The 72,089-nt window shown below is 40.1% G+C and overlaps 3 protein-coding genes, 1 long non-coding RNA gene and 1 pseudogene across 4 annotated transcripts; 2 read left to right on the top strand and 3 right to left on the bottom strand.

The window, feature by feature from the left end:
- Positions 1-140: 140 nt before the first annotated feature.
- LOC145482328 (basic phospholipase A2 taipoxin alpha chain-like) lies at positions 141-8,595 on the bottom strand. The gene is made up of 4 exons (XM_081460978.1): positions 8,508-8,595; positions 6,243-6,390; positions 5,043-5,140; positions 141-1,761 (listed from the first exon to the last, which is right to left on the bottom strand). The coding sequence occupies exons 1-4, from the start codon at positions 8,593-8,595 to the stop codon at positions 1,640-1,642; spliced, it is 456 nt and encodes a 151-aa protein (XP_081317104.1). The 3' UTR covers positions 141-1,639.
- Positions 8,596-16,155: 7,560 nt separating this feature from the next.
- On the bottom strand, positions 16,156-52,860 carry LOC145481350 (uncharacterized). The gene is made up of 3 exons (XR_014048621.1): positions 52,649-52,860; positions 52,530-52,610; positions 16,156-16,222 (listed from the first exon to the last, which is right to left on the bottom strand). It is a non-coding gene; the product is annotated as an uncharacterized LOC145481350 (long non-coding RNA).
- Positions 16,956-17,743, top strand: LOC145480403 (uncharacterized; annotated as a pseudogene).
- Positions 43,641-49,519, bottom strand: LOC145481348 (basic phospholipase A2 taipoxin alpha chain-like). The gene is made up of 4 exons (XM_081459826.1): positions 49,054-49,519; positions 46,680-46,827; positions 45,619-45,716; positions 43,641-44,243 (listed from the first exon to the last, which is right to left on the bottom strand). The coding sequence occupies exons 1-4, from the start codon at positions 49,139-49,141 to the stop codon at positions 44,122-44,124; spliced, it is 456 nt and encodes a 151-aa protein (XP_081315952.1). The 5' UTR covers positions 49,142-49,519; the 3' UTR covers positions 43,641-44,121.
- Positions 52,861-63,990: 11,130 nt separating the features above from the next.
- Positions 63,991-69,280, top strand: LOC145482327 (uncharacterized; the record flags this gene model as incomplete). Its single annotated transcript, XM_081460977.1, has 1 exon — positions 63,991-69,280. A coding segment is annotated over one exon (4,356 nt), but the record flags the coding sequence as incomplete, so codon positions are not given.
- Positions 69,281-72,089: the final 2,809 nt, after the last annotated feature.

The following is a 72,089-nucleotide window of genomic DNA, read 5'->3' as shown; positions in this document are numbered from 1 at the left end:
ATCGTGACTTGATGTGATGGAAAAAATTAGCATGCTAAGGAAAGACCATCAGAAGTATAAGAGAATCTTGAGCAAGCTACCCTGGAAGTCCCAACTGTTATCTGTTATTAGCAAAATGAGGTTTAGTGAGGTCACTGTTCAGTTTTAATAAGCTAAAGCTAAAGTATGGAATAAATCTGATAAGAACATTGTACATTGCATTGCTATGGCAACCTTTTTATGTTTAGATGATAGTTGGATCTTGCTGGGCAGTGATTGGGCTTTCATAGCACTTTCATAGCGTCTCTTTTAGTTACACCTATTCCGGTTTGGGGGAATGGGTACTGACCGGACTTTTGATTGGGGTCGTGCTTTCTAAATGGTACGGGAACCGGGAGTAAACGGTATGGAAAGCGGGAGTAAACGGTACGGGAAGAAGGAGTAAACGGTACTGGAAGTAGGAATAAACGGTACGGGAAGGTGGAGTAAACAGTAGGGGAGCCAGGAGTAAATGGTAGGGGAAGCAGGAGTAAACGGTACGGGGAGCGGAAGAAAACGTTACGGGAAGGGGGAGTAAACAGTAAGGGAACCGGGAATAAATGGTAGGGGAAGCGGGAGTAAACGGTACGGGAAGGGTGAGTAAACAGTAAGGGAGCCGGGAATAAATGGCACGGAAAGCGTGAGTAAACGGTACGGGAAGGAGGAGTAAACAGTAAGGGAGCCGAGAGTAAATGGTTCGGGAAGTGGGAGTAAACGGTTCGGGAAAGGGCACTAAATTTTACGGCAAGGGCGAGTAAACGGTATCGGCAATTCAACGGGAGTAAACGGTGAGGGAGCCGGGAGTGAGCGGTAGGGAAGGCGGGAACTTTGGACCCCTTGTCCGCACTTGCGTATCATCGGTGAATACGTCGTGAGCTTGTCGACTTTACAAGGGGCTGGAACTTTTCTAATCCTGAACATGATTCAAACAGGCAGTATTGAAATCCTCGTTCATTTCTGTTTGTGCTGTAACCCCACCACTATGAAGTGTATCTCTGGTCCCAGCACTGTTTACATTGAAATGGGGTTTGATGGTACTGTTACTCCGCGACGAAAAATACCAATAAAAGAAAGACTGTAAAAACACAGTTCTTAAAACTGAACAATTTAATAAAAGCGAAACTATTGAGCAGGACCGTGCAAACTTGAGTTATGGTATTACAACTTTTATTGTCTCCTACGCGTTTCGTCTGACTATAAACGCAGACTTCGTCAGGGAGTAAAAAACTACAACAATTATAACTGTATATATTGTTAGCGTGGACTAGAGTAGTATGCCAACATCATGCAATAACTTAAACGTGATTTTCGTTTAGGAAATACAACATACGCGTTTACCTCTAGGAATTGCGTCCAGGAAACAGGCCTGAAAATAATTCTACGCAGCGAGTGTCCTGTTATATTTTGGGGACCACAGTTTTAGTGCTAAAATTGTGCTGTGAACGCCATTAAAACACAAGGGATTGCTCACAGCAGATTTACTAGACAAAAATATAGAGGAGAAAAAACACTGATAAAATATTGATAAAAATAATGACGATGATTATGGTGATAACGCTCATCTGACCCCTCGGCGTTTCATGTGTGCAGACTGTCACTGAAGCCAGTTCCATTGACATGCTCAACAATGGTGGTGCTTTCGGTAATCTTTGTAATTGGGGTCATAATTGGAGCGGGCAAAACAGCGAGCAGCAGCTCCGTCGCACTCACAAATGAGCTTCTCACAGCGGTCGTTATTTGAACCTAACATATCAAGAAGAAAAAAGGATCTGTCGTAAAAGTTTATACTGAACATCATTATTGCTGTTCTACGATTTTCCCGGGGTTGATGCTTTCGGCTATGGGGGATAAATAAAACTTTAATATTTTAGTATGTTATGTTGAGAGATTAATTTAAGGTCTGCTTGATTCGAGCCACAGAAGCCAACTGTTCCGTTTACAATTTAAACTGCAGTCAAGATTCTTTTCCCCCGACAATTTCTGGGATCTCAGGAGTCTTTGCACACAGTTTGTGTTCTAAATTAACGATAGTGATAAATGCAGAGCGAGTTACGAATTAACGGTAAACGTTATTCTGGTCTCGAGAAAAATCGAAAAATCAAATGGTTATCAAACCCTTCATGGGTTATGACTCATCAAGATTCAGCATTGATAGCCTGATATCATATTTTCAGTCAATTGATGATTCCAACAAATTGCTTGTCCGAGAATTGCCTTGCTGGGCAAGTTACTGTTAGCAATAGCAGCAAAAAATGCCGCGAGTGAACGGCCATTTTCCGCTTTGAAGCATGTGAGGACATTTTTTCGTGCAACAACTGGACACGCAGGGCTGAACCATCTCATGATGCTTCATGTCCACAGGGTCAGGACTGACAAGACTGACCTAGTGACTGCAGCCAACGAGTTTCTTGGACAGCGGGAAAAAGACAGCAGTTGTTTGGAAATTTGCTGCAAACGATTTACCCATAAAGTTGTCTTTTCCCTCGAAGTCAACTCAAACATCCGAATTAGGTAAAGAAATGTTATTGTCCGTGGGGTCTATATAATAGTTTAATTTATCCATCATACAACACTGACAAGTTGCATATCAATTTGTACAAACCTGTTCAATCAGAAGAGTACAACGAGGGGGGCGTAAGGGGAGGTCCGAAAACCGCAAAACCGCGCAAAAATACGCCAAAAAACCGCAAACCGCGTCGGATTTTTTCCCGAATACCGAAACCGCACGTATATAGAGGCCACAATATGAAAGCTGACGTCAGCAAGACTTGTGATATATTCTGATAACATTGTACGTTAATATTAAACATACCATCATAACGCTAACGGTATATTGTACTACACTATTATACTCTGTTTACTACTAACCAAATGCCAAGTATGTGGGCCATGTACTTGAACGAGTACTGATATCTCCCTTGACTTTGAAAAACTCTGTCACTGATCCTGTACGTCTTGCATTGGGTGCCTGATTACCTTGGACGACCCTGTGCTAGTTGTGGAACGCGGAATAAATGTTTCTTCTGGAATTGTGACCTTCTTGTCTTGTAAAGAGTTCACGTTCAGTGGAGAAGACGATTGTTTACCTTATAACGAAACTTGTTCTTTTTTCTGACATTCTCCCCTTCTTTTCCTTCTTCATAGAAGATTGCCACGTAATTAATTACTACGTCCTCTTCGCTTTCAGTTGCGACCTCGGCGACCTCAGTTGCCATTGTCGCGCATTGAATAATCAAAGCAACGAGAACACGAGGCTGTACGGCTGTACGAGCTAACATCTGGCATGGAATTTCAAGAAGTCGACGCATCGTTGGCCAAAACGACCAAAACGGTTAATCACATTAAGTATTAACTGGGAAAGGCCGTAATTGCAAACCACAGAGTTAAATTGTAAGCTGATATAATGAACCCTGATGCGTTGTAAAACAAAACACTTGGCTCGCGCTCAGAGGCGCGCTTGCAAAACAACCGGATGCCGACCGCCTGCCGACCGTTCTAAAGAGTGTTATCACCGCAGACATTTTTTTTTCACCGAAAACCGCGACTTGAAGGTTGTAATAACCGCAAACCGCTTAGTGTTTTGAAACCGCAACACCGCGAGTTAAAACGAAAATTACCGCAAAACCGCACCAAAAATAACGCAAAACCGCATCATCGCAAACCCTTACGCCCCCCTCTACAACGTTGAAGCAAAATATCCGATCAATGGTTTTAGTAAGTAAGTAAGTAAGTGAGTAAGTAAGTAAGTAAGTAAGTAAGTAAGTAAGTAAGTAAGTAAGTAACCTTTATTTAAACACGATAAGTAATTAAGCTTGCAGCTTGTGGGGTCGTGTATAAATAAACAATAAAGAATAATTAAACTAACTCGTGTCCCCGGGGTCGGCTAAAAATTGCCGGAAAATAGTCTCAGATGGCTGGAAATGCTATTTCAGAGACAATATATTTCAAAAAAATTCCTAGGAAGCACGCCTCGGACCCCTCTAGAATCTAGTGCCTTCAACGCTCGTGATGTTCCCTCTCCCCCCTCACCCCCACCCCCCACCCCTCAGTAAACTAAACCGTCCTATGGGCTTGTGTTGAAAATTCAAAAATTAAACAATTTGAAAACCTTCGAAGCGAATGTAATAGACGGAAAATGCCCACGGGCCGGCTTCCTGCGTGGGGTTCCACCGGGACTAATCGCCCATTAAAGTTCCTGCTATTATTTAGATCATGATGTAACAGAAAATTTTCGCGAATTTGGAATTTCAGACCTTTACGGCAAGAGAAAAAATTATAACGAATCTTCGGCAATTTTCTGTCTGGTTACTTTCATATAAAAACAAGGGAATGTGATGTTTCATTTGTTTTCCTAATAAGCTAATGTCGTCAGTCCTCGATTGCAACTTCGTATGTCGTCCTAGACCGGGCAAAATAAGTGAAATACTCTAGTAGGAATTAGCAAGGAGTGACAGGCCTGCACAACTTCTAACAATGGAAACTTTTGTACCATGTAATATATGACCCCTTTATAGTTTTGCTCTTACGAGTATGTCTTTTAGGGATTTACCTCTTTTATACGATATTAGTGGTGGCTCTTTGAAAATTTGCCGTAGAGAAGGCTGATTTTGTATCAAGTGCCATTTTTCCATTAAAACATTTTTGAGGTTGGGCACTGATGGTTGATATTGTGTTACAAAAGGCAAGAGTTCTTTCCGGCTTTCATGTTTTTGTCTTAGCGCCGATTCCCTTTCTGTGAATTTAATATCTGAAAGGAGTGTTTCGATCGTATCGTAGAACAGACAAAGTTAAACAGCTGTTATTTCGTGGTCTGTTCTTTAATCAACATTATTTCACGTCTTCGACAAGCGTTGGCGCGGAATCCTGGTAATTGGAGTTAATTTTCTCGAAATTTTTTTCGCGGGGATTTATTTTTATGGGATGTAATTTTTGCGGATCGTAGAAAAAACCTCGAAATTCTCGAAAATTAGATCCCGCGAAATTTCATGCCACTTGGTAGTCCATGCAACTAAAAAAATCCTCACCACAACCAGTGCATCCAGATCGGTCATACCAATCCCAATACGGGTCACAGTTATTTCTCAAGGCTTGATCATAGCACTCGTCATGAGTCTTACAGCATCTAGAATATTAATAACACAAACAGTAAGGAAAGAAGAAGAAGTTCCTCGGAACGATGAAAACAATGTGATCAAACGCAACGTTCTTCCCGAGTCGCCTCATGGAATAAAAAAAAAAATCGCTTCAATGGTAAGTCTTTCGCTTCAGTCCCATGCACACAAGAGTTCTAAAACCTGAGGAATGCTATCTATGAAAGTTGCAAACTGTCGCTTTCGAGTTAGGTTCCGTTTTTTAACAATTACGTCTGAAACAAATTTTGGTTTGATCTGATTTTGAGCTTTACTGGCTCTGGCTAACAGATCATGAGATCCAACAAAGTCCTCAAATTGTTGTGGTCGGAAAAATTGTCTTCACGAGGTCCTTCCCTTAATCTTGTCAACTATCAGTTGGGGAGCAGGGTTGGCGCCGTGATGAGAGCTTCCGCCAATGTACAGGGCAATAGTACGTTAACTTAATATGGAACTTTCTGTGTAAAAGTTTAACTGAAGTGGCCGAGTAATAATAATAATAATAATAATAATAATAATAATAATGATAATGATAATGATAATGATAGTAATAATAATAACATTAACAATAACAGTAACCGTAACAGTAACAGTAATAGTAATAGAAATAGAAGTAGTCATAGCCTTAGTCAAAGTCATAGTCATAGTCATAGTCATAGTCATAGTCATAGTCATAGTCATAGTCATAGTCATAGTCATAGTCATAGTCATAGTCATAGTCATGGTCATGGTCATGGTCATGGTCATAATAATAATAATAATAATAATAATAATAAGACTAATAATAATACTAATACTTTTAATACAGTGTAATGATGATAATTTTTATTCTTTAAATCTCAGTGACTTACAATAATAATAATAATAATAATAATAATAATAATAATAGTAATAATGAGTTCTCTTTCATACAAACTTGAATTTTACATGTATCTAGTAACTAATAATGATGATGATGATGATGGTGGTGGTGGTGGTGATGATGATAATAATAATAATCAACCCCAATTACACCGGCTCGTGTATAACTGGCTAGGTTTGCCTAGGAGCGGTGAAAAAGAAGGAACTTGACGAATGGACGCTTCTGTTAAATACCTGTCTGTTCCGTCGACTGGCGTTCCGCTTCCACCACGTCCACACCAACAGCCATATCCGTTGTAGTCCCATCTACTGCGGCCTGTCGCACAGCTTATCATGCTTCCGAACTGCAACAAATGTCTCTTCACTCGCTTTAAGGGAAAACCTGCCGAATTAACGATGAAAATAACACACTAAACATGATTATTATGCTGGACCTGATTAATTGTTTTTACCCTCTTCTCTGCCTCATTGCCTAGTGGTGTGGAAAGCAGTGTTGAATCACAGCGCATCAGTTGCAACAAATACCTTGAATGGCACCATTTCATGATTACAAGACTCAGATTTCATTATATGATTACAAGACTGCAAGATTTGAAATTGTTGGCGGAACTAGAATACTCTTAAAATGCTGAAATGACTCATAGTCAAACTCACGATTCTTTGAGTTTGCCGAAATAGCCATAGCTTTGAGCATCAATGAGCTAACCTGCTCCAATACCAGGGGCACCCAACAAGGAAACTTTTTTGAAAGGGTTTAAGAGCTATTTATTGCGTTCTCAGATCCTTCAATGACCGTATTTACGCGGACCATAAGTGGCCTGCTTTGTTTGGCTTTCTTAGCTGAATACACAAAAGGCAGAAAATTTTAGGAATTGGAAACTCTTACGCCGAAATCACGAGCTGATTATGCCGCTCCGAAAATGCCAGTTGATCTTTCTTCGTAGAAAATCTCAACGTATTTAGCTTTCCGAAAACAAAAGGGACTAAAGTTTCTCCAAGTTACTAAAGTTCAACGTAGCATTTAACCGAAGAAAACTCTAGTTTTTTTTCACATAGTTTAATCCGAGATTCTGAGGTGACTAAGGCCTTCCGAACAGATATTTCACCGAAACTATACGTTCGGTGAAGAATTTGCATCAATATTCACAATTGGCGGATTGAAAGAACTTTGACTTAAGCTTGCAGTAAACAGAAATTAAAGACTCGTTTGACTAGACTGTCTCCTTTCAAAGGACACAATCATAGTTTTAAGTTTTCTGTTAAAGAGTTCCTATTCGAATGATCTTCAAGCTTGCAACAACAATTTAAGGGCACCCAAAGAGCAAATTCATGTAAAAGCTTTAGAGAGACATCTCTAAGTTCCTTACAATGTATAAATACTGTTTAAGAGATGTTTTGGTTAGCTCAGAAGAATTTGACCTGTTCGGATTTCTTAGTTGAAAATTCAAGTGGCCGAAAATTTTAGGGAATAAAATCTTCCTTTCAGAAATTGCTGACTGAAATTTACAATTCATGAACTTGCTTCCCGAAAATACTAGCTGACTTTTTTGAGTGCCAAAAAATAATGAACCTTACTCTATCGGAAACGTTAGGGATTAATATTTCCACGGTTGCGAATCTTTTAGGTGATGAATGATTCAGTAAAGAAATCAATAGCTTTTCGTCAACGTAGGATCCGAAAATCTCCCACGGTTTGACTCTCCCGAACAGATGTTTAACGGAAATGTCTCGTGGGTATCTTTACCTTTGACAGTCCCGAACAATCACGCATCGAAAGTCACGACTACCCATAAACTACTTGGTGGTCAAATTTGCCGCTCGACAAAAAGAGATCTAAGATGGGTGTTAATCTAGCGATTAACACCCATCGTTCAAGATGTCTTTTTGAAGCTCTTGAAACGTTCTGTTTTAATAAATACCAACAAAAGTAAAAAGGATTCAGCGAAAACTTAAACTCCTAAAACTTTGAAAGGTTGGTCTTACGTTTATCCACACATACGCTCACAACTTTCGCGTCTCAAGGCCGCTTAATTGCGCTACTGTTCCGGTCCTTCTGAACTCGCAACTGGTCTACTTCAGTTATATCTCACCTTTTCTCAAACGACAGAAACCGAACATTTTTCAAACACCTTCGCTAGTTCATGAAGGAAATCCCTGAAGGAATAATCTGAGCCTTCAGGGTAGAAAATCCAGGAGTACCACCCATTTCTGAATGACTCGCAGTTGTAACGAGCAACTTTTAAGCCTTAATCAAAAATATTTGATGCCCGTGTCACGAATTTTGGCAGAAATCAAAGACGGCCATCACCATCCATAATCTTTGATGTGGTGTAAAGGTATGGTCAGAGACGACCTTTACCATCTTTGAGATAGGACAAAAGTGTTCATCAAAGGTACGTTTTCAAGCGGTGATACATGTTAACAGCAAGAGTTTCTTGACCATGTTGATTTTACTCGCTGCGTCACTGCTTTTGCATAGACTATAAGATTGGTACTTACTCTGGTCTTCTTTTACCAAGCCGGTCAAACAGCATCCGACCATGAAGGCGAGCAGCAGAATGATCTTGATCAAGGGAATAGGTGACATGATGCGATATTGTTCCTCTGCGATAAATGAATGGGAGATCTAGACACGACCGCTTTATAAAGCCTTTGACCCCTCCTTTGTATTTCCCTGTTTTAAAAAGCAATTAACAGTTGTTTGTACTGCAATTGCTGAAGTGCAAATAAGGATAGAAAAAATTTGTCACGTTTCCCTAATAACTTCCTTGCTGCTGCAAAAGGTGTCACTAGTCTTTTATTTCCCGAGTACTTGCCCAATTTGGGCCACCTTATCCCGGTAAAATCAATTCTAATTCAGTTAAAATAAGGCCCATTAACTCACATACTCGAATCTTTTGCCTAAAGTTTCACAGTAATAAAAGCAGTTTTCAAGATAGTTCCTGACCGACTGTCACGTCTCTATCACCGGGCTTGCTGATGCGACTGACGGATTGTTTTTGTGGACGTTAATTGTGTTACATGAAACCAAAAACACGTTCTGATCTTCTTCATTGTTTCTACTGCACTTGTTGAAGTGCAAAAAAGGATAAAAAACATTTGTCACGTTTCCCTAATAACTTCCTTGCTGCTGCAACAGGTATCACTAGTCTTTTATTTCCCGAGTACTTGCCCAATTTGGGCCACCTTATCCCGGTAAAATCAATTTTAATTCAGTTAAAATAAGGCCCATAAGCTCACACACTCGAATCTTTTGCCTTAAGTTTCACAGTAATAAAAGCAGTTTTCAAGATAGTTCCTGACCGACTGTTACTTCTCTATCACCGGGCTTGCTGATGCAACTGACGGATTGTTTTTGTGGACGTTAATTGTGTTACATGAAACCGAAAACACGTTCTGATCTTCTTCATTGTTTCTACTGCACTTGCTGAAGTGCAAAAAAGGAAAGAAAACATTTGTCACGTTTCCCTAATAACTTCCTTGCTACTGCAACAGATATCACCAGTCTTTCATTTCCCGAATACTTGCCCAATTTGGGCTACCTTATCCCGGTAAAATTAATTATAATTGAGTTAAAATAAGGCCCTTAAACTCACACATTCGAATCTTTTGCTAAAAGTTTCACAATGATAAAAGCCGTTTTTAAGATGGCTCCTGACCGACTGTCACGTCTTTATCACCGGGCTTGCTGATGCGACTGGCGGATTGTTTTTGTGGACTTGTTAATCGTGTTACATGAAATCGAAAACACGTTCTGATCTTCTGCTCTTTTTTTGCTGAACGCAGAAAAAATGATAATGAATACACGCTCCCTTACAAGAAGGAATGGATCACCGTCTGACAAAAAAACCTGTAGCAAAATTTGACAGTTCTATGTGCAGTTGATTTGCTTTACTAGAAGTGAAGTGAAGTGGGGTCACTGGTAGAATGGAGGGGTGGGTGGGGGGGGGGGTGGGGGTAGGGAGTGGCAACCCGGGAGTAGGGGAGCGAGAGATTAGAGGGTGGGAGGCTGTATATCCCAACGAGCGGAAACCGGGGAAGACTGGAGAAGTAAAATTTCGCAAGATGGGAGAATTTGGCCGAAAAAGACTCAAAGCGACGGGAGCCGGGAGCCAAAGGTACGGGAACCGGGAAGATGATTTGAGAAACACTTGTCCTCGCATTTCATTGCATTCACATGGTGAAGAAATGTACTTATACTCTAATCACCCTGAAACGATTATAAAATATTTTGTAACTAATCTTAATAAACACAAACACAGCATCAGGGGCGGGCATCTCGTTTATTGATGCAGGATACAGCGAGCGTTACATCATCATAAAGAAAATACAGCAGTGAATAAACAGAAAAATTAAAAAGCAAAGTTGAAAGAGATGCCTTCGAGTGGCTCTTGCATAACTTACAAATTCTTAAATAGCCTACTAGTCCCTTAGGGATTCACGCCTAAAATACTTCTACACGAACCATACATAGTGAACATACTCCAGTGTAATTAGCGAAACGTTACAAAATATATTTATACTCTAATCACCCTGAAACGATTATAAAATATTTTGTAACTAATCTTAATAAACACAAACACAGCATCAGGGGCGGGCATCTCGTTTATTGATGCCCGCTTTCGAAAATAAAGAAAGAGAACAAAGGAATCTAAGTGTGCAAACTTCAAGAAACTGAAAGTAAAGATTCTAACTTATCGTAATATAGCCGTAGCTAGCCGTCCTTGGCTCGATCAGTCTCCCATCTGCCGCGACATAAAGAGTCTAGATTGTTGATGTCTGCTCCTTAGCGGCCCCTGTTCTTAAGCTATGTAGATCAAATAAGTGTATAAGATATCCTAGTTCCGCAAACGCATGCCAAGTCTAAAACTTTATGTTACTACAAATTTTTTGAGAGCAAAATATGCTCTATCTTTGAAGAAAATAAATTCATAAAATTAAAACTAAAAATTACATATAATAAACATCTGTTTTGCTCTCACATGTATAAATTCTGACAAATGCATCGCAAAAACTAACGTCACAACAGCGAAGGCTAGCTAACTCGTTGACGCGGAGAAACGCCGATTAGGCAGTCACGCAAATTGCAGCTAAGCGATGATTAGAGGGATTAGCCTTGGGGCGCGCAAGCCTATTATATATCCTCAAAATCATCTCGGGAGTAACAGCGCCCCCCTTTTTATGGAAACAGGTTTTGTAAGCTCAATTTTAGCCGCCTCGAGAACACTTGTATCACAAGTCAAATCACAAATCGGAAAGCCATACCGATGGTGTGCCCAATTTATGCCATAACAGACAGACTCAAGTGTGGAGTAGAGGGAACTCTGCTGCAGCAAAATACTCCAAATAAGGAGCAATGACGTCTCATCAGACGGCAAACAAGCGACTTCCTCAAAGCGCGAAGACCATTCTCTAAATGTTTGAAAGTCACTTGAATAACGCTCTGTTGTTGAAGGGGCCTTTGCTTTAGAGGAACGCAAGGGAAGAGCTTCCGTTGACTTGCGAAGCCGTCTGGATCTCTTGAGTGGGCAACCTTTGAAGTAAACACACATCCACTTTGTAGACTTGAAAGATAACAAAAAAAAAAGTGAGAACAATTAGAAAAAACAAAAAAGCAACAACACGCAGATCAGAACATAAGGAAGGCCCAGAGGCCTAAATCTTGTATTCAGCACACTATATACTGGCAGTCCTGCACAAAAACGGCATGGCTCAACGGCCTTAAACAGTGTAATCACCTAAGATCAACACGTGATAAACGGGCAGTCCCGCACAAAGATGACATGGTCCAACGGCCTAAAACAGTGCAATCACCTAAGATCAACACATGATAAACGGGCAGTCCCGTACAAAAATGACATGGCCCAATGGCCTAAAACAGTGCAATCACCTAAAATCAACACATGATAAACGGGCAGTCCCGTACAAAAATGACATGGCCCAATGGCCTAAAACAGTGCAATCACCTAAGATCATGAACACATGATAAACGGGCAGTCCCGCACAAAGATGACATGGCCCAACGGCCTAAAACAGCGTAATCATGACCGCGCGGCATGACTTCTCCATAGACAGGTTCTACTGGATACTGTACTGTACAGCCCCGACAAGCAACTAAAATTCTCCGAGCCAAAAGGGAACTGTTATTTGTCCCATGGAGATAAACATCTTTACCGTTCTCAACGAAGAGAAAATCAATAACAAAAGATCTGAAACCCCACCTACGATTCACCAAAAAGGGCCAAAAGGGAGCTGAAAGGCCAATAACTGAAGAGTAACCAGTTCTATTGACAAAAACATATGTGGCGGATGACATTTTTAACGAAGCAGGTGGCACCAGCCAACAGGTTTCTCCTACCCAACTAAATGCTAGGGAATATTCGAATAGAAACTGGGAAAACTTGAATTTTTTTTTTTTTTTTAACTGGGAAAGTAATCAATTGAACAGGGACCCCAATAAGAGGTTACTTCTTGAAAATAGCTATCTTTAACCGACCAGTCATCAATCGACGATCTTGCATAAGTAATCAGCTGAACGAGATATCAACTCAGCCTCGATTTTGATATTACTTTCTTTGGCGGTATCAAATATATCACCGGCGAGTTGAAGCGAACACAGTTTCATACTACCAGAATCGACGATCAAAGGTACAGTTTGGTTGTCAGTAAACCACTTAACAGAGCATCCTGAAAGAAGATGTGCAAACTTTTCAAAGCAAAACAAACACAGTGGAGTTCTCTCCACGTGGTACTCGATCTGGTATTCGTCTACATAGAATCTCAGTTTTTGCGCGAAAACAGGCATGCTACCAATGGCAATGAAAGCAGCCAATCCAATAGCGCTAACATCCGAGTATACAATACGAGATAGTCTGCGAGCAACGTCTGCAAAACACTGGAACTGAGATAAGAAACATTATTCTTCCAGAACTCTAACTGTATGGAAACTGACAACGGGTTAACCACAGCAGGAGCACACGCACACTCGACCACTGAACCTGTGGCCAGAAGATCAGAAATAGCCTGCTCGACAAATCACTATACTGGACTGGATGGCTGAGCGATTATTAGAAAACTGAGCTGAGGGTAGAATGTAAATAAAGAGAATCTGATACTCCACAAAAATAGTATCGCGAATAAAGCAAGAAGCACTTGTATGATTTCAAAACTCTACATTAACCTTAAGGTTGCCTTTAACTTAGATATAATGCGTTCCGTCCTAATAATCAGTCTTTTATTCATTCATTCAGTCATCAGGGCTAATACAATCGTTAACCCTCGGACTAATGCCCCCATCGTGGTATAAGGGGGATGAAACTCCCTCCTTGGGTTTTCGTTCTATTAAGGCACAGAAAATAAATTTACATTCATTAAATAGAAAGCCCTGAGCTTGCTCTATAAAATAATGACATAATTTTTGGCTGTGAAGTAGCATGACGTCATTTGACCCGCCATCTTGGATCCGTCATCTTGGATTTTACTATTTTCTTAAAAAATCAAAAAATAATCTAGAATGCTTATGAAGCCAGAATGCTTATGAAATGTACAATTTGGTAAAATTCAGCAAAATGATGAACAAAGCTGAAAAAAAAAAAATACACAAGTATGTCGAAAAAGTTGATTTTTGTCAAAACCTATATGAAGTTTGTGGTTGTCATGACAAAGTCAAAAGTAATGGACGCAGTTTTGGACGCGAACGATAAATGAACAGCTACAGAAATTGTTCAGCCCCTTAGAGTAAATTGTCTTTCCAAGACTTCCAAAAAACCTTGAATCACATGGTTCAACAAAATTATCAATAAGTTCAACTGGGTCAAAGTCTCCCAATCATTTTATTATATTGAATAAATTATATACTCATCTTATCCCATTCTCTTCAATGCAGCTTGGTATTTGCCATAAGTATGTATTTTTACTGCTTAGAGGGGTTGCAGCGGCTCCTCTAAAACGGCTTGGGCAGGAAGATGGATTTGCTCAGAGGCTTATTTGGCCGCAGCTGAAACACTTGTCTGCTAGTTGAGGCTGACGTCCACGAAAGGACTGCATGCGAAAAAACAAAAAGGCTGATCAGAAGAAAAATAATTGCCAGTGGATAGACCATGAGTAGATGGAGCTTCACTGGATGTAGAGCGGGTAGCTGTAGAGTTGGCCAGCTAGACGCATTTTTCCGCTTTTTCTCCCGGATCTTAGCTAGCGCTCGTCTTTCGGCTGATCAGAGCTTTTTCTCTTCCTATGAATCTTCGGCGAGTTCGTCCGACTCGTACTTGCACTGCTGCCCAAACAGCGGGGTTCTTGTCCACGGAACGAAATAACTTGGCTGCTGAAAGGTTTCCTTTTGAGATGGTCTTGATGGTCCCGTCTGTTGCATCAAGCAGAGAGTTGCTAGACTCGTATTGTACTTTAGAGTTAAAAGAACTCGAAGCCTTGGATACCGTTTTTAGCTTCTACAGTTGAGACTGAGTGGCGGCTTGTTTCTCGTCGAGATCGCGTTTGAATGCAGCGAACCTCTGATCAAACGTAACGTCCAAAAGACGAGGAAACAATGTTCGTGAAGCAGTCTTATGAACAGGATCTCCCTCAGTGAAGGATTGCGCGATCGAAGCGGGAACGCTCGCTCGTTCAGTATCCGACGACATAACAACAAAAGCAAAGTTGAAAGAGATGCCTTCGAGTGGCTCTTGCATAACTTACAAATTCTTAAATAGCCTACTAGTCCCTTAGGGATTCACGCCTAAAATACTTCTACACGAACCATACATAGTGAACATACTCCAGTGTAATCAGCGAAACGTTACAAAATATATTTGTCACCCGCTTCCCAAAAGGGAGGCGGGATCCCGAGTTGTATGTGAGGAAACTGGAGATTTTATAGTGATTAAAAAAAAAAAATAATAATTTATATATTTATTTAAAGTAACACGTCTTTAACAAATTACACATATCACAAATTACAAATTACAATAACAAAGTATTCTGGTATGGCTATTTTTTTTTTTTTAAATTAATAAGCCTCGGAATTGGGGAAATGAGGGAGTTGGAGAAATGAGGGGACCCAAGTTCTGAGGGAAACGTGGGGTTGATAACACTCTGAGGAGAATAGGAACAAATACTGGACGGTTGAATTCACACTAACTTCGTAAACCAATCCCATCAATCAAAATTGGTTTCGTGGCTTTGCACTTAAATTGAACGTGTCACGTCAAAGAAGACAACGACTACAACAAGTACAAGAACCAAAAGGCCGGTTGCGACAAAGAAAAAGCAGACTATCAAATCTCCGCAATGATAATGGACCACAAAGGTCTTACGGACTAAAGAGGAGTTTATTTTCCCTTGAGTATTGCGATGCAAAACTGAGGGGATGTATTCCACCAAACATGATAAACAGCGTTGATACGAGTTATGCTCCTGTAGCAGTTCTAGTCTATTTTTTTTTACCCAGTACTGTCCTGGTCAATTTGTTAATTTAATATGTCACGAACTTTCTCAACACTCGTCTGATCGAATAATAATCAAAGTGGACAAATTCACTTGGATGACGTCTAGTTGCCAAGTTCGACACGATTTAGTGGTAAAAGCAGATAGCTGACTTTCCCAAGTTGTGGATTGAAAAAGGCGTTTCCTTCGGTTAGTAATCCTTTTTTCGTATACGAACAAAAGCTAGTGATCACTTAATTGCTACTTGTTCGCTTTTTAACGAGATACCTCCTTGTTACCTCGTGTCGTTTTCTTAAGCAGCAGAATGATCTTGATAAAGGGAATGGCTGACATGGTGCAGTTTTGTTCTTCCGCGATAAATGGGTAAAAGATCCGGACATGAGTCCTTTTTGCCTTTGACGCCTTATTTTGATTTCCATGTTTGAGAATCGATTCATGTACAGCTGTTTTCAGTGTTACTTGGATAGTGAAACAAAGAAACCTCGTGCACTGTCCTCAATAGAAGAACCAAACACACATATTTGACAAATTTCTCGCCAGCGCAAGTCCTCCAGAGGGGTATCCAATGATCCCATTCAATTTGAAAGTGCTCGCAAAATTTGGCCTTTGCTCGAGTTTCTCGCAGAAATCAGATGAGTGCTCACTTGCTCGTGCTCGCAAAATTTTTGCAACTGCTCACATGATCGGATTTTGTTTAAAACTCTCTACCGCGGAAGCATAATTTGCATCTTGGAAACAAAAATTGACACTGGAAACAATGTTTCCGGTATGGTAAACTGGGAAACACTGGGGAGACAAGCACGCGCCATGAATGTTTCTGAAAAAATGGTTCCTCGTTTTCTTGACGTTTTATTGAAACTGACCGGCCAAAGTTCAGTCCCAGGTAGTAGGGTAACCCTACCTGAAACATTTTGCTTGTAAACGCGGCTATCTTTGACCCTCTTGATAGGGACCCTATTTGTTTGTAAACAGAGCCTTAGAAAGCTTCAGATCTCCTTTAGCGTCCACTCACTGAATCACCTGAAGCTAACTGAAGTAATTATGCATCAAACGGCATAGCAAACAAGGCATAATTGGCTGTAAGCTGATAGGAATGCCTGGGATTGGTGGATCCGCGATAAGATCTTATATTAACACGTTGCCTGGTTTTGTGCCTGTTGTCCTGTTTTGGAGGTGTCAGCCAGATTATTTGGCCCAAAACAACGTTTTAATTAATAAGAGAGACATTCCAGCTAGCGGCGGAAAATTAACGAAGTGCTCGCTGCTCGCCATCTGTTATTTCTAAAGTGCTCGCTGCTCGCATGACAGAAGTGATCACTGCTCGAACTCGCAAAAATAAACGCACTGCTCGCATGCTCGCAAAGACCATTCGATACCCCTCTCCAGGTCAGCGGTGAGCTGGCAAGATGGCCGCTTGATTTTGAACTCTGCCGAGCTCGAGTTTATAATGCAGCTCTTCGATTCAAACTTTCTAGACATTTTTGAGCGTCTTTTCCTCATTCTGCTATCATGCCGGAGTCTATTTCGTCATTACGGAAGGGAAACGAAGCCCTCAAGGAGCAAATAGAGTCAATGGTCGGCGAACTCGAGAATCTCGTGAAGGAACTCAGTGCGTCGGCAAGAAGCTAATGACGCTGCTGCACTTGTCGCGGAGTCTCAGAAAAGTCTCGAGTTTATGAGCCATGGTTTTGATCAGTTCAGAAGCTTTAAAACTCATGCTAAACGTGAACTCCAGCGACTAAGTGTTCAACTCGCTGAAGTGAGCGCTAAAGTTGACCTTATTGGTAATGCAGTTCACGAAATACAGATTACACTATTTTAACACCAATATTATGGGAGTTTCTGCATTGCATCCTGAAAAGTCTGCTCTGGAGACCAGTCGTCTGTGCATTAAACTTTTTTCTGTGATTGGCGCTGAAGTTCCGATCCAAGATACTCTGTACAGCCTATGCACGCCTAGTGCCAACCAGGTCTTCACGGATGGTGGCCCGAAGCCAATTATTTGCAAGCTCATTCGAAGGCTTGTTAAAGAGTACGTGATGGCACATCGGAAGGATGCTATTGCAGCAAGGTAACTCCAGCTACTCTTGGATCCGCTGAAGATGCGCCTCCAACAGCAGTGAGACTATTTGATCATCTAACCCCGAAAATGCAGCAGTTCTTGTTTTAAAGATCGGCACCAGTACCAATGTTGCTGGGCGAAAGGCTCCATTGTTTACCTCAGGAAGGATAGCGATGCGCGTGTACTGCAAATTAAGAATACGGTTGACTTGCGTAGACTGGAAAATGGTTCCTGATCTGCTAGCTCTCCAGATAAGTACCACTATTACACTGTGGTTAGCAAGTTTATAATTGACCATGATTGCTAGAAGTGCTCGTAAGGTTGTAACATTATTATTTCGCGAGCTACCATACTTTGTCTTTGATTTTGTTCCTTTCCATGGTCAATTTAAGAATAGCCTGTGCAGTCCCTCACCAACAAAGAAATACCTAGATAAACTGGTTAGTATGCACGACCTAGATTTATTTAGTCTGAATACTGATGCAAATATAAATCCGGATTTTAAGAGCCACTGCCTGTAAATATGGAGAATCCGACGACAGGTCGGAAAATTCGGATTTTCTTTTATGGCGTCAAAAAGACCCTTTTGGTGAACTATTTTCAGAAATATACTTTTAAAGTTCCAGGGAGTTCACATTTTTGTGAAATCTAGGAAAGTTCGAAATACTGCTCAATCAACCAAGATGGCCGATGGTATTTATGCAAAATTGCACATTTTCAACAGGCCAGTACAGAAAGAACGAAACTTGCCTGGATTTCATATTGACATAGTTTGTAATTTACACGTTGATCATTACTCTGAGCTAAAAGTCATCTTGAAGTAAATATGTTTTGTTTAGTTCTTGGCCGTTTGAAAAATACAACTATCGCAATTAAATTTACACAAAAATTTCAACTGATTTTAGAGGGTCATGACTCTTCTAGTATACGCATCACTGGACAAATAAAAGGTTCTAAAGGGAGAGTTATGCTATAAGTATACCATATCTAAGTGGCTAGTTTGGCCCGTGAAAATTAAGCGCGCTAGGCGAAAATCTATGAAGGGTATTTTGACCAATTGCGCCTTTTTGGGACGAGCGAGCAAGAACTTCGTTTTCGCAGTCATATTTATGAACATAATTCGACATGTTTCATCACTCAAATTATTCTTTGGCATTATGTATCACACATGTAAGCAATAATTTATATCATACCTAAGCAATGGCCTTGGTTATAGATTGCAAAGTCCTGTAGAAATCTACGTGAGAAGACGGCTTGACTCTTGTGACGGGCCATGAAGTCACGAACGGGAGTTTCACTATTCCAAAATCGCCGTAAATTTGACAGATAAAACCGAGAAACGTTTGCTACTTCCTTTTTGGCCATTTTCCCTATGTATTTTATTCTAAAACAATCTAGAGGGAAAATTTCAAAGGCAGCGGTTTAAAACTGTGACTGGTCAATTGCATGGCGTGACACCGTGACAAGGAGCTGAGAACTATTTGCATTGTACACAAACGCTACTTATACACTTGCATTTCGTTCCGAGCAAACGTTCTATTAATCGTTGCAGCCGGGATTGGTTCCCCTTTTTTAAAGTAAAAAGAGAGAACTTATAACAAGAGATAACCAAGGAAAAAGTAGCGATGCCTTTTCTCCATTTATTCGCCAAAGGTGCTCAAGTTTTGAATGCAGGACTACCATTCCATCTTGAAGACCGACATTTTGCAAAAATCGTCTGCTTGGGCGGCTGATTTCTAGAGGACTGTGTCATCTATAACCAAGGATTATTCTGAGGTATTATTTAAAGTATTGCTTTAGTGTACAATGCACGATGTCTACGAATAATTTGTGTTATGAAACATGTCGAATTATGTTTATAAAGATGACTGCGAAAACAAAGTTCTTGCTCGTTCGTCCCAAAAAGGCGCAATTGGTCAAAATACCCATTACAGTTTTTCGTTTAGCGCGCTTAATTTTCACGGGCCAAACTAGCCACTTAGATATGGTATACCTATAGCATAACTCTCCCTTTAGAGCCTTTTATTTGTTGAGGGATTCGTATACTAGAAGAGTTATGACCCTCTAAAATCAGTTGAAATTTTACATGTAAATTTAATTACGATAGTTGTATTTTTCAAACGGCCAAGAACTAGACAAAACATATTTACTTCAAGATGACTTTTAGCTCAGAGTAATGATCAACGTGTAAATTACAAACTGTGCTAATATGAAATCCAGGCAAGTTCCCTTTTTTCTGGCTAGCCTATTGAAAATGTGCAAGTTTGCATAAATTCCATCAGCCATCTTGGTTGATTGAGCAGTATTTCGAACTTTCCTAGATTTCACAAAAATGTGAACTCGCTGAAACTTTAAAAGTACATTTCTGAAAATAGTTCACCAAAAGGGTCTTTTTGACGCCATAAAAGAAAACCCGAATTTTCCGACCTGTCGTCGGATTCTCCCAATTTACAGGCAGTGGCTCTCAATTTGTTTAACCAGTGTATTCGAAGTCGATATTACTCTCCCCACAGTTTTAGTTTACTCCAAAAACCAATTACATGTAGCACAATCTAGCAGTAATGCAACCTTCTCCTTGGTACACAATAACATCAGAAGTCTGAAGCGCAATCTCGAGAACTTCGAAGTTTATCTTTTGGTTGAGTTCGGATACCGTTTCAACGTCATTGGAGTTAGAGAGACGAAAATTACTGACTCAAATCTCTCCTCCATACAACCTGACCTTCCTGGTTATCTATTTGAATACGTACCAACACCTCTAGCCTTTGGAGGAGTTGGAATGGTCATTGATCTATTTCTCAGGTAAACAGGCATTGATTCCAAGCTTATTTTGATGAAGCATTAGAAAAATTCAGTACATCAGGTAAAACTATGTATACTATGGGTCACTTCAATATTAATCTGCTAAACATCAAGACTTGCCACTGTTCTAAGGACTTCCTACTTTCTTTGCAAAGTTATTCTTTTATCCCCCCCTATTAATAACCACACTAGAGTCTATAAAAACTCGGCCAGTCTAATTGACAATATTCTTGTGAACAAAACTGATAGTCAGATCTCATACGGTAATATCGCCTCAGACATAAGCGACCACTACTTTCAGTTTTGTGTATCTCAACCTGTGGGACAGAATCTTATCCTAAAATGCTTAAGATTCGGGATTATTCCCGCTTCTTCGAAGAACGTTTCGCGTCAGATCTGCTGCAAATTCGCTGGGACTCAATTTTATCTAACCAGAAAACCAATGTTGACAAATTGTTTTCTCGATTCCTTACTAAACTGAATAAACTTGTAAATAAGCATGTACCCTTGGTTCTATTGTCAAAACGTAAGGCTAAGCAGTTCTCTGAGCCCTGGATTTGCAATGGGCTATTGAAATCGATAACAGTGAAAAATGCGTTTTTTGTTTCTGGTGACGGGGACAAATATAAACTTTATAGGAACAAACTAGCAACTATCTTATTAGGCACAGTAAGAAATTGTATTACCATGCATATTATAGTGATAACTTAAGCAAAATACAAAATACATGGCCGGGGATAAATGAATTAATTAACAGGAGGAAATTTCCTGCAACCCCTCAGAACCTCCCAGCATCATTAACAGTTATAATTCATCGGTCGGGAGAAAGTTAGCTTGCAAAATTCCTCAGTGTTAACCATTTTAGCAAATACTTACATGATTGCAGTTTCCAGGGTTCTTTCGTTTTTTGATCCTGTCACACAGCTTGAAATTGAGAGAGAAATTATGAGTTTGCCACCTAACAAGACTTACCGCTTCTACTCTTGCCCTGTTCGTATCCTGAAACGTGCAAAGAGCGACCTAACTAAACTCTTGGCCAAAATGATGAACAACTCAGTTAGTACAGGTCAATATCCATCAAAATTATAAGATGCTTGAGTTACAGTGGTATCATAAAATAATCTGAAATAATGATGAAACCGATCCAGCTAATTGCAGACCAATCTCGTTGCGTGCTATCTCTAATCGCATCTTTGAGGAAGTAATGTGTAATTGTTTAAAGCCTTTTTTGAAGAGGAAACGGCACGGCATATTGTTTCAGTCTCAGCACGGCTTTCATGAGAAGCGGCCGACCCAACATGCACTCCTTGAAGTTGTTAACACAATTCAAAACCATCTGAATAGTGAGCCTTTTTCATGTGAAATATTTCGTGACTTTAAAAAGGCATTTGACACAGTGGATAATAGCATTTTGTTACTCAAGCTAGAGTTTTATGGAATTAGAGGTCCTGTTCTTCACGAGCGCGTTGTTCAGAGAAATGTTTCTACCCAATGTATAAAGCTTTGTTTTAATTTGTCTTGGTACACAAAGTTGGTGTCCCTCGAGGGGGCGCTAATATGGCGGCCGTAAAGTAACAAAAGCATCTGTCATTGAGTTTTGCAATCAATACAAAACGTTATTACTCTAGAGCTCGGAAACACTGATTTAATACTTTGTCTAGCGTAATGACTGTTCACTTAGCAAAAACTTAAGCCATCTTTTCACCTACGCGAGAGCCTTTTTGCGTTCTATTACAAAACGAAGAACCCTTTTGAGCTTCGCCTGTTAAAACGTAACGAGTTCCCTTACTGTGCTACTCACTTGTCTATGGTGAACAACGCTATGAGAAATAACAATGAAAACTAAACGTCAAAAGTATACTTTGCCACATGGCCCATCAGGCTGGAGCTTACCCCGACTTGCGTAGCATCAAGCGACTAGGAGTAATTCTACTCCCCCCTGGGTGGGATGCTAGTCTATCGCAGGGTTACCCCTAGCATTAAGTTCACCGGTACCCATTTGTACACCTGGGTGGAGAGAGGCACTTCGTGAGTAAAGCTTGTTACCCAAGTACACAACACAACCAGGGCTCGAACCCGGACAGCTCGATCCGGAGACGAGCGCATTAGCCATGCGGCCACCGCGCCTCCCACATACTTAACACAAAGGTAGTTCTTAAAACAAGGAGAGTAGTGATTTGGTGCATTTTGTAGTGATAAAAAATGACTATATGTCGTGGAAGACTTTGACGAAATGGTGAAATCCAACATGGCGAATCAAAGAAAGTGATCTCAATAATAAATAATAAACAGATCCTGATTATAAAATAAAATGACGTCTTGAGGATGAAATAACAAAAGATTGTGGGCCAAGCTTAGGGTCACATATTAAACGGAAAATAATTTTCATATTTCTCATTAAAAAGAAAGCCTAGGAGTTTTATTCACTCACCCTTGTACCACAGTGGGGGTATGAGTTTGCTTAATATACGTTCGAGGGTTAAGAAGCTTTAAGACATAATAAGTAACTGAAATCTCGCGACAAACTCGCCTAGTTTTCCTCATGATTTCGTTTATCGAGCAAAAACCCTGTGCTCATAGTAATAGAGAAAGGTTTTCCTTTCTAATATCATTTTGAATCAATCAGTTTCCATCAAATTAAGCTTAACAAAATAGCTAGTGAAATCCAATATGGCAGATCAAACAAAGTGCACTGGTTTAATGACGTCATAAATAAAGAATCTTATTTTGTAGGCCAAGCTTAGGCTAGGGTTATCTATGAAACGCAAAGTAATTTTCATATTTCTCAATAAAAAGAAATGCTAGGGATTACATTCACTTCTCCTTGTATCACGGTGGATAAGGAAATCTCGTGGTTAACTCGCCCTGTTTTTCTTGCGATTTCTTTCGCTATTCGGGAAAAAAAACCCTGTGTTCACAGAAATAGAAAAAAAAAAAGGCTCGCGTCTAACCAGCCTGGTTTTCTCGCGATTTCATTTATTCTGTAAGTAAACACTGTATGTAAACACTTTGCTCATGAACATAGTAATAGGAGACAAACTTGCTTGCGTTTTTCAAGAGATTTCACGCTATATTCAAACACACACTGCGTTTGATACTTGTTAAAAAAACCTCGCGAATAACTCGTCGACAGTCCTTTGCACGGTGACTAACTTGCATGGTTTTCACGAGTATGACTTTATTTTAATAAACACTGCGTTGATCTTAATACAGAATTAAAATCTCGTGACTAACTCACCTGATTTTCCCCGAGTATTCCGATATTCAAAAAGTCACGTCATTGTGAAACTGTCTGATTGTCTAACTCCACTGAATTTTTTTGTCATTGTTAAAACATCCGAAGTGAATTTTCCCGCGGCAATTTGCTGTAAGCAGTGGGTCGGTTTGGAAGAAACTTGAACAAGACACGTACTCAACATGGCAAAAGTTCAAGCTGCACTTTACATCTTGTTGTGTATCGTTCTTAAAGGTAGGTTTTCTTGGCATTGAACACAAACATAGGTCGATGTAATACAGTGCACATTGTTACGGTACACGTGACAGGTAACAGTTTCTTAATTCTATGGCGCGGAAAAAATACGAGAATACCGCAAGCAGAGTACACAAGGTATTCGTAGCTAATATTCTCCTGTAGAGAAGTCATTCAACTCTGTATTAACAGTGATTTGGTGATTTGATCTTGTGTTTACCATGCAAACTTCTGTCGGGTCAAATTATAATTATATTCATTTTTTAAACTTACGCGATCCTGCAAGTTGGGACAGTTTTCTAATCACTGTAGTTTAATATTTGTTGAAAGAGTTGTGCGAATCTACTTGGAGGAAGGCTGCATTTCCACAACGTAAAAACGACGCCTTTAGTACAATGTATAAGTTAGAGAAGTGCATTATGAAGGGCAAACAGTAACAGAGATGAAATGAAGTATTCAAACGAAATGGAGTGGAAGTTTTGATTTTTAGGGACCTTTAGTTTATTACATTATAAACATGCACTGCGTTTGATACTAGCACGGAATATCTCGCGAATAACTTGTCGAGTTTTCTAAGACACCTCCCCCAGATTCAGGTAATTCAACATTTCATTTACGCATGGAGGAAAACTGGTGACTAACTCGTATGGTTTACCAGCAGTTTTTCTTTATTTCAATAAACGCCGCATTGATATCAATAGAGAAAATCTCGTGACTAACTCGTCTTGTTTCCACGTGAAGGACAAACATTAGCAGAGATGAAATAAAGTATTGAAAGGAAAGAAAGTGGAAGATTTAATTTTTTCAGGGCGCGTTTGTTCGTTACTCTAGGAGAAGTGGTGGGGAGGGGTATCATTAGGTTTCTCTTGAGTGTAACGCAAGGTAACTTTATTTAAACACAGGGGAAAATTCCTTCAGCCTTCATTCCGGCTGGGCTCCACTTGGAACTAGGTCCAGTTGGGAAGCGGGGGTGGGGGGGGGGGGGGGGGGAAGTGGGGTCTCCCATGTGAAAAGGTCGAGTTGAATTAAAGCCCTCAAAGAAATCAAGCCTGGTGTGAAGAACACCACCCGGACATGACAGCTTTTTTCTACACAATTTCTTCTACTGCAACCCTAAAAGATACCTTGACGGCTAAATATAGTAGCGTTTCGTCCGGATCACCGTAAGCGAGAGAACATCGTCTCTTGTTGAATCCAAATCCGCCTTCCGGCCTGTCGCTCCGTTTAAAGATTGATCCAGACATTCACTTGTGCCGTTTCGATACTATCGGCGAACATGTCTGCGAAGTTGGATGAATTTGCGGTGCAAGAAATCCACTCCTATGTCAAATACATAACGGAAATTCTCGGTTGAAACTCCGTGTTAGAAATTTCCGCATTAACATTTACAGCTCCCAAGGTTATTTACGCGTACGACAGCCGATAACGAGAGGCCATTAAGATAAGTAATTCCATCGGATACGTGTAATTTGATTGAAAATTTACACCGAAAAATCATTCGGCCGTGAAAGTTCAAACTCTCTGGCTTAGTCGGTAGTCCTTCTTTTCGCGCGCTTCTTCGTCCCCAGGATTTCGCGTGGCCATAATCGGTAGTTATTTGGTATTTTCATGAAATGGGCCCGGATGACTACAAACTTTAGCTGCACCTAATATTGGCGTAAGCATAACGATTATCCTCGAGGCCAATTTTGTATTCCAAAGCTCCTGATACAAGGCTAAAGTGCACAATAAACAAACGCTACATTCCGCCAAAACTTGTGCGAAAAGGACTCAAGCTGTAGACAAATACGTTCAATGTGTCCACCCTTGTACCACGATGGGGTGATGATTTTGGTTGTAAGTCCAAGGGTTAAGGCATGCCAAGTTGTAGAAATCCTATGATCAACTCGCCTTGCTTCTCTTGTAATTCGTTTGTTATTCGGGAAAATCCCTGCGTTCATCATAAGAGGGAAAATCCCCTGACTAACTAGCCTTGTTCCGTCTCGTGATTTAGTTTATTCTTCAAGTAAACACGGTGCGTAAAAATACTGTGTTTAGAAGACCACTTTGCCTGAATCTCCTAGAGATTTCCTAGGTACCTTTAAACATGCTCTGGGTTTGATACTAACACAGGAAATTTCACGAGTAACTCGTCCAGTTTTTAACAGACTAAATTCAACAGTTCTTTGATACAAATAGAGGAAAACCGGTGACTCATGGTTAACCACGAGTTTTCCTACATCTCAATAAACACCACATTGATATTGATAGAGAAAATCTTGTGACTAACTCGTCTGGTTTCCACGAGATTTCCGTCATTCGGTCTTATTCAAATAGAGAATGCACTTTTACTCTTAATACACCGACTGTAGAAATCTCGTGATTGACTTAGACGACTAAAGTTTTTTGCGTTTTTGTTCTAAGATTGGAGGTGAACTTTGCCGCAAATTTTTGCTATAAGCAGTGGGTGGGTTTCGAAACAACTTGAACCAGTTACGTACGCAACATGGTAAGAATAAGCTGAATTATATTGTTGCGAATCATTGGTTTTTCAGTGTTGGTTATAAACACAGGTCAGTATGACACAATGCTCAGTGTTTAGTTACAAATGTCTGACGCGGCCAGAAATTAAGGAAAAAAAAAAGTTAGCAATGCGAGAAAAAATTTGAGAATACAGCAAGCAGAATACCCGGCATTCGTAGAGAAGTATTGTGTATCAGCAGTGATGTTTACGAAGCAAACCTCTGTCGGGTCAATTTAATTATAATCGTATTCCGTTTCTTAATATATCTTTGGACTTCTACGATACTGCAAGTCTGAACTGTTCCAGTCACTGTAGTTCGATAATTGATCCAAGAGCCCGATGCGTGTTTATGCCTAGGGGAAGGTTGCATTTTCGGAAAGTAATAAGGGTGATTCGTGTATCTGCAATTGCCAAGACACAAACTATAAAATTTGGATCTACCTTTAAATCTTTGCAAATTGCAAATTGGGGAAGGGGTTTCTCAGATTCACCCTTCAACTTTTCCAAAACAAATTTGCATTCGATAATAAATATATGTGGGTCACCGAGCTCGTTTTTGAGTTGCAAGCACTTCATCGTCGTCGGTGTTGGCTCGTGTCCGCGTGTCCGAGCATCAGTACGGTCTCCTCTTCTTTGATAGCCTCGGAAATGGCTTAGCAGGCCAATCCTTGCATAGAAATTGCGAGGGCGGTGAGGGAACGGGAGATTGGGCGGTGGGCGAGGAGCTGAAAGGCGGCGTTTAAACTGCAACCAAAACGGACTCCTCCTGCTCGCCCTCTGCGCTTAACATACACTCGCCATCACCAACGCTGTAAGCACTTAAAGCTAAAATTAAGGCTTTGCAGAACCATAGCTTACACGACCTCCATTCCTTTTACATAAGTTTTAGCTTTATGCCAAACGTTTAACTCCGCGGACAAGCGCTCTTGTCTCACATGCCACATTCCTGAGAGGGGATTACGTAAAACACATCGGACTCGCCTTCGTCCACAAGAGATCTGAGAACAAGATTACTATAACTGACGTGCTATCCTCTGAGTGAGAATAAAGCCACAATTCACTTGAAGAGATTTATTTTACTTTGCACAAACATCGAAACTGAGTCGCGTATAAAATTCCTCATTTGCGCGAATTTTAAAAATCTGTCTCTTGCGCATGTGTTTGGACTTGCAGCTGATATTGCGAGTCATCAACAAGTAAGGAAATAAAACAACAATTCATGAACTTCAGCAATTCTGTTTAGCTGCAAAGACGTAAAGGTAATTAAAACTAGTTAGTAATCTAAAATCATAATCTAGCATTTCCTATTTATGAATTATTGGTTAGTAGCTCCATTTATGACTAAGAAATCCATCGTTATGCACATGGCACTTTGTAAGTATCGTGCCGCTATTTTTCAGCTAGCCAAATGTAAGCATGGTTTCCAGTAGCCTGCGATGCGGGAGTTGTCATATTTCATGAAAGAAGGGGGAGACATAGAGAGGAGGGCTTGATTGCAGGCTAGTTGTGTGCTAGATTTAAAAAACGACTGCTTCATAAGTGCCGTTTACAGTGGATTTGAATAAGATCACGGGAAAAAAAAAGACGAATGGAAAAATTAAGAACCTCTACATTTGGTAACAATCACGGAAAAGTCAACAGCTTTAGGGATGTCAGTGAATGTTTGGTATCGGGAAGGGAAACTAAAATGCATGATCATCAGTAGTTCGGTTGAATTGATCAGGTGTGACGTTACTTTGAAATTAATAAGCAATTTGCAATCAATATACGTGACCGTATTCGCAAAAACATGCCCGGAGACAGCTCAAAGACAGTCCCAGCGGCCACAAGTGCTCTGACCACCCACCTAGCTACGAGATTTGCCTGTCACGCATGCACGTGGCATGGGCTCATCCAGCAGAGTGCCATTTTAACGCAGCACCCTCTAGAAAGGTTCAGTAAATATCAAGGTTATTCGGCACATAAAACTCAAAGTCCAGTTAAGTGCAGGTGTCAGTAAAAATATACCCTCCCCGGCGCCCTGCTTATGACAGCTGGCCACCAGCAAACCATCAGCAGATAGGCCAGTGCCTGGGCAATGTCCCCGGCCCGGCATTGACGGATTCCTCGTAGATTTAGACCGGCTGGCAAGGCCTGAGTTCGGGCTTGGCCCGAACAGCGAGCATCTTTTTTTTCAAATCGCTCAAATTCCTTTCCTTGATCTACTTGGAATTAACTTCATTTGCTACTGAGAATCCGTTGCTAGATGGCACTATGCAAATATTGTGGTCATTTTTCAATTAGCGAAATGCAAAAAATGTTTGCGCGGAATAACGCACACAAAAAATACTTGCAGAAACGTAGCCACCCTCATAAACTCCGTTTGCAGTATATTAAAGCTTAAAGTGCGACAACCTGATAAAAAATTAGGGCTCTCTTGATCAAATGAAGATTTAAGGGCTGTCAAAAATTTTTTGGTATTGTTTTGATAATTTTTTCGTACGAACTGGCCCAAACCCCCGTGTGTGTCGCCTATTTTTTAACCAGTATTAGTGATTCTTCTAACGTTTTTGGAAATAACGATGCCATTTCTACATCGCATATAAGGTTCAATGTTTTGCACCTTTAAAGGACACGTTTTTGGACCTGTCACAAATTTTTTAAGTTTAATTATCATAGCTTTTTAACAGTTACAGGGTGATAGCCTCAACACCTCCCCTGCCACTCCTCCCCCCGTGCACGGTCCCAACAAGGGCAAAAAAGATATATATATATATGCTGCACATTGAATTCAAGGAAAATAATGCAATAGTACAGATTTTTTATCGGTCACTTTTAAAGATTTTTTGTTATAATAACGACGCCGATTACAAATTACAATGCCGTTAACATGCCCTCACCTAACAGACCTTATCAAACGTGCAGATATAAGCACGCATACCACTAGGAGCTCTCAGCAATTAAAAATTCCTCTATTCAGAACTGCCACTGGCCAAAGAACATTTTATTATCGGACAACTACCATCTGAAACTCACTGGACCTTACTTTAAAACACAGTAGAACTATTTCAATTTTTAAAAAAGCATTGAAACGTAAATTAATTGTAGAGTTTTTAAATTCGTGATTATGTAAATTAAAATGTAATATTACTAATTTTAGTATATTAGTATTTAATTGTAGTATTGTACCATATTGTCTTCGAAAAGCCCCCATGCGGAAAGGTAATAAAGGATATATGTATGTATGTATGAACTGGAATTAACTGAATTCTAATCAGCCCAACCTTGCCCTTCCCGGAGAAAACAACTTAAACCGTCCAACCCTGGTTATCTGTTCTCTTAACAACCGGTGAAAAAAGTTCAGATTTAAGCCAAAAAGTGAAGTATACCTAATTCGCAAGACAGTGTGCGTTTCGCTACGAATCAAAAAGAGAGTCGACTTGGTTAACAGTGCTGTATTGACAACATAGTTGATTTTATTCCTTTCTAACCATTACACAGGACTTGTTTCTAAAGGAAAGGAATTGTACATTTCCTGTACATCAGGTAACGACAGTTGGTCATGTAATCAGACAAACCCATGCGAAACCATTTGGAGGGCTGTCACGTTGGCGTCAGGAGGAGATGAAATTCACTTGAACGGCACAAACACTGAAAATGATCCCTACACCTGCCAATCAGAAACTCCACTACATCCGGGAATTTACGTCAACAAGAGCCTCTCTCTGGTAGGTTTCGGTCCCAAGCCTCCGCACATACGATGCTCTGAGGGTTTGACGTTTGACGGTTCTGATGATGCGCAGCAGATGCATATCACCTTATCAGGTCTGTTCCTGGACAAGAGCTTGGTGTATTTTCAGGATTCGTCTGTTAACATCGACAGATGCAAATTTGAAGGTAGCAAACGTGGTGTGCAGTTCTTAGTGAGTAGGAGGATGGTGTCAACCATTCAAATTACAAATTCAACCTTTGTCAATAACAGTGAGTGTATCTCGGTTTTTGTCAACAAAACAATGAACCTATCAGAGGCTGTCCTAGTAATTCTTAAGCTCAAAAATTCCTTTTATCATGGTAATGCAATGTCAGATGAGGGAAGCTGTGTGTCGTTCAGTGAATTACCTGGCAATAAACATTCTGTAAGTGTAAACATCACGCTGGAAAATATCACATTTTCCGACAACAAGTTTGGTTCAAAAGGTCTTGTTTTCTTAGATATGGAAAATGGCAACCAGGATATCAACCTTCAGAAAGTGAAGTTTATAAAAAACAGTGCATTGTCGGGCCGAAAGTTTTTTGCAAATGACGGTCACAGTGAAATTCTTGTTCACAGCAACACTGTAAACATTTTTATTAACGAAAGCAGCCTCTCGAGTACAAATGCAAGATCATTCATGGTAAACGCATCTAACATTTCGATGCAGATCTTTAACTCTAGTTTTGGAGGCCACAAATGCGAAGGAAATGGTGGAGTCATGTTACTGAAAGGAACCGATCATTGCCAAGTGAACGTGTCCTATTCATCGTTTGTCAAGACGTCTGCTTCTCAAGGTGGGGCGTTCGACATTGAATGCGTGGAGGTCAGGTTTAATTTACTAGAGAGTATGTTCATACATAACAACGCTACAGATGGAAATGGAGGTGCTGTCTTGGTCACTGGACACAGAGCTTCAGTATGGTTTCTTGATTGTTCTTTTACGAACAGCTTAGCGGAAGGAGAAGTGGTAGGAGAGGAGTACGGAGGAGGGGCCTTATTTGTTACTTCAGAGTTACCGCCCATTCATCGTTCAACTTTTCAGGCGAGTCGCTTAGACGGTGCTATATTCTTGACTGTGGAACGCTGCAGATTTATTGGCTGCAGATCATCGTTTGGAGGAGCGTTAAGTCTCGGGTACTCTAACCATGACCATCTACAGCTGGCCATTAAACACAGTGACTTCATTTTCAATTATGCAAGCTCAGGTGGAGCAGTAGGAACTTATTACTCTAGGGATATCACGGATGACTGTCGTACGAGAAACACGTGTATCTTTGAGACCTCAATAGAAAACTCGACTTTCTCAAGAAATGAAGCAGGTGACGGTAGTGCCCTATTTTTAGAAGGTAGAATCTCCCATCACAGTGTTATAACCCTTGACAAAGTTATTATGGATTCAAATAGTGCATTCGACGCAACTGCAGTTATTCGGGACGCTTACAAACTTAAAATATCGCAGTCTCGATTTCTTAACAACAGAGTAGCTTCCACAGTAGGTGGAATAGGAATTCGGGATGTCATAAGTATTGAAGTTGCTGACTCCATTTTCGACGGCAATTACTGCGGGAATGAGACTGAAATTAGAGTGAGTGGAGGTGCACTTACCTTGCTTAATTATGATATTGATAATCGTTGCTATGATAGTGCATTTGTTTCGATCATAAACTCGACATTCAACAACTGTTCTGCGTCAAGTGGAGGCGCTATATACTTACTGTCGTACGAACCTGTACATTTCACAATAAATAGCTCTCGATTCACAAAAAATCACTCCGTTAAGGGTGGAGGGGCCACATGGTTATCACTGACAGAGGACACTAAAAATCCGCCGGAAAAATGCGATCATGATGTAGATTACCGGCCTTCGTGGCATTACAAAAGTCACGTGATATTTGAAAATACAACGTTTGAAGAAAATATTGCAGCTGAAGTGGGTGGCGCTGTTTACATAACTAATGGCAGTGTGACACTTTCCAGGTGCCATTTTGTTGACAATTTTGCTTCTTTTGGTAGTCATGTCTACACAGTGGATGGTTCCAGAAGTCTTTATATACAGAACAGCCGTTTTAATCAAATTGTAAAAGAATCGAATCGCAACACACCAAACAGCAAAAATCCCTCTTTTATTGATTTCGGGAGCGAAGGACCAATAGTCCTATACAACACCACATTGAACGCAAGTCCCTATAGGAGCAAGATAACTCTGATTGTTGTAGCCAAAAGTAGTCTATCATTTCTTGGGCAGGAAAACTTGACAAACTTTTCTTGTCCTTTGGGAAGTGAGATGATCAACACTAATTCTACAATCACGATCACAAGTCAGAGGAACATTTCAAACACTTTATGCAAGGTCCATATTATAACTCAAATTATAACATATTATTGTTTGGCGTGCGCGGAGAATACGTATAGTCTTCTGGGAGGTCATGCGATTGAAGGACAAATAGATCCAGGATTTCAGTGTCTTCAATGTCCATTTGGAGGAAACTGTACCCAGAATATAATCGCTAAGCCGAATTTCTGGGGATTTAAAGAACAGAACAATCTATCAACGCTACGGTTTACTATGTGTCCTGCGGGTTATTGTAGTCCCCCTCAAGAAGCGAACTTTCCAGAATACAATGGTTGTCAGGGTAACCGTTCTGGCGAATTGTGTGGACACTGTAATGAGGACTACACAGAGACAATTTACTCTACAAAATGCAGACCATCGCATCAGTGCAAAGATTATTGGTTCTGGCCAGTGGCTTTATTTTATATATCGTTCATGGCATTGTACTTCATATTTACGCCTCCTATCGTCACCTGGATCAAGCGCCAAACCTTGTGGTTCAAAGAAGGCCAACCCGGGAGCCAAAATGATGACTTTGACAAAGGATATCTAAAGATTATCTTCTACTTTTATCAAGCAGCAAATCTTCTCGTCGTTTCCAGTTCGTCACAACATGTCATTAAAACTAATCTTATTGAGCCAACTCTCGGGTTCTTTAACTTCAAATCATATTCTTTTGGAATGATTTGTCCATTTGCTGGCCTTACGGCGGTGTCTAAACAGTTCTTTTCTGCCTCACATGTTTTTGGCACAATGCCCATGATTTGCTTCTTTTACGTTTTGCATTGGGGAATGCAAAGGTTTCGAGGTCAGGGAGCCCCTTCTGTTGGCCCTTATGTTGGCGGTATCTTAAAAACCTTGTTGCTAGGATACACAACCTTAGGTAGAATAAGCTTCAGTCTGCTACGCTGTGTTCCCATTGGCTCAGAGAAGCGTTTGTTTTACGATGGTAACCATGTTTGTTTTCAGTGGTGGCAATACATTTTGGTAGGATTTGTCTTCATATTTGTGATACCCTTTGTGTTTGTGCTGCTTTGGGGTTCATACAAGTTGTACGGTAAGACCCTTTCTGTCGGGAAGTTTCTCTTGGCTTGTTTCTTGCCGTTGCCATCGCTAATCTACTGGTTGTTCATCTCCTTCTGTCAAGTGCTGCGCGACCCAGTGAACGAGGTGTTGACTCCACTCCAGGAGTCAAGGAATTCTGTGGAGAGGGTTCTTTACGATTCTTTTAAAAGACCGGAAGAGGGTCGAAAATTATCTCTGAGTTGGGAAGGTATTATGACCGGCCGACGGTTGATTCTTGTTGTGATGAACACATTTATGATTGGCCCAATGCCTCGTCTTGTCATTATGAGTATGCTTTGTTTTCTCTTTCTTCTTCACCACAGTTTTACGCAGCCATTTCGCGATAATATTGCTAACACAGCAGAAACCATTTCTTTACTCTTTATTGTTGTCTTAGCTAATGTGAACGTGTTTTTTGCTTCTTTTCTGTCGTTGGCAGTTCCACATGAAGATGTCTTAAGCTCTTGGTGGAAAGTCTTTGAAGGGGTGGAAATTGCCATTCTTTGTTTTGCACCTGTGGTTTTTGGGCTCCTTGTGGTCACTGCGATATTATCGCAGTTATGCCGGCTAACTGTTGTGGTGTGTCATCTTCTTCGCAAGTTCTGGTTGGGTTTGTGCCGTTGGTATTGCAGTAACCAGGACAACGAGACGAAACCTTTATTGGATCCAGTGAGGAGTTGAACTGGTTTACCGTTAGTCCGTAATGACCCTCTCTCTGTCACGTAACGCTTCGATCTCCGTAGAGGGACCCTCTCTCGAAAGAGCGTAACGTTGCGTGGCAGAGAAAGGGTTAGAAGCGCGCTAGTTTTTAATAGTGTTTATTCGGACACTAAAGACAATACAAAAATTTATATTTACAGGTAGTCTGACAAAGCTAGTTAATGCATGTGATTGCTAATCTAGTAACCCCAAGGACGACTCTGGTATAACAAGAACGGGGTTGCTCGTCGGAAATTTTGAAAAGTTCCTGAGAATTACCCCTGAGAATTTCCAAGATGATGTGTTGTTGGCGTGGCGTCAATTTTTTTTTAGCCCTTAGAGATAACAATTCTATTAATTGGCGCTGACTTTTCCCGCTTAATTCGATAAAAGGTATCGCAAAAGACCCTGCTATGGACTTTTTAAGGCTGAACACCCTAAGAGGTACCAAAACTGCTTTTTAACCCCTGAAAGATACGACGAGCACCCCCCGTCCTTTTTATATGGGAGTTCCCACCCGAGCTAGTAGTAACATAAAAAGCAAATTAATTTGTTAAAGACACCGGGCGGTCTTAGGCAATTTGGAAATATTTCCTGAACTTAAGGCAATTTTTAAAAATACTGGGAAGTCTTTGGTTATATTCAGAAATCTTTGTCTTCGGAGCATTTTGGTAAATCATAGGAAGTTTTGCAACTTTGGCCAGGCTACGAGATTCTTCAGCAGTGTTCGGGATTCTTCGGAGTAGATGTCCCTTTTAGGGAAGAAAAATTAGCGGTAACAGATAAAATATTTGCACTTTGGGCCAGCTTTTGGACGATTGTACTTATTCAAAACACCAACTGCTTAGTTTTTGAGGTGTAATATCAGTGTTACGTGTAGCGGCAAGAGCCTTAATCGATTATGGCTCCTGGTAGAGGTAAAAAGGTTATGTGCATTTTTCAAACTTAGAGCGGTGAAATTAGTTTCTGCAACATGCACAAAGCGAAATTTAAAGGTTATGTAATATGGTAAAAGCGATTAAATAGTTTTAAAAGATGGCCAGAAGTTTATGTCGAAATACATGGCAATTCTCATTAGAAAAATGAGATGAAATAGTAAAACAGTGATTATGAAATAGTAGCAGATCAGAATTGTTTGTGACGAAATTTGCTATGTAGCAATTGAATTTTTTGATATGTGGATTGTTATTAGATGTAATAAAATAGACATTACTTGAAGTGATCTTCATAATTTTTTTACCCATGATATCTAGTATTCAGGTTCCTAGGACAGCGGTTGACCATCAAAGTGTTTCCTGCCAATCAGCCGCTGACCGAAGAGCCCGGCGACTCTATATGAGAGATTGGTCCGTTCCAGTTTAGCCACCAGGGATAGCAAATTGTGTTTTAGCATCGTTTAGCGTGTTTTATTCATATTTCCCTATAGCCACTTATCAGTGGGACCTCTTGAGATACGTTTTCAAAGTGAGCTAACCACGAAGACTTGAACTAGTTGTCACTTAATGAGTTTTGACCTTTTCATTGCCAATATAACTGTCCACATTGTTGCCTCTAGGCCTTTCCCGATTATGCTAGTAAAACTGGCATTTTATGCTCTTAGAAATTCTCGTTTTAAGTCCAAAAAAAAAAAAAAAAAATGCTCAAATTATGCTCGATTCTCGAAATAATACTACTTTGGTTCCAGAAAATGCTTCGTTTTATTTTAAGCAAAACGTAGAAACTCAGACATCATGTGGGTATCAGCAACTGAATAAAGTGAGAAGTGTTTAATTGTTTGTTTATAAAACTTGTCCAGTGATAAACAGTTAATCAAAGTTCGAAGTCCTTAGCGCTTGTTGTACTGTGACATGACGCTGGCCTGGAGTAGTCAACAAGAGCACAATTCTGTTGCTCGTTGAAGGACGCCTTCAGTATTGAAAATACTCTTTCTGCGTAGCAGTCGAAGGTTGGACAAGGAGAACTTGCTTCACTAGGAAAGTTGCTCCTCGTGCCCACGCCATCTTGTTTGAACAAGCGCGTGAACGGCCTCTGAAAGTCAACCGCTGACCAGCTGTGCTCAGTTCATACTGTTACAGAAATCCTTCACTCAAACACCAAAGTAGTCCAGTCCCTAACTTGTGCAGGGCGGATCGAACTTCAATCAATCCTAGAAAAATTCACTTAGAATTTTTGACCAAAATGAAATAAAACTCATTTTAGTGATTGACTAGGTAAGGGCTTTGAAATCCCAGCTTATGAGTGCTGAAATCTAGATCAAAGTTATGCAAAATGCCAAATAATGCTACAGCCTAGCAATTCTTTTTTTTTAGAAACATTATGAAAAAAAAAATGCTTGTTTAACTAAATAATGCCAAAAAAAAAAAAAAAAATGCTAGCATATTCGGGAAGGGCTTAGTTGCCTCTAAGGCGGTAAAATTGTCCTGATCTACCATAAAGATCGTATCGATCACATTTGCCTCTTTTATATGGAATTTTATTATAGTGGTTGAGTTTGTAAGAATGAACCTGTCGGTCCACGATCACTTAGCCAGGAATTTCAGTTAAATAAGACATGCATTGGGTATTAACTCTCTCGATTTTTCATCCTCCTCTCTTAATTGTTTGAGTTTATTATAAATGCTGAAATTTTATTGCAGTAACTTGACAGATGCCTGGGACCTTTTGCAATGAACCTTTAATCATTAAGTTGGTTTACAAAACTGAATACGTTTCTATGCTCAACCCTTGACTACACAGAACACGCCCTTTTAAAATGTTCATGGGCAGCTCTAGAAATGGCGACGCCAACGTCGAGGACGACGCCTAGCAAAAAAAAAAAAAAAATAATAATAATAACAATGATTAACATTTTTTTTATAGGCTGCTAGCTGGATCTGTGGAGTACTTCTATGCATCTAAAACTTTGCTCGAGCTAAAAATTTAATACCAGTGATTATAATGCCAGCAAAAAATTAGCCGTCGTGGTTAACTTTCTCCAAAATACTCAGATATGGTCATTTCAAGCAGAGTTGTTTTATGGTGTATGGCGATGAAATGTACCAAGATTTATAACTGGACTCAATTTTTACACAATATTTGTTCTGCTCATGAAATCTATCATTTTTTCTCGTTCTCCTTGCCTGTACGCGTCGCCATCGTGGTTTGCTCAAGCTCCCTGTTCCATAATAAATCACTACAGCTTGCACACGTAACGGCTTGATAGAATTTGTGTTATTTTCGCGTCGACGTATTCGTAAAACATCATAATTTTTTTTAGCTGTGTTTCAGCGACATGTCCGAAATTGCTCTCCGAGATTTTTCCGAACTGAATGAGATAAAAAATTGTCCGAAAATTAAACGTTTGAAATAAAATGTCTGAAATCTTTTGCAAGTAATGTATAACATATTAGAAAATACGCGCATTGATTGGTTAAAAGTCGTGTTTCTATTTAACAAATAGATTTCATGTTGCCGTGCGTCTGTTTAGTAAGAGATCACAGATGACATCAAAATGTAAGAACAAAAAAAGTGGCACACGAGGCGATAGCCAAGTGTGTCACTGATGTTCTCGCCAAATTTTGAGGTCTTCAGTGATCTATTACTGAACAGACGCACGGCAACATGAAATCTATTTGTTTTATATGATAACGAAACAAACTACTACAGATAAAGCTCTTTAATTTCAAAATCTTTCAACATAACTCGAAAGCCGGCCTTTGCCCACTTTGGCGAACACGAATAAAAGTCATCTGACGTAATCTATTGTCTATACAAAATGAAGCAATCTCATTGGTTGCTATGCGTAGCAAAGAACTGTGATTGGTCCAGAAAAATCACGCTACTGTCAAACTTGACTCGAGTGTCACTTCTCGTGGAATGAAAACTTACAGCGAAAGCAGAATTGAACTGAAAAATCTACAAATCTTAAACAAAATGCTAGAAAGTCAAGCCAGTTTTTTATCATCAGAGCAGCCCTGTGAGCCAAAAAGCTTAGACGTTGCCTTGATAATTGCAGGAGTTGAAAAACTACGCTCGGAAAACTTGTGGTTGCGGTCACCCTGGAGGCTATTCGATTCGAGTTTTGAATGAAAAGAGCGTTAGTGACGGTGGAAATTTGTGTCCTCTGTGGTTGATGATTCTCAAATTAGTTTGAAATAGTGACGCGGACAACTTTTAGCTGCGATACAGTTGGCCGTGAGCTGTAGTGACTTATACTTTGCTTGCTGCTGTGCCCTGACACGGACTGGAGCATTCGCATCGGAAAGCAAGGTTATGTGTTTATTTTTAACTGATTTTAAGAAGTGTTGTTTTGATGTTTTGATGTTTCATTCCTGACATCAATCAGTGTGCCAACAGTTATTTTGAGACTGAGAAAAGTTGATTTCTTTAAATATATTGATCTCATGAACATTTTGTTTATTGGGTTTCCTAAATTCGAGATAAAGCAATGGTTCTCTGCTTACCAAGACCATTTTTGTGCTTGGTTTAGTTTCGCGCGACTGCCGACTGAGACTGCTCGAGTATTTTTTTCTGAGTTATTTTCTAAAGAAGAAACGGCTTTATCCTTCTTCTTCCTGGTTCTCGTACCTGTTTAATGCCTCGACAAGACTTTTTTGTACCTTATCTTTTGCCCAGTCACGTAAAACATTATCTAAATTCTCAAAAGTTTCCGCCATTTTAAAACAGAGGGAAAAACTTTGTAATGACGTAAATCGGGCGTCTGTCCTCTGATAGATCATAGGCAAGAACCAATCAAAATGCGAGAATAACTAGGGATGTTATATAAAACTCGATAGAAACACAGAACTAGCACGAGCTGTTGAAGTAATGATGGCGCGGGCAAAGAAAATTTGCTTTTTAATAATCAAAGTTAACAAGTAGTTTTCCTTTTTTCGTCACGATTTTTTTCTAAAAAAAATAGAAAACATGTTCTCCGTGCTTCTATCGAGTTTTATAAGATAACTGAGATATTACGCACGCTCTGATTGGTCAATAGAGTTGCTAAACCTATGTTCTATTGTACCGGTAAACCACAAACCACGGTTCCCGATCCATAGCAGCTCTAGGCGGGAACTAGAGAACTCTGAACTCTAGCGATAGCAAATGTAATTAACAGTTTTGCCTATTTCTTAATTATAATAAAGTTTCCATATAACGCGCTCTGATTGGCTGAAACAGCGTGATTTATCAGAGAACAGAGCACGGGTTGATGACAGAAAGTTCACTTTCAAATTTTTGCTTCGGAATTTCGACAAATTTGACCCAAATTTAACATCCTCTGTGACTCAGACAAACGCAATGGAAACGAACTATTTGTCTGCAGTAAATATGGGTCACAGAGACCATTGTTAGCAACGGTGATGTTAGAACTGTACTAAAATAACGAGTTTTGCTAGATTCCGGCCGTCAAAACACGTAGCAAAATAAACAAATTCTAAACCTAAACATTGCTTTGATAAGAAACATTATATTTGTTACGAAGGTAGAAATTATACTAAAGAAGTAGAACAACGACAGAAAACAACAATTGAACTGTCTCTGTTTATGGTGAGAAGCTTTATTTTTGTAAAAATGCTCAATTGCTCAAACAACACTTACATGCAGTTTAGTAATGCTCGTTCTCCGGTCATCTCGAGCTCAGCGAAGTGAACCGACGAGTGGTCAGTTCAAAGCTTGCTCTGATATTCTCTTCTGTGCTCGCAGTAGAACTAGTGGGAGCAGTTTAGTCTTTCTAACTTTTACGCTAGTTCGGGCAATCTTGCTGCATGCTGCTACAAGCCGTAAATAACTGTAACTGCTTTCAAATTCAACTCGGCATTTCGCATTTTAATCTGCAAGCTTTGCGCTCCTCGTTTCGTAATTTCCACTGGAAAAGTGCATGTTTTCATGGGCTACAATACGGCCGGATTCCTCTGGACTATAAACCTTTACCTGCCTTAAGGTCCGTATTTAAATATTAACTAGAAAGCGAACTTTGAAAGCACCGTTCTGCTCTCGAAAGCCGCTCAAACTACTCGAAACTGAAAGCTTAGCTAAAGTCCAGTTTGTGACTGACAACTGTCGCTTCGTTAGCACAACAACCAGGGCTCGAATCCGGAGAGCTCGATCCGGAGACGAGCCTAACCCTAACCCCAACCCTAGCGTTTCTTTATGATGAGAAGATATAAAAACTATTTGGCGTTTAATAGATAATCCTAATCTTGAGCTACAAAATAAGACTCTTTATTTGTGACGTCATAGACGCCACATGACATCATTGAGAGCACTTTGTTTGATCTGTCACTTTGGAATCACTATTTTGTGAGGTTTAACTGGGCAGAAACTGATGAATTTAAAATGATATTGGACAGCAAAACATTTCTCTATTACTATGAGCACAGGGTTTTTGCTGATTAAACTAAATCACGAGGCGAGTTTGTCACGAAAATTTAGTATGTCTTAAGCCTTGGACGTATATTTCAATATCCTTGGGTTTGAAGTGTTTCTCACAAGCGTGAACTTTGTCGTGTTTGATCTGCTCCTTGAAATCCTGGTCGATTTCGCGTGCTACTTCTCCGAGCCAGTCGTTACACCATTTTCGATGAGCCTCGTCTTTCGCGACAGGCAGCTTAAAACTTCCTATTCCCTTCGATCGTCTGCACGATCCGGAGCCAAGGACGAAGCAGTTGATGCCTGGCATCACTTATGAATCCTCTTCACATAATATTTCAGTTAATTTATTTCTAGATCATCCGTAAAAAAGAATAAACTCGCGCAAACTCGAAGCAAAGCTACTAGCTGCTCGCCATCTTGATATTCTGAGCACCTTCGCGATCACGTGAAATGCCATAAACCAAAACAAAGAGTTCGTCCTTTGAAGTCCGCAGGCTTTCATGCCCAGTCTTCCTCCATTGACTATGTTTTGAATAATAATTATTTTTTATTTATTTATTTCCACTCCACTTTTATTCTGTTTGCAGAACGCTATAATGGCTACAATTTATTGGGTCTATTTGACATACAAATCCTACTAGGGACATACAAGTTGTGGTTTCACTAGATAGTACAAACTAAGGTAACCGGAGTTGTGGGAATATCATTCCAGATTTGTATTATCCTTGTCAGCAAAAGCTTTTACTAAGTATGTGCTGCTTGAGTAAAACAATAAAAACCCTCAATCAGTCTGTAATCATTGCAGGCTGTTAAATTTACTTTCTAGACCCTACTTCATTTTTGGACTATTTGTATTTTGGCCAATGTACAATACTGTTTAATCCCTAAAAAGGCCATTCACTGCTCTGAGATTGTACAACTGAAGTGCATGGTACCTATGCAGTCATTGGAGAGCCTTAACTGCATATTTCTTGTAAAATAATGCACAACATTGGACTTCAATGTCCTCGGACACTTTTACTTTGAGAGCTATCGCTGCTTTTCTTTTTCTGTCCAAATGTTTCCTTCCTCTGACTGGTATCCGTGGCATTCTATCATGCTTTAGAGCAAATTATTGCTGAAAATGTTCACTAGACATAAAAAACTTCTGTTCGCTCGAAAAGGCGGCAACACACTGAGTTCGCGCTCGCGTAATGCTATCTCATGTAAGCCCTCCATGCGGGCGGTGACGGAATAGAATTCGTATTGCAGTCAGTCTTTCGTGGAAAGACAGTAGCTGACCATTACTATTCAGCAGGTCTTGTATAGACAAAATGTTACTGTCAAACCATTCTTTGATAAAAACTGGTTTTCCTCCAACGAGAATTACTTTGTTATTAAATAGGACCGTATCTTGCATTCCGTCGTAGCTGTAGAGATTTTAATTCGTTGAAAAAAGAGAAACTATCTTTGCAAAACAAGGGCAGACCGTCTATGTATTTTACGTCATAATTCCATCATAAAAAGTTCAAACATTTCAAAATAAAAATGAGCGATAGAAATTTTACACAACGTTTCGATGTCGTCATGACCTCATTATCAAGTGACAAGAAAATAACGGTTCAACAGTGTTATATATGCGGTGAGGGATGCGATTGTTCATTTACATATTTGTTTAAACAAATAGTTTCGCGCGGATGGAATCCGTTTGCGTGTTCAGGCTAGGTTTCTTCTTTCTAATAAACAGCATTTCGTAAATCAATGTTATAAAGGCCGCAATCGTTCTTTAAATGCTTTCCGATTACGAAGAACCTGTGTTCATCAATACGTTGGTGCAAATGCCGGCTGGTATACCCGACATACCCGAGATACCCGACATACTCAAAGCATTTAAAGAACGATCACGACCTTTATAACATCGACGACCTTGCCAACAATTTTTCCGTCCTAAAGAAATGCAACGGAAAACTGGATTGTTTGATTTACGAAATGCGGTTTATTAGAAAGAAGAAACCTAGCCTGAACACGCAATCGGATTCCATCCGCGCGAAACTATTTGTTTAAACAAATATGTTAATGAACAATCACACCTCTCACAGCATATATAACACTGTTAAACCGTTATTTTCTTGTCACTTGATAATGATGTCATGACGACATCGAAACGTTGTGTAAAATTTCTATCGCTCCAATTTCTTATTTCTTACAATTGTGACTTGATGTGATGGAAATATTAGCATGCTAAGGAAAGACCATCAGAAGTATAAAAGAATCTTGAGCAAGCTACCCTAGAAGTCCCAACTGTTATCTGTTATTAGCAAAATGGGGTTTAGTGAGGTCACTGTTCAGTTTTAATAAACTAAAGCTAAAGTATGGAGTAAATCTGATAAGAACATTGTACATTGCATTGCTATGGCAACCTTTTTATGTTTAGATGATAGTTGGATCTTGCTGGGCAGTGATTGGGCTTTCATAGCACTTTCATAGCATCTCTTTTCGTTATACCTATTCCGGTTTTGGGGGAGGGGTACTACCGGACTTTTGATTGGGGTCTTGCTTTCTAAATGGTACGGGAACCGGGAGTAAACGGTATGGGAAGCGGGAGTAAACGACACTGGAAGTAGGAGTAAACCGTACGGGAAGGAGCAGTAAGGAGCAGTAAGGAGCCGGGAGTAAATGGTACGGGAAGCGGGAGTAAACGGTACGGGAAGGGGGAGTCAACAGTAAGGGAGCCGGGAGTAAATGGTTCGGGAAGTGGGGGCAAACGGTACGGGAAACGGGAGTAAACGGTTCGGGAAAGGGCACTAAATTGTACGGGAAGGGCGAGTAAACGGTATCGGCAATTCAACGGGAGTAAACGGTGAGGGAGCCAGCGGTAGGGAAGGCGGAAACTTTGGACCCCTTGTTCGCACTTGCGTATCATCGGTAAATACGTCGTGAGTTTGTCGACTTTACAAGGGGCTGGAACTTTTCTAATACTGAACATGTTTCAAACAGGCAGTATTCAAATCCTCGTTCATCTCTGTTTGTGTTGTAACCCCACCACTATGAAGTGTATCTCTGGTCCCAGCACTGTTTACATTGAAATGGGGTTTGATGGTGCTGGTACTCCGCGACGAAAAATACCAATACAAGAAAGACTGTAAAAACACAATTCTTAAAACTGAACAATTTAATAAAAGCGAAACTATTGAGCAGGACCGTCCAAACTTGAGTTGTAGCATTACAACTTTTATTGTCTCCTACGCGTTTCGTCTGACTATAAACGCTGACTTCGTCAGGGAGTAAAAAACTAGAACAATTACAACCTGTATATATTGCTAGCGTGGACTAGAGTAATATGCCAACATCATGCAATAACTTAAACGTGATTTTCGTTTAGGAAATACAACACAAGCGTTTACCTCTAGGAATTGCGTCTAGGAAACGGGCGTTAGAATAATTCTACGCAGCGAGTGTCCTGTTATATTTTGGGGACCACAGTTTTAGCGCTAAAACTGTGCTGTGATCCCCTTTTAAAACACAAGGGATTGCTCACAGCAGATTTACTGGACAAAAATATAGAGGAGAAAAAATACTATTGATAAGAATGATGACGATGATTATGGTGATAACGCTCATCTGACCCCTCAGCGTTTCATGTCTGCAGACTGTCACTGAAGACAGTTCCATTGACATGCTCAACAATGGTGGTGCTTTCGGTAACCTTTGTAATTGGAGTTATAGTTGGAGCGGGCAAAACAGCGAGCAGCAGCTCCGTCGCATTCACAAACGAGCTTCTCACAGACGTTGTTACTTGAAGCTAACAAATAAAGAAGAAAAACAGACCTGTCGTAAAAGTTTATACTTAACATCATTATTGCTGTTCTACGTTTTTCCGGGGTTGTTGCTGCTTTTTTTTCGGGGAATAAATAAAACTTTAATATCTTAGTATGTTATGTTGAGAGATTGATTAATTTAAGGTCTGCTTGAATTGAGCCACAGAAGCCAACTGTTCCGTTCACGATTTAAACTGGAGTCAAGATTCAACTTAAGGTCCCCACCCTCCCAGGATCCATTCGACAAATCCAATATCTATTGCTTTGGGTACATGATAAACTCTTATATAAACTCTCTCATATAGAAAAAGAGTGTATTATGGTTAATTTGGACAGCAGTTGTTTGGAAAATTGACTGCAAACGATATACCCCTAAAGATGTCTTTTCCCTCGAAGTCAACTCAAACATCTGAATTAGGCAAAGAAATGTTATTGTTCGTGGGGCCTATGTAATAAGTTAATTTATCCATCATACAACACTGACAAGTTGCATATCAATTTGTACAAACCTGTTCAATCAGAAGAGTACAACTTTGAAGCAAAATATCCGATCAATGGTTTTAGTCGGTTAAAAATTGCCGGAAAATAGTCTCAGATGGCTGGAAATGCTATTTCAGAGACCATATATTTAAAATAAATCCCGGGGAAGCACGCCTCGGACCCCTCTAGAATCTAGTGCCTTCGACGCTCGTGATGTTCCCCCTCCCCCCCCCCCTCAGTAAATTAAACCGTCCTGTGGCCCTGTGTTGAAAATTCAAAAGTAAGACAATTTGAGAACCTTCGAAGCGAATGTAATGGACAGAAAATGCCCACGGGCTAGCTTCCTGCGTGGGGTTCCACCGGGACTAATCGCCTATTAAAGTTTCTGGTATCATTTAGATCATGATCAAACAGCAAATTTTCGCGAATTTGGGATTTCAGACTTTTACGGAATGAGAAAAAATTATGACGAATCTTCGGCAATTTTCTGTCTAGTTACTTGCATATAAAAACAAGGGGATGGGATGTTTTATTTGTTTTCCTAATCAGCTAATGTCGTGAGTTATCGACTGCAACTTCGTATGCCATCCTGGGCCGCACAAAATAAGTGAAATCCTGCTGCAGTATGGTAAAACAGACAAAGTTAAACAGCTCTCATTTCGTGGTTTGTTCGTTAATCAGCGTCATTTCACGTCTTCGACAAGCATTGGCGCGGAATCCTTGTAATTGGAGATAATTTTCTCGGACTTTTTTCGCGGGGATTTATTTTTATGGGATGTAATTTTTGCGGATCGCAGAAAAACCCGCGAAAATCGCGAGATTTAGATCCCGCGAAATTTCATGCCACATGGTGATCCATACAACTAAAAAGATCCTCACCACAATCAGTGCAGTTAGATCGGGTATACGTCTCCCAATACGGGTTACAGCCCCTTCTCAAGGCTCGATCATAGCACTCGTCATGAGTCCTACAGCATCTAGGATATTAATAACACAAACAGTAAGGAAAGAAGAAGAAGTTCCTCGGAACGATGAAAACATGACGATCAAACGCAACGTTCTTCCCGAGTCTCCTCATGGAATATCGCTTCAATAGTAAGACTCTCGATTCAGTCGCATGCACACAAAAGTTCTAAAACCTTGGGAAAGCTATCTATGGAGGTTGCAAACCGTCGCCTTCGAATTAGGTTCCGCTTTTAACAGTTACGTCTGAAGCAAATTGTGGTTTGATCTAATTTTGAGCTATACTGGTTCTGGCTAACAGATCATGAGATCCAACAAACTCGTCAAATTGTTGTGGTCGGAAAAATTGTCTTCAGGAAGTCGTTCTTTTAACCTTGTCAGCTATCAGTTGGGGAGTAGGGTTGGCGCCGTGGTGAGAGCGTCCGCCAATGTGCGAGTAGAGTCGTCTCTTTTTGCATGGCAATAGTACTTTTACTTAATATGAAACTTACTGTAAAAGCTTAACTGAATTGGCCGAGTAATAATAATAATAATAATAGTAATAATAGTAATAATAATAATAATAATAATAATAATAATAATAGTAACAACAACATTAACAATAACAGTAACAGTAATAGTAATAGAAGTAGTCATGGTCATGGTCATGGTCATGATCATAACAATTTTTTTAATAATAATAATGATAATTTTTACTCGTTCAATCTCAGTGACTTACAATAATAATAATAATAATAATAATAATAATAATGAGTACTCTTTCATACAAACTTGAATTTTACATATATCTAGTTAATAATGATGATGATGATGATGATGATGATGATGATGATGATCATGACGGTGGTGGTGGTGGTGGTGATGATAATAATAATAATAATCAACCCCGATTACACCGGCTCGTGTAAAACTGGCTAGGTGTGCCTAGGAGCAGAGAAAAAGAAGGAACTTGACGAATGGACGCTTCTGTTAAATACCTGTCTGTTCTGTCCACTGGCGTTCCGCTTCCACCACTTCCACACCAACAGCCATATCCGTTGTAGTCCCATCTACTGCGGCCTGTCGCACAGCTTATCATGTTTCCGAACTGCCACAAATTTCTCTTCAGTCGCTTTAAAGGAAAACCTGCCAAATTAACAATGAAAATAACACACTAAACATGATTATTATGCTGGACCTGAATAACTCTTTTTACCCTCTTTTCTGCCTCAGTGTCTATTGGTGTGGCGGGAAAGCTGTGTTGAATCACAGCGCATCAGTTGCAACAAATACCTTGAATGGCATCATTACATGATTACAAGATTACTAGATTTGATTGCATGATTACAGGATTGCAAGATTTGAAATTGTTGGGGGGAACTAGAAAACTCTTAAAATGCTGAAATGACCCATCGCCGAATTACGTACATGGAAAATATCAGATTTATATTGACTTGCTTATTTACATCAGGGTTTTTTAAATCCACAAAACATGATTCTTTGAGTTTGCCGAAATAGCCATAGCTTTGAGCATCAATGAGCCAGCCTGCTCCAATACCAGGGGTACCCAACAAGGAAGATTTTATGAAAAGGTTTAAGAGTTATTTCTTGCGTTCTCAGATCCTTCAATGACCTTTTTTAACAGTGCCATCAGTAAATAGTATTTACGTGGGCCATAAGCAGCCTGCTTTGTTGGGTTTTCGTAGATGAATATGCAAGAGGCAGACAATTTTCGGAATTCAAACTCATACGCCGAAATCACGAGCTGTTTATGCCACTCCGGAAATGCCTGTTGATCTTTCTTCATACAAAATATCAACATATTTAGCTTTCCGAAAACAAAAGGGACTAAAGTTTCTCCATGTTGCTAAAGTTAACGTAGCATTTAACCGAAGAAAACTTCTCTTCTAGTTTAATCTAGTTTAATCTAGTTTAATCCGAAATTCTGAGGTGACTAAGGCCTTTCGAACAGATATTTAACCGAAACTAACCGTTCGCTGAAGAATGTACATCAATATTCACAATTGGCGGATTGAAAGAACTTTGACTTAAGTTTGCAGTAAATAGAAATTAAAGTCTTGTTTGACGAGACTGTCTCCTTTCAAAGAACACAATCATAGTTTTAATTTTTCCGGTAAAGAGTTTCTATTCGGATGATCTTTAAGCTTGCAATAACAATCCGAGAGCACCCAAAGAGCAAATTCAACTGAAAGCTTTAGAGAGACATCTCTAAGCTCGTTACAATGTATAATACTGTTTCAGAGATGTTTTCGTTAGTTCAGAAGGATTTGAGCTGTTCGGATTTCTTAGTTGAAAATTAAGTGGCCGAAAATTTTGGGGAATAAGATCTTCCTTTCAGAAATTGCTGGCTGAAATTTACATTCCACGAACTTGCTTCACGAAAATGCTAGCTGACTTTTTTGAGTGCCAAAAAATAGCAAATCTGACCCTACCGAAAAAGTTAGGGACTAATATTTCCACGGTTACGAATCTTTTAGGTGATAAATGATTCAGTAAAGAAATCAATGGCTTTTCGACAACTTAGGATCCAAAGGTCTCCCACTGTTTGACTCTCCTGAACAGACGTTTAACCGAAATGTCTCGTGGGTATCTTTACCTTTGACAATCCCGAACAATCACGCATCGAAAGTCACGTCTACCCATAAACTACTTGGTGGTCAAATTTGCCGCTCGACAAAAAGAGATCTAAGATGGGTGTTAATCCAGCGATTAACACCCATCGTTCGAGATGTCTTTTTGAAGCTCTTGAAACATTCTGTTTTAATAAATACCAACAAAAGTAAAAAATATTCAGCAAAAACTTAAACTCCTAAAACTTTGAAAGGTTGGTCTTACGTTTGTCCACACATAGGCTCACAACTTTCGCGTCTCAAGGCCGCTTAATTGCGCTACTGTTCCGGTCCTTCTGAACTCGCAACTGGTCTACTTCAGTTATATCTCACCTTTTCTCAAACGACAGAAACCGAACATTTTTCAAACACCTTCGCTAGTTCATGAAGGAAATCCCTGAAGGAATAATCTGAGCCTTCAGGGTAGAAAATCCAGGAGTATCACCCATTTCTGAATGACTCGCAGTTGTAACGAGCAACTTTTAAGCCTTAATCAAAAATATTTGATGCCCGTGTCACGAATTTTGGCAGAAATCAAAGACGGCCATCACCATCCATAATCTTTGATGTGGTGTAAATGTATGGTCAGAGACGGCCTTTACCATCTTTGAGATAGGACAAAAGTGTTCATCAAAGGTACGTTTTCAAGCGGTGATACATGTTAACAGCAAGAGTTTCTTGACCATGTTGATTTTACTCGCTGCGTCACTGCTTTTGCATAGACTAGAAGATTGGTACTTACTCTGGTCTTCTTTTACCAAGCCGGTCAAACAGCATCCGACCATGAAGGCGAGCAGCAGAATGATCTTGATCAAGGGAATAGGTGACATGATGCGATATTGTTCTTCTGCGATAAATGAATGGGAGATCTAGACACGACCGCTTTATAAAGCCTTTGACCCCTTCTTTGTATTTCCCTGTTTTAAAAAGCAATTAACAGTTGTTTGTACTGCAATTGCTGAAGTGCAAATAAGGATAGAAAACATTTCTCATGTTTCCCTAATAACTTCCTTGCTGCTGCAACAGGTGTCACTAGTCTTTTATTTCCCGAGTACTTGCCCAATTTGGGCCACCTTATCCCGGTACAATTAATTCTAATTCAGTTAAAATAAGGCCCATAAACTCACACACTCGAATATTTTGACTAAAGTTGCACAGTAATAAATGCAGTTTTCAAGATAGTTCCTGACCGACTGTCACTTCTCTATCACCGGCTTGCTGACGCGACTGACGGATTGTTTTTGTGGACGTTAATTGTGTGACATGAAACCGAAAGCACGTTCTGATCTTCTTCATTGTTGAGAATTGCTGGTTTCTTTGTGTCGTTACCTTTTGTAACATATCTTTGTAATAAAAGACTAAAGCCATCAATACACTGCGTTCAATAATAGAGAAAAAATAGCACAGATAGTGTGGGTGTTGAGTAGATAAAATGATCGCTCTTTGCAATCCTTGTGCGCGCGCTCAATTGCATCAGCAAAAGCGCGCGCGAAAACTGTGTTCGGCCACCTTAAATGAAACCAAAAACACGTTCTGATCTTCTTCATTGTTTCTGCTGCACTTGCTGAAGGGCAAAAAAGGATAGAAAACATTTGTCACGTTTCCCTAATAACATCCTTGCTGTTGCAACAGGTATCACTACAGGGGCGGATCCCACGGGGGAGGGAATGGATGGCTAGCCACCCCCCTTTGCAACAGCCCACCAAAAAAATATAATACGTGGAAAAACAAACGGAAATCCGTGGGTTCCAAAAAATGTAGAAATACGTTTTAAGAGTTTGCAGTGTTACAGTCTCCAATTCGTCCTTTATAAATCGGCATGTTTTACGACAAACGTAGGACAACCTAAAGTAAATTAAGGTAGAGTTTGGTGGCCGATTGGTATCAGCCACCACCTATTAAAAAGTCCTGGATCTGCCCCTGCCCTAGTCTTTCATTTCCCGAGTACTTGCACAATTTGGGCCACCTTATCCCGGTAAAATTAATTCTAATTCAGTTAAAATAAGGTCCATAGACTCACACACTCGAATCTTTTGCCTAAAGTTTCACAGTGATAAAAGCAGTTTTCAAGATAGTTCCTGACCGACTGTTACTTAGGGTTTGCTGATGCGAATGACGGATTGGTTTTGTGGACGTTAACTGTGTTAAATGAAACCGAAAACACGTTCTGATCTTCTTCATTGTTTCTACTGCACTTGCTGAAGTGCAAAAAAGGACAAAAAAACATTTTTCACGTTTCCCCAATAACATCCTTGCTGCTGCAACAGGTATCACTAGTCTTTTATTTCCCAAGTGCTTGCCCAATTTGGGCCACCTTATCCCGGTAAAATTAATTCTATTTCAGTTAAAATAAGGCCCATAAGCTCACACACTCGAATCTTTTGCCTAAAGTTTCACTTCGATAAAAGCAGTTTTCAAGATGGCTCCTGACCGACTGTCGCTTCTCCATCACCGGGCTTGCTGACGCGACTGAAAGACTGTTTTTGTGGACGTTAATCATGTTACATGAAATCGAAAACACGTTCTGATCTTCTGCTCTTTTTTCGCTGAAAGCAGAAAAAATAATAATGGATACACGCTCGCTTACAAGAAGGAATGGATCACCGTCTGACAAAAAAACCTGTAGCAAAATTTGACAGTTCTGTGTGCAGTTGATTTGCTTTACTAGAAGTGAAGTGAAGTGGTGGTCACTGGTAGAATGGAGGGGTGGGTGGGGGGGTGGGGGTCGGGAATGGCAACCCGGGAGTAGTGGAGCGAGAGATTAGAGGGTGGGAGGCTGTATATTCCAAAGAGCGGAAACCGGGGTAGACTGAAGAGGTAAAATTTCGCAACGTGGGGAAATTTGGCTGAAAAAGACTCAAAGCGACGGAAGCCGGGAGCCAAAGGTACGGGAACCGGAAAGATGATTTGAGAAACCGTTTTCCTCGCATCTCATTGCATTCATATGATGCACTTGTCACCCGCTTCCCAAGGGGAAGGTGGGATCCCAAGCTGTATGTGAGGAAACTGGGGATTTTATACCGACTTTTTAAAAAAAAATGATAAGCCTCGGAGCTGGGGAAACGCGGAGCCTTCGATTAATGAGGACCCAAGTTCTGAGGGAAACGTGGGGGTGATAACATTCTGAAAAGAATAGGAATAAGTACTGGACGGTTGAATTCACAATAACTTCGTAAACCAATCCCTTCAATCAAAATTGTTTTCGTGGTTTTACACTTAAATTGAACGCGTCACGTCAAAGAAGACAACGACTACAAGAAGTACAAAAACAAAATGGCAGGTTGCGACAAAGAAAAAGCAGACTATGAAATCTCCGCAATGATAATGGACCACAAAGGTCTTACGGACTAAATAGGAGTTTATTTTCCCTTGACTACTGCGATGCAAAACTGAGGGATGTGTTCCACCAAACATGATAAAAAGCGTTGATACGAGTTACGCTCCTGAAGCAGATCTAGTCTATTTTTTTTTAATATGTCACGAACTTTCTCAACACTCGTATGATCGAATAATAATCAAAGTGGACAAATTCAGTTGGAGACGTCTGGTTGGCACGTTCGACACGATTTAGTGGTACAAGAAGATAGCTGACTTTTCCAAGGTGGGGAGTGAAAACGGCGTTTCCCTCGGTTAGTAATCCTTTTTTCGTGCACGAACAAAAGCTAGTGATCACTTAATTGCTACTTGTTCGCTTTCTAACGTGATATTTTGGCAATGTCGCCTCGTTTCGTTTTATTAAAGGCGAGCAGCCAAATGATCTTGATAAAGGGAATGGCTGACATGGTGCAGTTTTGTTCTTCCGCGATAAATGGGTAAAAGATCCAGACACGAGTCCTTTTTGCCTTTGACGCCTTATTTTGATTTCCATGTTTGAGAATCGATTCATGTACAGCTGTTTTCAGTGTTACTTGGATAGCGAAACAAGGAAACCTCGTGCACTGTCCTCGATAGAAGAACCAAACACACATATTTGACAAATCTCTCGCCAGCGCAAGTCCTCCAGAGGGGTTTCGAATGATCCCATTCAATTTGAAAGTGCTCGCAAAATTTGGCCTTTGCTCGAATTGCTCGCAGATATCAGATGAGTGCTCACTTGCTCATGCTCGCAAAATTTTTGCAACTGCTCGCATGATCGGATTTTGGTTAAGACTCTCTGCCATGTAGCGGAAGCATAATTTGCATCTTGACACTGGAAACAATGTTTCCGGTATGGCAAACTGGGAAACATTGGGGAAACATGCACGCGCCATGAATGTTTCTGGAAATATGGTTCCTCGTTTTCTTGACGTTTTATTGAAACTGACCGGTCAAAGTTCAGTCTCAGGTAGCAGGGTAACCCTACCTGAAACATTTTGCTTGTAAACGCGGGCTATCTTTAACCCTCTTGGTAAGGACCCTATTTGCTTGTAAACAGGGCCTTAGAAAGCTCCAGATCTCCTTTAGCGTCCACCCACTGAATCACGTGAAACTAACTGAAATAATTTTGTATCAAATGTCATGGCATAATTGGCTGTAAGCTGATGGGAATGCCTGGAATTGGTTGAGCCGCGATAAGATCTTATATTAACACGCTGCCTGGTTTTGCGCCTGTTGTCCTGTTTTGGAGGTGTCAGCCAGATTATTTGGCCCAAAACAAAGTTTTAATTAGTAGGAGAGACATTATTATTTCGCGAACTACCATATTTTGGCTTTAATTTTGTTCCTTTCCACGGTCAATTTAAGAATAGACTGTGCAGTCCCTTACCAACAAAGAAATACCTAGATAAACTAGCTAGTATTTACGACCTAGATCTATTTCTTCTCAACATTGATGTAAATATAAATCCGGATTTTAAATTGTTTAACCAGTGTATTCAAAGTCGATATTACTCTCCTCACAGTTTTAGTTTATTCAAAAACCAATTACATGTAGCACAATCTAACAGTAATGCAACCTTCTCCTTGCTACACAATAATATCAGAGGTCTGAAGCGCAATCTCGAGAACTTCGAAGTTCATCTTTTGGGTGAGTTCGGATACCGTTTCAACGTTACTGGAGTTAGAGAGACGAAAATTACTGACTCAAATCTCTCCTTCATTCAACCTGACCTTCCTGGTTATGTATTTGAACACGTACCAACACCTCTAGCCTTTCATTGATGACTCTCTGAGGTACACAGTCATTGTTTCCAAACATAATTTGATGAAGCATTAGAAAAATTCAGTACATCAGGTAAAACTGTGTATACTATGGGTCACTTCAATATTAATCTGCTTAACATCAAGACTTCTCACTGTTGTAAGGCCCGGGTCAAACGCCGTACTTCACATGAGCAGAACCTAATGACAGTTTGGGTCGACTCAAATAATTAAGAGAAGGCCTGTTTGAGTCAAAAGTGAACGTAATTCAGTTGAACCGAATTGCTACACCAAAGAAATAACAAAAGCGGTCTTGTTGGTCAGTGGTTTTTCAAGGTAAAGTCAAAATGGCGGCTTTAGACCTTTCATTATGCATTTGGTTCGATTCATGTGAAGATCGGCGTTTGACCCAAAGTCGGTTTTTCAGGTGTTATTCACGGCTGGCCAGGCGTGTAGAACGCCTCAGCCGCTGCAAATAAAATCAGTCAAATTTAAGGTCATTCCCCAGTATTGCATTGCGCATCCCTACTGCGCATAGTTTCACGGGTGATTAGCGCGCGCATTAAAAAATGGCGGCTTTTTCTTTACAGCTGGACCTCGCCATAGAGGTAAATCGTCACTTTCTCGCAAACGAGTATGGTGACCCATAATTTTTTTCCGTTGTTTTGAATTGAGTAATTGTAAAATCAATATGGACCAATTCTCAGTGTAGAACAAAAAGCAATCGTCGGAAACGTGAATTTAGCAAGCAATCGTAACTACAATCATGGTGCTATTATAAGGATTAATATGGGTATAAACAAGGTGCTGTTGCTCCTAAACGAACACGGGGACCCCTCATTTTTATTTCAAAATTTAAGTTCCTATAATATAAACAATCGATAGGCAAAGTTTCACAAAAATCTCAGTGCAGGTTCTATTTCAGCGGAATGACCTTAACTGGGTCAAACGCCGAACTTCACATGAGCCTAATTGTTTGAATTGGGTTCGGCTCATGTGAAGTTCGGCGTTTCACCCGGGCCTAAAGACTTCTTACTTTCTTTGCAAAGTTGTTCTTTTATCCCCCTCATGATAAATACCCTAGGGTCTATAAAAACTCAGCCAGTCTAATTGCCAATATTCTTGTGAACAAAACTGATGGTCAGATCTTATACGGTAATATCGCCTCAGACATAAGCGACCACTACTGTCAGTTTTGTGTATTTCAATCTGTGGGACAGAATCTTATCCTGAAATGCTCAAGATTCAGGATTACCCCCGCTTCTTTGAAGAACGTTTCATGTCAGATCTGCTGCAAATTCGCTGGGACTCAATTTTATCTAACCAGGAAACCAATGTTGACAATTTTTTTTTCTCGAGTCTTTAATAAACTGAATAAACTTGTAAATAAGCATGCATCCTTGGTTCCACCGTCTAAACGTAAGGCTAAGCATGTTTCTAAGCCCTGGATCACCAGCCGAGAGCTATTTAAAACGATAAGAGTGAAAAATGCGTTATTTGTTTCTGGTGACGTGGACAAATATAAACTTTATAGGAAGAAACTAGTAACTCTTATTAAGCACGGTAAGAAATTGTATTACTATGCATATTTTAATGATAACTTAAGGAACATAAAAAATACATGGCCGGGCATTAATGAATTAATTAACGGGAAAACTAAAAATTCCAAGCCCCTTGTGGCTCTTAAGAATCCTGGTAGTGATAAAATTTCCTGCAACCCTTCAGAACTTCCCAATATCATTAACAGCTATAATTCATCGGCCGGGAAAAACTTAGCTTGTAAAGTTCCTCAGTCTAAACCATTTTAGCAAATATTTGCATGATTACAGTTCCCAGGGTTCTTTCGTTTTTTGATCCTGTCGCAAAGCTTGAAATAGAGAGAGAAATTATGAGTTTGCCACCTAACAAGGCTTACGACTTATAGTCTTGCCCTCTTCGTATCCTGAAACGTGCAAAGAACGACCTGGCTAAACTCTTGGCCAAACTGATGAACATCTCAGTCAGTACAGGTCAATATCCATCAAAATTATAACATGTCTGAATTACAGCGGTATCATAAAAAAATCTGATGATGAAACCGACCCAGGTAATTGCAGACCAATTTCGTTGCTTGCTATCTTGAATCGCGTCTTTGATGAAGTAATGTATAATTGTCTAAAAGCCTTTTTTGAAGAAAAAACGGCACGCATATTGTTTCAGTCTCAGTACGGCTTTCGTGAGATGAGGCCGACCCAACATGCACTCTTTGAAGTTGTTAACACAATTCAAAACCATCTGAATAGTGCGCTTCTTTTCATGTGGAATATTTCGTGACTTAAAAAAGGCATTTGACACAGTGGATGATAGCATTTTGTTAGTCAAGCTAGAGTTCTATGGAATTAGAGGTCCTGTTTTTCACGAGCGCGTTGTTCAGAGAAATGTTTCTTCCCAATGTATACAGCTTTGTTCTACTTTGTCTTGGTACACAAAGTTGGTGTCCCTCGAGGGGGCGCTAATATGGTGGCCGTAAAGTAACAAAAGCATCTGTCATTGAGTTTTGCAATCAATACAAAACGTTATTACTCTAGAGCTTGGAAAGATTGATTTAATACTTTGTCTAGCGTAATGACTGTTCACTTAGCAAAAACTTAAGCCATCTTTTCACCTACGCGAGAGCCTTGGCTTGCAAAGTATAAGTTAGCTGTGAGAGTAATTAACAGTAAGGAATTTGATAAGGTATGTCTGATAATCAGATGTAACCGGTGGACGAATTTAAGGCAAGAAACGAGCTCCCTTACGGTGCTACTCACTTGTCTATGGTTAATAACGCTATGAGAAATAACAATGAAAACTAAACTTCCAAAGTATACTTTGCCACGTGGCCCATCAGGCTGGAGCTTACCCCGACTTGCGTAGCATGAAGCAACTAGGAGTAATTCTACTCCCCCCTGGGTGGGATGCTAGTCTATCGCAGGGTTACCCCTAGCAGTAAGTTCGCCGGTACCCAATTGTACACCTGGGTGGACAGAGGCACTTCGTGAGTAAAGTTTGTTACCCAAGTACACAACACAACCAGGGCTCGAACCCGGACAGCTCGATCCGGAGACGAGCGCATTAGCCATGCGGCCACCGCGCCTCCCACATACTTAACACAAAGGTAGTTATTAAAACAAGGAGAGTAATGATTTGGTGCATTTTGTAGTGATAAAAAATGACTATATGTCGTGGAAGACTTTGACGAAATAGTGAAATCCAACATGGCGGATCAAAGAAAGTGATCTTAATAATAAATAATAAACAGATCCTGATAATAAAATAAAAATGACGTCTTGAGGATGAAATAACAAGAGATTGTAGGCCAAATTTAGGATCACATATTAATCGGAAAATAATTTTCATATTTCTCACTGAAAAGAAAACCTAGGAGTTTTATTCACTCACCCTTGTACCACAGTGGGGGTATGAGTTTGCTTAATATACGTTCGAGGGTTAAGAAGCTTTAAGACATAATAAGTAACTGAAATCTCGCGACAAACTCGCCTAGTTTTCCTCATGATTTCGTTTATCGAGCAAAAACCCTGTGCTCATAGTAATAGAGAAAGGTTTTCCTTTCTAATATCATTTTGAATCAATCAGTTTCCATCAAATTAAGCTTAACAAAATAGCTAGTGAAATCCAATATGGCAGATCAAACAAAGTGCACTGGTTTAATGACGTCATAAATAAAGAATCTTATTTTGTAGGCCAAGCTTAGGCTAGGGTTATCTATGAAACGCAAAGTAATTTTCATATTTCTCAATAAAAAGAAATGCTAGGGATTACATTCACTTCTCCTTGTATCACGGTGGATAAGGAAATCTCGTGGTTAACTCGCCCTGTTTTTCTTGCGATTTCTTTCGCTATTCGGGAAAAAAAACCCTGTGTTCACAGAAATAGAAAAAAAAAAGGCTCGCGTCTAACCAGCCTGGTTTTCTCGCGATTTCATTTATTCTGTAAGTAAACACTGTATGTAAACACTTTGCTCATGAACATAGTAATAGGAGACAAACTTGCTTGCGTTTTTCAAGAGATTTCACGCTATATTCAAACACGCACTGCGTTTGATACTTGTTAAAAAAACCTCGCGAATAACTCGTCGACAGTCCTTTGCACGGTGACTAACTTGCATGGTTTTCACGAGTATGACTTTATTTTAATAAACACTGCGTTGATCTTAATACAGAATTAAAATCTCGTGACTAACTCACCTGATTTTCCCCGAGTATTCCGATATTCAAAAAGTCACGTCATTGTGAAACCGTCTGATTGTCTAACTCCACTGAATTTTGTTGTCATTGTTAAAACATCCGAAGTGAATTTTCCCGCGGCAATTTGCTGTAAGCAGTGGGTCGGTTTGGAAGAAACTTGAACAAGCCACGTACTCAACATGGCAAAAGTTCAAGCTGCACTTTACATCTTGTTGTGTATCGTTCTTAAAGGTAGGTTTTCTTGGCATTGAACACAAACATAGGTCGATGTAATACAATGCACATTGTTACGGTACAGGTAACAGTTTCTTAATTCTATGGCGCGGAAAAAATACGAGAATACTGCAAGCAGAGTACACAAGGTATTCGTAGCTAATATTCTCCTGTAGAGAAGTCATTCAACTCTGTATTAACAGTGATTTGGTGATTTGATCTTGTGTTTACCATGCAAACTTCTGTCGGGTCAAATTATAATTATATTCATTTTTTAAACTTACGCGATCCTGCAAGTTGGAACAGTTTTCTAATCACTGTAGTTTAATATTTGTTGAAAGAGTTGTGCGAATCTACTTGGAGGAAGGCTGCATTTCCACAAAGTAAAAACGACGCCTTTAGTACAATGTATAAGTTAGAGAAGTGCATTATGAAGGGCAAACAGTAACAGAAATGAAATGAAGTATTCAAACGAAATGGAGTGGAAGTTTTGATTTTTAGGGACCTTTAGTTTATTACATTATAAACATGCACTGCGTTTGATACTAGCACGGAATATCTCGCGAATAACTTGTCGAGTTTTCTAAGACACCTCCCCCAGATTCAGGTAATTCAACATTTCATTTACGCATGGAGGAAAACTGGTGACTAACTCGTATGGTTTACCAGCAGTTTTTCTTTATTTCAATAAACACCGCATTGATATCAATAGAGAAAATCTCGTGACTAACTCGTCTTGTTTCCACGTGAAGGACAAACATTAGCAGAGATGAAATAAAGTATTGAAAGGAAAGAAAGTGGAAGATTTAATTTTTTTCAGGGCGCGTTTGTTCGTTACTCTAGGAGAAGTGGTGGGGAGGGGTATCATTAGGTTTCTCTTGAGTGTAACGCAAGGTAACTTTATTTAAACACAGGGGAAAATTCCTTCAGCCTTCATTCCGGCTGGGCTCTTCTTGGATCTAGGTCTAGTTGAGAAGAGGGGGTGGGGGGGAGGTGGGGTCTCCCATGTGAAAAGGTCGAGTTGAATTAAAACTCTCAAAGAAATCAAGCCTGGTGTGAAGAACACCACCCTTAAAACGGACATGACAGCTTTTTTCTATACAATTTCTTCGAGTGCAACCCTAAAGGATACCTTGACGGCTAAATATAGTAGCGTTTCGTCCGGAACACCGTAAGCGAGAGATCATCGTCTCTTGTTGAATCCAAATCCGCCCTCCGGCCTGTCGGTCCGTTTAAAGATTGATCCAGACATTCACTTGTGCCGTTTCGATACTATCGGCAAACATGTCGTCGAAGTTGGATGAATTTGCGGTGCAGGAAATCCACTCCTATGTCAAATACATAACGTAAATTCTCGGTTGAAACTCCGTGTTAGAAATTTCCGCATTAACATTTACAGCTCCCGGGGTTATTTACGCGTACGACAGCCGATAACGAGAGGCCATTAAGATAAGTAATTCCATTGGATACGTGTAATCTGATTGAAAATTTACACCGAAAAATCATTCGGCCGTGAAAGTTCAAACTCTCTGGCTTAGTCGGTAGTCCTTCTTTTCGCGCGCTTCTTCGCCCCCAGGATTTCGCGTGGTCATAATCGGTAGATATTTGGTATTTTCATGAAGTGGGCCCGCATGGCTACAAACTTTAGCTGCACCTAACACTGGCGTAAGCATAACGATTATCCTCGACGCCAATTTTGTATTCCAAAGGTCCTGATACAAGGCCAAAGTGCACAATAAACAAACGCTACATTCCGCCAGAACTTGTGCGAAAAGGACTCAAGCTGTAGACAAATACGTTCAGTGTGTCCACCCTTGTACCACGATGGGGTGATGATTTTGCTTCTGAGTCCAAGGGTTAAGGCATGCCAAGTTGTAGAAATTCTATGATCAACTCGCCTTGCTTCTCTTGTAATTCGTTTGTTATTCGGGAAAATCCCTGCGTTCATCATAAGAGAGAAAATCCCCTGACTAAATAGCCTTGTTCCGTCTCGTGATTTCGTTTATTCTTCAAGTAAACACGGTGCGTAAAAATACTGTGTTTAGAAGACCACTTTGCCTGAATCTCCTAGAGATTTCCTAGGTACTTTTAAGCATGCTCTGGGTTTGATAGTAACACAGGAAATTTCACGAGTAACTCGTCCAGTTTTTAACAGACTAAATTCAACAGTTCTTTGATACAAATAGAGGAAAATTGGTGACTCATGGTTAACCACGAGTTTTCCTACATCTCAATAAACACCACATTGATATTGATAGAGAAAATCTCGTGACTAACTCGTCTGGTTTCCACGAGATTTCCGTTATTCGGTCTTATTCAAATAGAGAATGCGCTTTTACTCTTAATACACCAACTGTAGAAATCTCGTGATTGACTTAGAAAAAACTTTTTGTTCTAAGATTGGAGGTAAACTTTGCCGCAAATTTTTGCTATAAGCAGTGGGTGGGTTTCGAAGCAACTTGAACCAGTTACGCGGTAAGAATAAGCTGAATTATATTGTTGCGGATCATTGGTTTTTCAGTGTTGGTTATAAACACAGGTCAGTATGACACAATGCTCAGTGTTTAGTTACAAATGTCTGACGCGGCCGGAAATTAAGGAAAAAAAAAGTTAGCAATGCGAGAAAAAATTCGAGAATACAGCAAGCAGAATACCCGGCATTCGTAGAGGAGTATTGTGTATCAGCAGTGATGTTTACGAAGCAAACCTCTGTCGGGTCAATATAATTATAATCGTATTCTGTTTCTTAATATATCTTTGGACTTCTACGATGTTGCAAGTCTGAACTGTTCCAGTCACTGTAGTTCGATAATTGATCCAAGAGCCCGATGTGTGTTTATGCCTAGGGGAAGGTTGCATTTTCGGAAAGTAATAAGGGTGATTCGTGTATCTGCAATTGCCACGCCACAAACTATAAAATTTGGATCTACCTTTAAATCTTTGCAAATTGCAAATTGGGGAAGGGATTACTCAGATTCACCCTTCAACTTTTCCAAAAAAATTTGCATTCGATAATAAATATATGTGGGTCACCGAGCTCGTTTTTGAGTTGCAAGCACTTCATCGTCGTCGGCGTTGGCTCGTGTCCGCGTGTCCGAGCATCAGTACGGTCTCCTCTTCTTTGATGGCCTCGGAAATGGCTTAGCAGGCCAATCCTTGCATAGAAATTGCGAGGACAGTGAGGGAACAGGAGATTGGGCGGTGGGCGAGGGGCTGAAAGGCGGCGTTTAAACTGCAACCAAAACGGACTCCTCCTGCTCGCCCTCTGCGCTTAACATACACTCGCCATCACCAACGCTGTAAGCACTTAAAGCTAAAATTAAGGCTTTGCAGAACCATAGCTTACACGACCTCTATTCCTTTTACATAAGGTTTAGCTTTATGCCAAACGTTTAACTCCGAGGACAAGCGCTCTTGTCTCACATGCCACATTCCTGAGAGGCGATTACGTAAAACACATCGGACTCGCCTACGTCCACAAGAGATCTGAGAACAAGATTGCTTTAACTGACGTGCTATCGTCTGAGTGAGAATAAAGCCACAATTTACTTGAAGAGATTTATTTTACTTTGCACAAACATCGAAACTGAGTCGCGTATAAAATTCCTCATTTGCGCGAATTTTAAAAATCCGTCTCTTGCGCATGTGTTTGGACTTGCAGCTGATATTGCGAGTCATCAACAAGTAAGGAAACAAAAACACAATTCATGAACTTCAGCAATTCTGTTTAGCTGCAAAGACGTAAAGGTAATTAAAACTAGTTAGTAATCTAAAATCACAATCTAACATTTCCTATTTATGAATTATTGGTTAGTAGCTCCATTTATGACTAAGAAATCCATCGTTATGCACATGACACTTTGTAAGTATCGTGCCGCTATTTTTCAGCTAGCCAAATGTAAGCATGGTTTCCAGTAGCCTGCGATGCGGGAGTTGTCATATTTCATGAAAGAAGGGGAGACATAGAGAGGAGGGCTTGATTGCAGGCTAGGTGTGTGCTAGATTTAAAAAACGACTGCTTCATCCATGCCGTTTACAGTGGATTTGAATAAGGTCACGGGAAAAAAAAAAGACGATTGAAAAATTAAGAACCTCTATATTTGGTAACAATCACGGAAAAGTCAAAAGCTTTATGGGTGTCAGTAAATGTTTGGTATCGGGAAGGGAAACTAAAATGCATGATCATCAGTAGTTCGGTTGACTTGATCAGGTGTGACGTTACTTTGAAATTAATAAGCAATTTGCAATCAATATTCCTGACCGTATTCGTAAAAACACGCCCCCAGACAGCTCAAAGACAGTCTCAGCGGCCACAAGTGTTCTGACCACCCCCCTAGCTACGAGATTGGCCTGTCACGCATGCACGTGGCATGGGCTCATCCAGCAGAGTGCCATTTTAACACAGAACCCTCAAGAAAGGTTCAACAACTGAACGAAGTGCCCAGCAACACAGTAAATATCAAGGTTATTTGGCACATAAACCTCAAAGTCTAGTTAAGTGAAGGTGTCAGTTAAAAAATACCCTCCCCTCCGCCCTGCTTATGACAGCTTGCCACCAGCAAACCACCAGCAGATAGGCCAGTGCCTGGGCGATGTCCCCAGCCCGGCCTTGACGGATTCCTCCTAGATTTAGACCGGCTGGCTAGGCTTGGGTTCGGGCTTGGCCCGAACAGCGAGCATTTTTTGTTTCAAATCGCTCAAATTCCTTTCCTTGATCTACTTGAAATTAACTTCATTTGCTACTGAGAATCCTTTGCTACATGGCACTCTGCAAACATTGTGGCTATTTTTCAATTAGCGAAATGCAAAAAATGTTTGCGCGGAATAACGCACACAAAAAATACTTGCAGAAACGTAGCCACCCTCATAAACTCCGTTTGCAGTATATTAAAGCTTAAAGAACCTGATAAAAAAATTAAGGCTCTCTTGATCGAATAAAGATTTAAGGGGTGTCAAAAATTTTTTGGTATTGTTTTGATAATTTTTTCGCGCGAACTGGCCCAAACCCCAGTGTGTGTCGCCTATTTTTGAACCAGTATTAGTGGTTCTTCTAAAGTTTTTGGAAATAACGATGCCATTTCTACATCGTATATAAGGTTCCATGTTTTGCACCTTTAAAGGACGCGTTTTTGGACCTGTCACAAATTTTTTAAGTTTAATTATCATAGCTTTTTAACAGTTACAGGGTGAGAGCCTCAACACCTCCCCTCGCCACTCCTCCCCCCATGCACGGTCCCGACAAGAGTAAAAAAATATATATATTGCCTATTGAATTCAAGAAAAATAATGCAACAGTACAGATTTTTTATCTATCACTTTTAAAGGATTTTTTGTCATAATAACGACGCCGATTACAAATTACAATGCTGTTAACATGCTCTCACATAACAGACCTTATCAAACGTGCAGATATAAGCACGCGTACCACTAGGAGCTTTCAACAATTAAACATTCCTCTATTCAGAACTGCCACTGGCCCAAGAACATTTTATTATAGGACAACTACCATCTGGAACTCACTGGACCTTACTTTAAAACTCATTAGAACTATTTCAATTTTTAAAAAAGCATTGAAACGTAAATTAATTGTAGAGTTTTTAAATTCGTGATTATCTAAATTAGAATGTAATATCATTAATTTTAGTATATTAGTATTTAATAGTAGTATTGTACCATATTGTCTTCGAAAAGCCCCCGTGGGGAAAGATAATAAAGGATGTAAGTAGGTACATACATACACACACACACACACACACACACACACATACATACATGTATGTATGTATGTATGTACGTACGTACGTACGTACGTACATACATACATACATACATACATCACTTTATTTACCCCGGATTTCAGAGTAGCTTATGCAGCTAATATTGGATTATTGGAATTGGAATTAACTGAATTCTAATTAGCCCAACCTAGCCCTTCCCGGAGAAAACAACTTAAACCGTCCAACCCTGGTTGTCTGTTCTCTTAACAACCGGTGAAAAAAGTTTAGATTTAAGCCAAAAAGTTTAAAGTATACCTAATTCGCAAGACAGTGTGCGTTTCGTCACGAATCAAAAAGAGAGTCTGCTTGGTTAACAGTGCTGTATTGACAACATAGTTGACTTAATTCCTTTCTAACCATTACACAGGACGTGTTTCTGAGGGAAAGGAATTGTACATTTCCTGTACATCAGGTAACGACAGTTGGTCATGTAATCAGACAAACCCCTGCGAAACCATTTGGAGGGCTGTCACGTTGGCGTCACGAGGAGATAAAATTCACTTGAACGGCACAAACACTGAAAATGATCCCTACACCTGCCAATCAGAAACTCCACTACATCCGGGAATTTACATCAACAAGAGCCTCTCTCTGGTAGGATTCGGTCCCAAGCGTCCTTACATACGATGCTCTGAGGGTTTGACGTTTGATGGCTCGGATGATGCGCAGCAGATGCATATCACCTTATCAGGTCTGTTCCTGGACGAGAGCTTGGTGTATTTTGAGGATTCGTCTGTTAACATCGACAGATGCAAATTTGAAGGTAGCAAACGTGGTGTGCAGTTCTTAGTGAGTAGGAGGATGGTGTCAACCATTCAAATTACAAATTCAACCTTTGTCAATAACAGTGAGTGTATCTCAGTTTTTGTCAACAAAACAATGAACCTATCAGAGGCTGTCCTAGTAATTCTTAAGCTCAAAAATTCCTCTTATCATGGTAATGCAATGTCAGATGAGGGAAGCTGTGTGTCGTTCAGTGAATCACCTGACAATAAACACTCTGTAAGTGTAAACATCACGCTGGAAAATGTCACATTTTCCGACAACAAGTTTGGTTCAAAAGGTCTTGTTTTCTTAGATATGGAAAATGGCAACCAGGATATCAACCTTCAGAAAGTGAAGTTTATAAAAAACAGTGCATTGTCGGGCCGAAAGTTCTCTGCAAATGACGGTCTCAGTGAAATTCTTGTTCACAGCAACACTGTAAACATTTTTATTAATCAAAGCAGCCTCTCGAGTACAAATGCAAGATCATTCATGGTAACCGCATCTAACATTTCGATGCAGATCTTTAACTCTAGTTTTGGAGGCCACAAATGCGAAGGAAATGGCGGAGTCATGTTACTGAAAGGAACCGATCGTTGCCAAGTGAACGTGTCCAATTCATCGTTTGTCAAGACGTCTGCTTCTCAAGGTGGGGCGTTCGACATTGAATGCGTGGAAGTCGGGTTTAATTTACTAGAGAGTATTTTCTTACATAACAACGCTACAGATGGAAATGGAGGTGCTGTCTTGGTCACTGGACACAGAGCTTCAGTATGGTTTCTTGATTGTTCTTTTACAAACAGCCTAGCGGAAGGAGAAGTGGTAGGACAGGAGTACGGAGGAGGGGCCATATTTGTTACTTCAGAGTTACCGCCCATTCATCGTTCAACATTTCAGGCGAGTCGCTTGGACGGTGTTATATTCTTGACTGTGGAACGCTGCAGATTTATTGGCTGCAGATCATCGTTTGGAGGAGCGTTAGGTGTCTGGTACGTTAACCATGACCATCTGCAGCTGGTCATTAAACACAGTGACTTTATTTTCAATTATGCAATCGATGGTGGAGCAGTAGAAACTTATTATAGTACTACGCATTATCCTGGGGTTATGACAGATGACTGTCGTACAAGAGACACGGCTATCTTTGAAACCTCAATAGAAAACTCGACTTTCTCAAGAAATGAAGCAACTATTGGCAGTGCCCTAATTTTAGAGGTTGGAATCTCCAATCACAGTGTTATAACTCTTGACAAAGTTATTATGGATTCAAATAGTGCATTCGACACTGCAACAGCAGTTATTTTGAACGCTTGCAAACTTAAAATATCCCAGTCCCGATTTCTTAACAACAGAGCAGCTGTAGCAGCGGGTGGAATAGGAATTAAGGATGTCATAAGTACTGAAGTTGTTGACCCCATTTTTGACGGCAATTACGGCGGGGCTGAGACTTCATCTGTTCCGAGTGGAGGTGCACTTACCTTGCTAAATTCTGATATTGATGATCGTTACCATGATAGTGCATTTATTTCGATTATAAACTCGACATTCAACAACTGTTCTGCGTCAAGTGGAGGCGCTATATCCTTGGTGTCGTACAAACCTGTACATCTCACAATAAATAGCTCTCGATTCACAAAAAATCACTCCGTGAAGGGTGGAGGGGCCACATGGTTATCACTGACAGAAGACACTAAAAAAGGTCCAGCAAAATGCAACGCAGATTACCGGCCTTCATGGCTTTACAAAAGTCACGTGATATTCGAGGATACAACATTTGAGGAAAATATTGCAGCTGAAGTGGGCGGCGCTGTATACATAACTAATGGCAACATAACACTTTCCAGGTCCCATTTTGTTGACAATTTTGCGTCTCTCGGTAGTCATATCTACGCAGTGGATGGTTCCACAAGTCTTAATATACAGAGCAGTCGTTTTAGTCAAACTGTAAAAGAATCGAATCGTAGCATACCAAACAGCACAAATCCGTCTTTTATTGATTTCAGGAGCGGAGGACCAATCTTTCTATTCAACACCACATTGAACGCAAGTCTCTATACGAACAAGATAACTCTGATTGTTTTAGCCAAAAGTAATCTAAAATTTCTTGGAAAGGACAACTTGACAAACTTTTCTTGTCCTTTAGGAAGTAAGATGATGAACACTAATTTTACAACCAATATCACAAGTCAGAGGAACAGCTCCTGTAATGTCCATATTATAACTCAACATATAACATATGATTGCTTGGCGTGCGCGGAGAATACGTATAGTCTTCTGGGAGGTCATGCGATTGAAGGACAAATAGATCTAGGATTTCAGTGTCTTCAATGTCCATTTGGAGGAAACTGTACCCAGAATATAATCGCTAAGCCTAATTTCTGGGGATTTAAAGAACAGAACAACCCACCATCGCTTCATTTTACCATGTGCCCTGGGGGCTATTGTAGTCCTCCTCAAGAAGCAAACTTTCCAGAATACAATGGTTGTCAGGGTAACCGTTCTGGCGAATTGTGTGGACGCTGTAATGATGGCTACACGGAGACACTTTACTCTACAAAGTGCAGACCATCGCATCAGTGCAAAGATCATTGGTTCTGGCCAGTGGCTATATTTTATGTATCACTCATGGCATTGTACTTCACATTTAAGCTTCCTATCATCCTCTGGATCGGGCGCCAAATCCTGTGGTTCAAAGAAGGCCAACCCGCAAGCCAAAATGATGACTTTGACAAAGGCTATCTGAAGATTGTCTTCTACTTTTATCAAGCTGCAAATCTTCTCGTCGTTTCCAGCTCGTCACAACATGCCATTAAAACTACTCTTATTGAGCCAACTCTCGGGTTCTTTAACTTCAAATCATATTCTTTTGGAATGATTTGTCCATTTGCTGGTCTCACAGTGGTGTCTAAGCAGTTCTTTTCTGCCTCACATGTTTTTGGCACAATGCTCATGATTTGCTTCTTTTACGTTTTGCATTGGGGAATCCAAAGGTTTCGAGGTCAGGGAGCCCCTTCTGTTGGCCCTTATGTTGGCGGTATCTTACAAACCTTGTTGCTAGGATATACTACCTTAGCTACAATAAGCTTCGGTCTGCTACGTTGCGTTCCCATTGGCTCAGAGAAGCGTTTATTTTATGATGGTAACCATGTTTGTTTTCAGTGGTGGCAGTACATTTTGGTAGGATTTGTCTGCACATTTTTGATACCCTTTGTGTTTGTGCTGCTTTGGGGTTCTTATAAGTTGTATGGTAAGACTCTGTCTGTGTGGAAGTTTCTCTTGGCTTGTTTCTTGCCTTTGCCATCGTTAATCTACTGGTTGTTCATCTCCTTCTGTCAAGTGCTGCGCGACCCAATGAACGAAGTGTCGACTCCGCTCCAGGAGTCAAGGAATTCTGTAGAGAGGGTTCTTTACGATTCTTTTAAAAGACCGGAAGAGGGTCGAAAATTATCCCTGAGTTGGGAAGGTATTATGATCGGCCGACGGTTGATTCTTGTTGTGATGAACACTTTTGTGATTAACCCAATGACTCGTCTTGTCATTATGAGCGTGCTTTGTTTTCTCTTTCTTCTTCACCACAGTTTTACTCAGCCGTTTCGCGATAATATTGCTAACACAGCAGAAACCATTTCTTTGCTCTTTATTGTTGTCTTAGTTAATGTGAACGTGTTTTTTGCTTCTTTTCTGTCGTTGGCAGTTCCGCATGAAGATGTCTTAAGCTCTTGGTGGAAAGTCTTTGAAGGGGTGGAAATTACCATTCTTTGTTTAGCACCTGTGGTTTTTGGGCTCCTTGTGGTCAGTGCGATATTATCGCAGTTATGCCGACTAACTGTTGTGGTGTGTCGTCTTCTTCGCAAGTTCTGGTTGGTTTGCTGCCGTTCGTATTGCAGGAACCAGGACAACGAGACGAAACCTTTACTGGATCCAGTGAGGAGTTGAACTGGTTTACCGTTAGTCCGTAATGACCCTCTCTCTGTCACGTAACGCTTCGATCTCCGTAGAGGGACCCTCTCTCGAAAGAGCGTAACGTTGCGTGGCAGAGAAAGGGTCAGAAGCGCGCTAGTTTTTAATAGTGTTTGTTCGGGACACTAAAGACAATACAAAAATTTATATTTACAGGTAATCTGACAAAGCTAGTTAATGCATGTGATTGCTAATCTAGTAACCCCAAGGACGACTCTCGTATAACAAGAACGGGGTTGCTCCTCGGAAATTTTGAAAAGTTCCTGAGAATTACCCCTGAGAATTACCAAGATGATGTGTTGTGGGCGTGGCTTCAATTTTGTTTTTAGCCCTTAGAGATAACAATTCTATTAATTGGCGCTGACTTTTCCGGCTTAATTCCATAAAAGGTATCGCAAAAGACCCTGCTGTGGACTTTTTGAGGCTGAACACCCTAAGAGCTACCAAAACTGCTTTTTAACCCCTGAAAGATACGACGAGCACCCCCCGTCCTTTTTATGTGGGAGTTCCCACCCGGGCTAGTAATAATATAAAAAGCAAATGAATTTGTTAAAGACACCGGGCGGTCTTAGGCAATCTGGAAATACTTCCTGAACTTACGGTAATTTTTAAAATATTCGGAAGTCCTTGGTTATATTCAGGAATCTTTGTCTTCGGAGCATTTTGATAAATCATAGGAAGTTTTGCAACTTTGGCCAGGCTGCGAGATTCTTTGGGAGTGTTCGGGATTCTTCGGAGTACATCTTCCTTTTAGGGAAGAAAACGCAGCGGTAACAGATAAAATATTTGCACTTTGGGTCAGTTTTTGGACGATTGTACGTATGCGAAACACTAACTGCTTAGTTTTTGAGGTGTAATATTAGTGTTACGCGTAGAGGCTAAAGCCTTAATCGATTATGGCTCCTGGTAGAGGTAAAGGTAAGGTAAAGGTAAAGGTAAAATCTTTATTTAGACACGGTATTTCCTTCAGGACTATACAATATTTAATTTAAATAAATCTAACTACCTAACTAATTTAATATTGTAAATAACTACTAGAATAAGAGAAATGATAAAAACCTGCTTTACAAGGAAGCCGTGTACAAAAACAAAATAAAATTTATATAAGACCACTGTCAAAATCATAGTTCTTCAACTTAGATTTAAATTGATTAAGGGAGAGCGATTGTCTAATATTCAAGGGCAGACTATTCCATAGTACAACTCCGCTGTAAGAAAGACTTCTTTTACAGTAATTAGTGTGGGGCTGTGGGATAGCAAGCGTACCATCACTATCTCTTAGCTTATAAGTCAAAGTATCGGAACGGAAGACAAAGCGTGAACAAAGATATTCCGGAACCATATTATTTACAATCTTGTACATCATTATTGATTTATTAACAAGGCGTTGACGGTCCAGTTTGACCCAGTTGATCATCCTCAACAATTCATCAGTATTACGATCGTAATTTGAAAAAGTTATGACGCGTGCTGCCCGATTTTGTAATTTTTGTAACTTTTGAGAAAGAGTTTTAGAACAGGATCCCCGCACCGAACTGCAGTAATCGAGATGAGGTTGGACTAATGAATTGTAAACGGAAAGTAAAGTCTTATATGGGACCGAATACCTAATACGTTTAATGGCGCTAATTACTTTTTACCATCAGGTAAAAAGGTTATGTGCATTTTTCAAACTTACAGCAGTGAAATTAGTTCCTGCAACAAAGCGAAACTTGAAGGTTATGTAATATGGAAAAAGCGATTAAATAGTTTTAAAAGATGGCCTGAAGTTTATGTCGAAATGCATGGAAATTATCATTAGAAAACTGAGATGAAATAATAAAACAGTGATTGTGAAATAGTAGCAGATCAGGTCCATCAGATGATAAGAATTGTTTGTGACGAAATTTGCTATGTAGCAATTGAATTTTTCCATATATGGATTGCTATTAGATGTAATAAAATAGACATTACTTGAAGTGATACTCATAATTTTTTTACCAATGATATCTAGTACTCAGGTTCCTAGGAGAGTGGTTGACCATCAAAGTGTGTCCTGCCAATCAGCTGCTGACCGAAGAGCCCGGCAACTCTATATAAGAGATTGGTCCGTTCCAGTTTAGCCACCAGGGATTGCAAATTGTGTTTTAGCATCGCTTCAGCAGCGTGTTTTATTCATATTTCCCTATAGCCACTTATCAGTGGGACCTCTTGAGATACGTTTTCAAAGTGAGCTAGCCACGATGACTTGAACTAGTTGTCACTTAATGAGTTTTGACCTTTTAATTGCTAATATAACTGTCCACATTTTTGCCCCTAGGCCTTTCCCGATTATGCTAGTAAAACTTGCATTTTATGCTCTTAGAAATTCTCGTTTTACGTCAAACAAAAATGCTCAAATTATGCTCGATTCTCGAAATAATACTACTTTGGTTTCAGAAAATGCTTCGCTTTATTTCAAGCAAAACGTAGAAACTCAGACATCATGTGTGTATCAGCAACTGAATAAAGTGAGAAGTGTTTAATTGCTTGTTTATAAAACTTGTCCAATGATAAACAGTTAATCAATGTTCGAGGTCCTTAGCGTTTGTTGTACTGTGACATAACGCTGGCCTGGAGTAGTCAACAAGAGCACAATTCTGCTGCTCGTTGAAGGACGCCTTCAGTATTGAAAATACTGTTTCTGCCGTAGCAGACGAAGGTTGGACAAGGAGAACTTGCTTCACTACGGAAAGTTTCTCCTCGTGCCCACGCCATCTTGTTTGAGCAAGCGCGTGAACGGCCTCTGAAAGTCAACCGCTGACCAGCTGTGCTCAGTTCATACTGTTACAGAAATCCTTCACTCAAACACCAAAGTAGTCCAGTCCCTAACTTGTGTCGGGCGGATCGAACTTCAATCAATCCTAGAAAAATTCACTTAGAATTTTTAACCAAAATGAAATAAAACTCATTTTAGTGATTGACTAGGTAAGGGCTTTGAAATCCCAGCTTATGAGTGCTGAAATCTAGATCAAAGTTATGCAAAATGCCAAATAATGCTACAGCCTAGCAATTCTTTTTTTTTGAAAACAGTATGAAAAAAATGCTTGTTTAACTAAATAATGCCAAAAAAAAAAACAAATGCTAGCATAATCGGGAAGGGCCTAGTTGCCTCTAAGGCGGTAAAATTGTCCTGATCTACCATAATGATCGTATCGATCACATTTGCCTCTTTATATGGAATTTTATTATATTGGTTGAGTTTGTAAGAATGAACCTGAAGAGATGTTATTCCGTTTTGTATTGGTCCACGATCACCTAGCTAGGAATTTCAGTTAAATAAGACACGCATTAGGTATTAACTCTGTCGATTTTTCATCCTCCTCTCTTAATTGTTTGAGTTTATTATAAATACTGAAATTTTATTAATTGCGGTAACTTGATAGATGCCTGGGACCTTTTACAATTAACCTTTATTCATTAAGTTGGTTTACAAAACTGAATACGTTTCTATGCTCAACCCTTGACTACACAGAACACGCCCTTTTAAAATGTTCATGGGCAGCTCTAGAAATGGTGACGTCAACGCCGAGGACGACGCCTAGCAAAAAAAAAAAAAAAAAAAGACTAACTAACATTTTTTATAGGCTGCTAGCTGGATCTGTAGAGTACTTCTATGCATCTAAAACTTTGCTCGAGCTAAAAATTTAATACCAGTGGTTGTAATGCCAGCAAAAAATTAGCCGTCGTGGTTAACTTTC

This window comes from Orbicella franksi, chromosome 3 (genome assembly GCF_964199315.1).
Source record: "Orbicella franksi chromosome 3, jaOrbFran1.1, whole genome shotgun sequence".
Lineage (NCBI taxonomy): Eukaryota > Metazoa > Cnidaria > Anthozoa > Scleractinia > Merulinidae > Orbicella > Orbicella franksi.
Note: the sequence above shows the minus strand (reverse complement) of the source record. Positions and strands in the feature narration are given on the sequence as shown.

Coding starts and splice junctions, on each gene's coding strand:
- LOC145482328 (XM_081460978.1), bottom strand. CDS start 8,595: ATGTCACCTATTCCCTTGATCAAGATCATTCTGCTGCTCGCCTTCATG. Junction 6,391..8,507: donor CTTGGTAAAAGAAGACCAGA/GTAAGTACCAAT, acceptor TTAATTCGGCAG/GTTTTCCCTTAAAGCGAGTG. Junction 1,762..5,042: donor ATCTGGATGCACTGGTTGTG/GTGAGGATTTTT, acceptor TTGATATGTTAG/GTTCAAATAACGACCGCTGT.
- LOC145481348 (XM_081459826.1), bottom strand. CDS start 49,141: ATGTCACCTATTCCCTTGATCAAGATCATTCTGCTGCTCGCCTTCATG. Junction 46,828..49,053: donor CTTGGTAAAAGAAGACCAGA/GTAAGTACCAAT, acceptor TTAATTTGGCAG/GTTTTCCTTTAAAGCGACTG. Junction 45,717..46,679: donor CCAGTGGACAGAACAGACAG/GTATTTAACAGA, acceptor TTAATATCCTAG/ATGCTGTAGGACTCATGACG.